This window comes from Pseudophryne corroboree (assembly GCF_028390025.1).
Source record: "Pseudophryne corroboree isolate aPseCor3 chromosome 3 unlocalized genomic scaffold, aPseCor3.hap2 SUPER_3_unloc_3, whole genome shotgun sequence".
NCBI classification, from domain to species: Eukaryota; Metazoa; Chordata; class Amphibia; order Anura; family Myobatrachidae; genus Pseudophryne; species Pseudophryne corroboree.
Genome location: NW_026967519.1, coordinates 4,053,754 through 4,125,842, shown reverse-complemented (window position 1 = coordinate 4,125,842; position 72,089 = coordinate 4,053,754). Strand labels below are relative to the sequence as shown.

Sequence of the window (72,089 nt, the reverse complement as noted above, 5' to 3'; positions counted from 1 at the left end):
CTGCTAACTGGAGGGTCGGTCACCGTGCTGTCCAAAATGGTGAAGGGTCGCCAGACTGGCGCGAATGCAGGAGCAATGGATAAGTTTGTTCGTGATCCTGGCCCGCAACAGCGAAGGGGGGAGAGCGTAAGACATGAGACATCACCCCCATCCCCTGCGTACAGTTCCGCTTCTTCTGACCCTCCGGATGCCGCGCTGCAGAGAGTACTGGATGCGGTCACCGCCAGCGAGGCGCGTCTGGCTGATAAAATCGGGCAAGTACAGTCTGATCTCTCCATTATCCATCAAGACCTTCAGAGGGTGAGAGAGAGAGTGGGGGAAGCTGAGACCCGCATATCCAATATAGAAGATTCTGTCGGCCCACTGGGTCGCCGCACTGACGCTTTGGAATCTCAGATGACAGATGTGCGCAGAAAGATGACAGACATGGAGGGACGTCTGCGGCGCAATAACGTCCGTTTTATTGGTCTGCCCGAGAAGGAAGAGGGCTCGGCTCCCGAAGAGTTTCTCGTAAAATGGCTCCGGGATGCCTTTGGTTCTGAGGAGTTTTCACCTTACTTTACTGTTGAACGGGCCCATAGAGTTCCGATGCGCCGGCTGCCTCCAGGGGCTCCACCCCGCACCTTTATTGCTAAATTCCTCCACTTCCGTGATCGGGACACAGTTCTGAGGTTGGCTCGTACCAAAGGCCCGTTAAAGTGGAATGGATCGCCTATATCTGTATTCCAGGATTTCGCGGTGGATGTGCAAAAGGATAGAGCTCAGTTCCTGCCTGTTAAGAGGAGGCTCCGTGAACTTGACCTGCCATACGCCATGCTTTTCCCGTCCAAGTTGCGAGTAGTGGCTGATGGGGAAACAACGTTTTTCACAACTCCCCGTGAGGCCATGGTGTGGCTGGACAGCCGATTCCCGGCGAGGTGTGCCCTTGCAAATCCGTGAATCTCCGGCCTAGCCCTGATGCTGACTTTCTCCTGTGTTTCCTTTTTTATTTTCCTTATCTTTTGGTATTTACTACAATTGATTAACATATGTCAGCTATTTAATGGGAAACGATAAGATGCGGGGGTGGTTGACTGCTGTTGATGTCCACTTATCTCCACTGCTCTGTTTTCAAGCCTCAAACGGGGTATATGAATACTCGCCAGCCTACTCTGATATCTATGGTATGCTTCCGAGCCTTCCTTACCTCCTGTTTTTTTTTTTTTTCGCACTCTTTTTTTATCTTTTTTTTTTATTATATTTTGTATTTCTGGGGGAGCGGGGGAGGGGGGTAATATGTTTGGTTTGCTATGCTTGGCTCTTTGATATTTGTGTAGGAATTATTTTGGCACGAATAGACCTAGGGGGTGGATCTATATGATTTTCCCCCCATTTTTTCGGGGGGTGGTGGTTGGTGGCTGGAGACTACCTCTATATTTCCCGAGGGTCATTATATTCTTGGCCCCGACTACGGTGTGTATGCACTGGTTAACGGTGCTACGAAGTTTTGCTACTTAAATTTTTTTTCTTTTAGGTAGTTGCATTTAGTTCTGGGATCCAAGTATGCTGCAGGTTCGGGGTGGTATACAGGGAGGGGGGAGGGGGAAGGTTTTGGGTTGTATTTACTGTTTGTGTGGAAAGGTATGTTGTGAATGGACATGGTATGTTGCTGTACTACTTAAACATGGGCGTCTGATGACTGAATCTGTGCACGGCGGAACGGGCTGGCCGCGGGGTGCTACATGTGTTTTACTTTTGATGCAATATGGCTGGGATTAGAGTGTTAGCGTGGAATGTGCGAGGGCTTAACGATAAAATTAAGAGGTCCCTGGTACTCCGACAGCTCAAAAACTATGCGGCTGATGTGGTCTGCCTTATGGAAACGCATTTGGTGGGGAGTAAGACTCTCTCATTGAAGAGGCCATGGGTGGGATGGGCGTACCACTCCGTGCACACTTCGGCCTCTCGTGGGGTTTCAGTCCTTATTAGGCGGACTGTCCCCTTTGTACTGGAATCCATGCAGACAGATCCATGGGGGACGTATGTGTTCTTGAAATGTAGACTATTCTATGTCCTTGTCCTCCTTATGGCTGTCTATGTGCCCCCCCCCCCCCCCCCCTACTCCCCTGAGGTTCTTAAAAAAGCTGCTGGGTTTATGGCCTCATCCCCCGGTATATCGGTTATTTGCCTTGGGGACTTCAATAATGTGCTAGAGGCGGCGATGGATAGGCTCTCTATGTCTCCGTCTGCTGCATGTCCTGGGAAGTCCGCCTTTGCAGATGTGGTGTCGGGATTGGGCCTGGTCGACCCTTGGAGATTGAGACACCCGTCTGTCTCTTAAACAATACTCCTGTTTCTCTCACTCCCATTCTTCATTCTCCAGGATCGATCTGGCCCTCCTCTCGAACGACATGATCCCCCGGGTTGGTAGTATTAGATACGAGACTAGAGGTATATCAGATCACTCCCCTTTGACCTTTACTTTAGACTTTAATTGCTCTAGGGGCCAGGCTGTATGGAAATTTAACCCATTTTGGCTTGTACACATGGGGGACGGCTCTGACCTGGTGGCCGCATGGCGGGAATTCTTTGAATTAAATAGCGCCGATACGGCTATCTCTACACTATGGGACACGTTTAAGGCCTTCCTGAGGGGGAGTTTGATTAAACGGGTATCTAGCTTGAAGTCTTTCTATAAGCGACGGGAGGCGGTGCTGGAAGCCCAGAGTGTGGCTGCAGAATTGCAATACCTACAAGATTCTTTAGACAGCTCTAGGGCGGCCTGGTTATCGGCTCAGAGGGAATGGAGGGAGTACCTAATGGAGAAGACTCAGCATAGACTCCTTTTTTCATCCCATACTTTCTACGCTACTGGTGATAGACCGGGGTCGTACCTGGCATCTTTGGCCCGGGGTGATAGACCTAATAGTGTGGTTGTTGAGATTATGAACTCTGATGGCATATCTCTGACTCAGACCCCACAAATGGCGGCTGAATTTGTATCCTATTATAGCCACCTGCATGAATCTAAATTAGAGTGCACTCAGTCACACCTAAGCGATTATTTAGACAAGGTTCGGTTCCCCACCCTGTCCAGTGAGGCTTGCGACTTGTTAGAGGCACCTATCTCATCAGATGAAATTATGGCTGCTATCAAGGCCTCCCCTAGCGGTAAAGCCTCGGGCTTGGATGGTATACCCTCTGAGATATATGGGCATCACCTGGATTTCTTTGTCCCTCGTCTACTCGAGTTGTATGCCCAGATCTTTGCGCAGGAGTCTCTCCCCCAGTCTATGGCGGAGGCAGTGATTGTAGTTATCCCTAAACCTGACAAGGATCTCAGGAGAGTTGAGTCCTATCGCCCTATATCCCTCCTACCCACTGATATAAAAATTTTGGCTAAGGTGCTGGCTGGCAGATTAAATACAGTTATTTCCCAAATTATACATCCGGATCAGACGGGATTTATGCCCAATAAATCGACATCCATTAACCTTAGACGACTGTTCACACATCTGCAAATTCCCCGTAGGGACCCCACCTCCTCTATAGTTGTTTCGTTGGATGCCGCTAAGGCTTTCGACTCTGTGGAGTGGGCCTACCTGTGGGAAGTTATGCGTAGATTCGGTATAGGCCCGAACTTCATTAAATATGTCCGACTGATGTATTCCTCCCCTTCAGCGAGAGTGGCGGTCAATGGATTCGTATCTCATTCCTTCCCCCTGTCTAGAGGTACGCGACAGGGCTGCCCATTGTCTCCTACCCTGTTTGCTATAGCCATAGAGCCCCTCGCGTGCCTCCTGAGAGCGGATACGGGGATCTCTGGCTTTAAGGTGGGTGCTCGTGAAGACAGGGTGGCCCTATACGCCGATGATGTTTTACTGTTTGTGGATCGCTATGCTGAGTCTATGCCTAGGATTTTAGAAATTATTGGTGGGTTTGGGCGAAACTCTGCGCTTTTGATCAATTGGGAGAAATCCTTTATTATCCCACTTCAGGGCGAAGTTCCTAATTCCCCGTTGGTGGCTCTCCCGTTGCGGTGGGTAGACTCCTTCAAATATCTGGGTATTTGGGTGTCTAATGATCCTCAAAAATTCCCCTCCCTAAATATTACCCCACAAATAACATATCTCCGCAGTCGGGTGAAGGCGTGGGGAAAATTATCTTTAACGGTCACGGGGAGGGTTAATATGGTAAAAATGGTCTTCCAGCCCAAACTTCTATATGTCCTACAGCACTCTCCCGTTTATATTCCGCAGAGGACCTTTCAACAAATAAATGGGCTGCTTTCCTCTCTGGTGTGGGCTAGTAAGCGGGCACGGTTGAAAATAGATACCCTGACCAGGTCACGGGAAATGGGGGGACTGGCTCTCCCCAACTTCCGTTTTTACTATTACGCGGCACAGTTGGCACATGTCTGGGAGTGGGTTACCGACCTCGATGCCCTGGCTCTGCACTCGCTGATGCTGCACCATGACTACCCAGGGGGCTCCCCATTACAGCTACTCCTTTGTGGTAGTATCAAAATGTCCACATTGCCACTTATTAAGCAATCCATCCTAATATGGAAATTGGTGCACTCTGTGATGCGGGGTCACGGTGTTGATCCGGATACCCCACTGGATAATGATTACGGGCTGCCGGAACTGTGTCATCTTCAGGTCCGAGAGGTTTGGGGTAACTGGGGAGTGCACTCTTTAGGACATTTATATAAAGATGAGACCCTTACCTCATTCCAACAACTCCAGCAGACACATAATGTCCCCTCAGGGGTTTTTTTCCGATTCCTTCAGCTGAGACATGCTCTGGCTGCCCAGTTTCCAAATGGTCCCCCAGCCCTCGTTGATTCCCCGGTCAAATTAATGATGCAGACGCTGGACTCGGGACACCTGGTTTCTAAAATATATGGTCGTATTCTCCAGATGCATCATATAGATCCCCTAGCTACTCTTCGAGATAGGTGGGAATCAGACGTGGGTACATTATCAGACGATGCTTGGAATACTGCTGTGGGAGCCCATCGGATCTCCACTTCATCTGTTAGGTACCAACAAATACAACTATACATCCTGCATAGAGTATATATGACCCCGGTAGGGGTTAGCACATATTGGGGGGTCCCATAACTCGCAATGCCCCAAATGTGGAGCCGCGGGTGCCGACTTCTGGCATCTAATTTGGGTATGCCCTGGCGTGTCTCGGTTCTGGACGGCTGTTATACGCACCATGTGTGATACGGGTGTTCCATCTTCCATATGTACGCCTGCATTGTGTACACTGTTGATTGTGGACGAGGAGGCCTTAGATCCACCCTGCAGGAGATATGTTACTAATCTTTGTGCTCTAGCTAGGGTCTGTATAGCCCGGCTGTGGCTGGCGGGCGAGGCCCCGTCAATTAAGGCTTGGATATCCCTGGTCAATGAAACTGTTGCACACGAAAAATTTGTGTTCCTGGCGAGGAAGGTGGAGAGGAAATTATTTACGATATGGGGTAGGTGGATAGACTCTAAATACTTCAAGGAGAGATAGGGTCCTGAGTTGCATCTCTCGCCTTATTTCACTCTGGGATTTTTGGGGGTGGGCACCCTCGCGGCCGGCCTTGTTGAGCTGTATTGAGATGTATTATGCTTGTTCTGCTATGGTTATGCCTATACTGGAAGGAATAAGATAGAGGTGTGCTACTCTCAGACGCTGTGACTATGTGATTGTTTGACTTACGTGACATTATTTTCGCAAAAGTTACTATGTGCCTTATTTATGTACAGCTGTTTCCATGCATTCCGTGTATGTATGTAGTTTTATGTTTGTTTTGAGTGAAGTGTTGATGTAAACTTTGAAAATTCAAATAAAAACTATTGAATTTAAAAAAAAAAGTGAGGTACTTCCGGGAGTGGGGCATAGGGTTTGTGCAGTTGTGCCCTGTTCCAGCATTAGTGCCTTCTATACCCCAAGGTGCACCAGTGTCCCCTTAAAATGCATGAGAACATTTTTTATAAGTTGATTATCAGATGACGTTTGTACATAGTTGACCGTCAATACTGTTGTCCCCTTTACATTACATCAATGTCTCCTCTTACCCAGTGATGTGAGGGGCCGGTGATTCTCCATCATCACGTCCTTGTACAGACCCCTGTGTTCCTCTATATACTCCCACTCCTGCATGGAGAACTATATGAATATAACAGAAACAGCAACTAATGATCACACCCTGTAGTCAGGCCTGCCTTTCACCCCTGAAATTAAACTAGGATTTGGCTGGAGATGATGATTCCCATTGACCCGTGCTCTGTGGAGAATAATACCGCCTGGTGATTACAGTTTACACCTATCTGGAATATTGTAAGAGAAGACTTGGGGGACATTTACTAAGCAGTGATAAGAGCAGAGAAGTGAGCCAGTGGAGAAGTGGCCCCATCAACCAATCAGCAGCTCTGTATCATTCTATAGTAGGGATTAAAACCCCATCTATTCTGAAAAGCCAGTTGTCTCATTATTATTATTATACACATAGCAGGGAGTTTCTCCCATCTGCAGTTTATTCTGACTCACTAATACCCCTTTCACATCGCACAAATAACCCGGTACCGACACGGCATATTGCCGTGTCGAACCGGGTCAGTGTGCGATGTGAAAGCACACTGGCCGATTTAGCGGGTCGCCTGACCCGGTAAATCAACACGGTAAAAAAGAAGGGTTTTACCCGGGTTGATTACCGGGTCAGGTGCGGTGTGAATGGGAGCCGTGTCGATGCGACACGGTTCCCATTCACAAGATAGGGAGAGGCGGCGCTGGAAATGAGCTCATCTCCCGACGCCGCCTCCACCCCCGCCCCTGCTGCTGCTGCGCGCTCCGTTGTTATGGCAACCGACCCGGTATATTGCCGGGTCGGAAAGCCAGCAGCGGAGTGCAAATGCCGGATCCCACCCGGTAAGTACACGTTTGTCTTACCGGGTAGGATCCGGCATTTGCAGTCTGAATGCAGCATAATTGTATCCTTTATTGTAACAAATATTCCTTTCCTCAGAGACTGATACAAATTTCCTGTTGAGTCATCAAACTCTGTTACAGAGTATCATTACGGTTCTCTGCAGTGTGTTCTCACTAGTGATGTGCACCGGACATTTTTCGGGTTTTGTGTTTTGGTTTTGGATTCGGTTCCGCGGCCGTGTTTTGGATTCGGACGCGTTTTGGCAAAACCTCCCTGAAAATTTTTTGTCGGATTCGGGTGTTTTTTTTTACAAAAACCCCTCAAAAACAGCTTAAATCAAAGAATTTGGGGGGTCATTTTGATCCCATAGTATTATTAACCTCAATAACCATAATTTCCACTCATTTTCAGTCTATTCTGAACACCTCACAATATTATTTTTAGTCCTAAAATTTGCACCGAGGTCACTGGATGACTAAGCTAAGCAACCCAAGTGGCCGACACAAACACCTGGCCCATCTAGGAGTGGCACTGCAGTGTCAGGCAGGATGGCACTTAAAAAAAATAGTCCCCAAACAGCACATGATGCAAAGAAAAAAAGAGGTGCACCAAGGTCGCTGGATGGCTAAGCTAAGCGACACAAGTGGCCGACACAAACACCTGGCCCATCTAGGAGTGGCACTGCAGTGTCAGGCAGGATGGCACTTCAAAAAAATAGTCCCCAAACAGCACATGATGCAAAGAAAAATGAAAGAAAAAAGAGGTGCAAGATGGAATTGTCCTTGGGCCCTCCCACCCCCAAACTGGCTCTACAGAGGCAACATGTCCACCTCCTCCTCATCGTCCGATTCCTCACCCCTTTCACTGTGTACATCCCCCTCCTCACAGATTATTAATTCGTCCCCACTGGAATCCACCATCTCAGGTCCCTGTGTACTTTCTGGAGGCAATTGCTGGTGAATGTCTCCACGGAGGAATTGATTAGAATTCATTTTGATGAACATCATCTTCTCCACATTTTCTGGAAGTAACCTTGTACGCCGATTGCTGACAAGGTGAGCGGCTGCACTAAACACTCTTTCGGAGTACACACTGGAGGGTGGGCAACTTAGGTAAAATAAAGCCAGTTTCTGCAAGGGCCTCCAAATTGCCTTTTTCCTGCCAGTATACGTACGGACTGTCTGACGTGCCTACTTGGATGCGGTCACTCATATAATCCTCCACCATTCTTTCAATGGTGAGAGAATCATATGCAGTGACAGTAGACGACATGTCAGTAATCGTTGGCAGGTCCTTCAGTCAGGACCAGATGTCAGCACTCACTCCAGACTGTCCTGCATCACCGCCAGCGGGTGGGCTCGGAATTCTAATCCTTTTCCTCGCTCCCACAGTTGCGGGAGAATGTGAAGGAGGAGCTGTTGATGGGTCACGTTCCGCTTGACTTGACAATTTTCTCACCAGCAGGTCTTTGAACCTCTGCAGACTTGTGTCTGCCGGAAAGAGAGATCCAACGTAGGTTTTAAATCTAGGATCGAGCACGGTGGCCAAAATGTAGTGCTCTGATTTCAACAGATTGACCACCCGTGAATCCTGGTTAAGCGAATTAAGGGCTCCATCCACAAGTCCCACATGCCTAGCGGAATCGCTCTGTTTTAGCTCCTCCTTCAATGTCTCCAGCTTCTTCTGCAAAAGCCTGATGAGGGGAATGACCTGACTCAGGCTGGCAGTGTCTGAACTGACTTCACGTGTGGCAAGTTCAAAGGGTTGCAGAACCTTGCACAATGTTGAAATCATTCTCCACTGCGCTTGAGTCAGGTGCATTCCCCCTCCTTTGCCTATATCATAGGCAGATGTATAGGCTTGAATGGCCTTTTGCTGCTCCTCCATCCTCTGAAGCATATAGAGGGTTGAATTCCACCTCGTTACCACCTCTTGCTTCAGATGATGGCAGGGCAGGTTCAGGACTGTTTGCTGGTGCTCCAGTCTTCGGCACGCGGTGGCTGAATGCCGAAAGTGGCCCGCAATTCTTCGGGCCACCGACAGCATCTCTTGCACGCCCCTGTCGTTTTTTAAATAATTCTGCATCACCAGATTCAATGTATGTGCAAAACATGGGACGTGCTGGAATTTGCCCAGATGTAATGCACGCACAATATTGCTGGCGTTGTCCGATGTCACAAATCCCCAGGAGAGTCCATTTGGGGTAAGCCATTCTACGATGATGTTCCTCAGTTTCCGTAAGAGGTTGTCAGCTGTGTGCCTCTTCTGGAAAGCGGTGATACAAAGCGTAGCCTGCCTAGGAACGAGTTGGCGTTTGCGAGATGCTGCTACTGGTGACGCCGCTGCTGTTCTTGCTGCGGGAGGCAATACATCTACCCAGTGGGCTGTCACAGTCATATAGTCCTGAGTCTGCCCTGCTCCACTTGTCCACATGTCCGTGGTTAAGTGGACATTGGGTACAACTGCAACTTTTAGGACACTGGTGACTCTTTTTCTGAGGTCTGTGTACATTTTCGGTATCGCCTGCCTAGAGAAATGGAACCTAGATAGTATTTGGTACCAGGGACACAGTACCTCAATCAAGTCTGTAGTTGCCTGTGAATTAACGGTGGATAACGGAAACACGTTTCTCACCGCCCAGGCTGCCAAGGCCTGAGTTATTCGCTTTGCAGCAGGATGACTGCTGTGATATTTCATCTTCCTCGCAAAGGACTGTTGGACAGTCAATTGCTTACTGGAAGTAGTACAAGTGGTCTTCCGACTTCCCCTCTGGCATGACGATCGACTCCCAGCAGCAACAACAGCAGCAGGAGGCGTTACACTCAAGGATGCATCGGAGGAATCCCAGGCAGGAGAGGACTCGTCAGACTTGACAGTGACATGGCCTGCAGGACTATTGGCTTTCCTGTGTAAGGAGGAAATTGACACTGAGGGTGTTGGTGGTGTGGTTTGCAGGAGCTTGGTTACAAGAGGAAGGGATTTAGTGGTCAGTGGACTGCTTCCGCTGTCATCCAAAAATTTTGAACTTGTCACTGACTTATGATGAATGCGCTGCAGGTGACGTATAAGGGAGGATGTTCCGAGGTGGTTAACGTCCTTACCCCTACTTATTACAGCTTGACAAAGGCAACACACGGCTTGACACCTGTTGTCCGCATTTGTGTTAAAATAATTCCACACCGAAGAGGTGATTTTTTTTGTAATTTGACCAGGCATGTCAATGGCCATATTCGTCCCACGGACAACAAGTGTCTCCCCGGGTGCCTGACTTAAACAAACCACCTCACCATCAGAATCCTCCTTATCAATTTCCTCCTCAGCGCCAGCAACACCCATATCCTCATCCTGGTGTACTTCAACAGTGACATCTTCAATTTGACTATCAGGAACTGGACTGCGGGTGCTCCTTCCAGCACTTGCAGGGGGCGTGCACATGGTGGAAGGCGCAACCTCTTCCCGTCCAGTGTTGGGAAGGTCAGGCATCGCACCCGACACAATTGGACTCTCCTTGGGGATTTGTGATTTAGAAGAACGCCCAGTTCTTTGCTGTGCTTTTGCCAGCTTAAGTCTTTTCATTTTTCTAGCGAGAGGATGAGTGCTTCCATCCTCATGTGAAGCTGAACCACTAGCCATGAACATAGGCCAGGGCCTCAGCCGTTCCTTGCCACTCTGTGTCGTAAATGGCATATTGGCAAGTTTACGCTTCTCTTCAGATGCTTTTAATTTTGATTTTTTTTGGGTCATTTTACTGAACTTTTGTGTTTTGGATTTTACATGCTCTCTACTATGACATTGGGCATCGGCCTTTGGCAGACGACGTTGACTGAATTTCATCGTCTCGGCCATGACTAGTGGCAGCAGCTTCAGCACGAGGTGGAAGTGGATCTTGATCTTTCCCTATTTTACCTTCCACATTTTTGTTCTCCATTTTTTAATGTGTGGAATTATATGCCAGTATCAATAGCAATGGCCTACTACTATATATACTGCGCACAACTGAAATGCACCACAGGTATGGATGGATAGTATACTTGACAACACAGAGTTAGGTACAGCAGTGGCCTACTGTACCGTACTGCTATATATTATATACTGGTGGTCAGCAAACTGTGCAAAACTGAAATGCACCACAGGTATGGATGGATAGTATACTTGACGACACAGAGGTAGGTAGAGCAGTGGCCTTCTGTACCGTACTCCTATATATTATATACTGGTGGTCAGCAAAATTATGCACTGTACTCCTACTATATACTACAATGCAGCACAGATATGGAGCATTTTTCAGGCAGAGAACGTATAATACTGGTGGTCACTGGTCAGCAAAACTCTGCACTGTACTCCTCCTATATAATACTGCTGGTCCCCAGTCCCCACAATAAAGCAGTGTGAGCACAGATATATGCAGCACACTGAGCACAGATACGGAGCGTTTTGCAGGCAGAGAACGTATAATACTGGTGGTCACTGGTCAGCAAAACTCTGCACTGTACTCCTCCTATATAATACTGCTGGTCCCCAGTCCCCACAATAAAGCAGTGTGAGCACAGATATATGCAGCACACTGAGCACAGATATGGAGCGTTTTGCAGGCAGACAACGTATAATACTGGTGGTCACTGGTCAGCAAAACTCTGCACTGTACTCCTCCTATATAATACTGCTGGTCCCCAGTCCCCACAATAAAGCAGTGTGAGCACAGATATATGCAGCACACTGAGCACAGATATGGAGCATTTTTCAGGCAGACAGTGTATACTGGTGGTCACTGGTCAGCAAAACTCTGCACTGTACTCCTCCTATAATACTGCTGGTCCCCAGAATAAAGATATTTGCACTGCAGCCCCCTGAAACAAAGTGAGAGGACGCCAGCCACGTCCTCTCACTATCATTGCCAATGCATGAGTGAAAAATGGCGGCGACGCGCGTCTCCTTATATAGAATCCGAATCACGCGAGAATCCGACAGCGGGATGATGACGTTCGGGCGCGCTCGGGTTAACCGAGCAAGGCGGGAGGATCCGAGTCTGCCTCGGACCCGTGTAAAAGGGTGAAGTTCGGGGGGGTTCGGATTCCGAGGAACCGAACCCGCTCATCACTAGTTCTCACCCCACACAGTTAACATAATAAGGAGCTTTACGCAGTGATACAATACAAAGCCGTGAGTAATGAATTAATTAAACAATATGCTGCTGCGGCATAATGCTCATATTTAGCAGGGAGTTGATAGTAAAAAACAAAATCTCCCTTCTGCAGCGTATTTTCCAAAGCCAGCTGTTTCAAGCTAGATGGCTTATCTAAAATACAGAGTATCTTCAGCATGCTCTGCAGATTATAATCACGTATAGTTTCTATAACATATGGGTGAAGCATTAACTTTGCACATGAACTTATTATCCCAAAGCTGCTGTTGGCAGCATTGTATGATATTAATGTATTTTGGTCCCTTCCTGAGCTATACATCAATATACTTTAATGAATCAAACTGCCCGTATATCTAAGGTAAAAACGGCATCTCTGTTAACAAAGTATTTTCCACATATACGTCTTACAGTACATAAATCCAGGTATCCCCGGATATCAGATTATATCACTAGTACACTTAGCATATGATTTTGCCTGATGAGACCGTGTGATCTTTTAAAAAACACAGCACCCAGAAGGTGGGTGGCGTGCTACCCTATGCGCATTTCGCATATAAGCTTTAACGAACGTAAAGCTTATATGCGAAATGCGCATAGGGTAGCACGCCACCCACCTTCTGGGTGCTGTGTTTTTTTAAAAGATCACACGGTCTCATCAGGCAAAATCATATGCTAAGTGTACTAGTGATATAATCTGATATCCGGGGATACCTGGATTTATGTACTGTAAAACGTATATGTGGAAAATACTTTGTTAACAGAGATGCCGTGTTTCCCTTAGATATACGGGCAGTTTGATTCCATTAAAGTATTTTGAAGTATATCTCAGGAAGGGACCAAAATACATTTATATCATACAATGCTGCCATCAGCAGCTTTGGGATAATAAGTTCATGTGCAAAGTTAATGCTTCAACCATATGTTATAGAAACTACACGTGATTATAATCTGCAGAGCATGCTATAGATACTCTGTATCTTATACCCCTTTTCCACTAGCTCCTTAAAACACGGGTAAATGCGCGGGGACGCGCATTTACCCGTGTTTTTCCTAGTGGAAACGGGTCCCCCGGCAAATTCCCGGATCAAGTGATCCGGGAATCCTACCCTGGTAGCTAGCCGGGTTGAACACGTGTTCAACCCGGCTAGCTGTCTAGTGTGAACGGGAGCCGTGTCGAGGTGACACGGCTCCCGTTCACAGTGCATAGGGAAGGCGGCACTGGGAGATCATGTGATCTCCCAGCGCCGCCCCTGCCGCGTCACTAGCGCGTCACCAACCCGGCAATTGCCGGGTTGGTGAGCGCTGTCTGCAGGGGGCTGGCTGCGACCCGTGCTACTCTAGTGGAAAAGGGGTATAAAATAAGCCATCTAGCTTGAAACAGCTGGCTTTGGAAAATACGCTGCAGAAGGGAGATTTTGTTTTTTACTATCAACTCCCTGCTAAATATGAGCATTATGCCGTAGCAGCATATTGTTTAATTAATTCATTACTCACGGGCTATGTATTGTATCACTGCGTAAAGCTCCTTATTATGTTAACTGTGTGGGGTGAGAACACACTGCAGAGAACCGTAATGATACTCTGTAACAGAGTTTGATGACTCAACAGGAAATTTGTATCAGTCTCTGAGGAAAGGAATATTTGTTACAATAAAGGATACAATTAGTGAGTCAGAATAAACTGCAGATGGGAGAAACTCCCTGCTATGTGTATAATAATAATAATAATAATAAATGAGACAACTGGCTTTTCAGAATAGATGGGAGTTTTAACCCATTATTAACTCCTTGCTATACATGAGTATTATATTCTAACATAAATTCTAATTGGTTTAGAATCACAACAGAGTTAATGTGTCCATCTAGGGTACACACGAGTACCAACCAAAAAGGGATTATAGGGACATTATTACAGTCCATGTGTTGTAAGGGCTCAAGTTGATTATTATATTAACGGCAGGTGGTGACAAATATATCGTGGAGAATTTTTAGTGACACCTTGCAATAGAGGCAGATTGCATAATCGGATTTTTGTATCAATATCTGTCAAGGATATAATCAGTGGTTCAGAATACACTATAGATGGGAGATCCAATACTGAGAATTTCGTGCTAGATAGTGATATTTCATATTAAATTGTCTATTAAGACTCTTATATTGGTACATACTGTATCTACTCCTACATAATTTTGAGCATCAATTTACGATAAGGATAAAATATGACTTGTACATGAACTTGAATTATAAACCTACTGACTCTAGTGAGGGAATTACGGAGTAGGGTACTACTAACATTATAACCCACACAATTAGGACTTCCGGTTCCGGCGCCCATGTGAGGAGAAGCTGATTGCTGCAGCTCTCCTGCACCCTCGGCAACCGGAGCACACAGCGCCTCCCGTCCGCTGCTTTTCTCCGCGCCTGCTGCACACTATCAGTGGGAAGGTATAGAGAGCTGGATGGAAAGATTTCTGTCCTCCCCTATGCCCCCTAAAGTCCAGAGATCGAGGTCTGAAAAACGGCCGGGAGAATCCAAGATGGCCGCCGCACCTAACACACAAACGAGCCTGCAGGCTGCTGGCAGCATCAAACAGGCTTCTGCAAAACACACTTCTCCCTCAGGTGAGCCTGACTGTACCCCTGCCTCTCCAGTGACTTATGCTGATGTAGTAAGAGCTGTTAGGGATGCCATGGAGCCTATCATGGATGCACATGCTGCTAAAATGCAGCAAGCAGTAAAAGATCTAAAATCCCAAATTAAGCAGCTATCTAAGACTGTTCTTACAAACGAACAAAGGCTGGAGGAGACTTTTCAGGAAGTTGGGGATCTTAAACACAGATATGATCAGCTCCAGAAATCTCACTTTCAACTGCTGAACAAGGTTGACGACCTTGAAAATAGTTCGAGGAGATAGAATCTTCGGGTGCTGGGGCTCCCTGAATCATTGAAAGGTCCTGATTTGACTCTGTTTTTGCAAACGTCCCTCCTTGATTTACTGAATATCCAGGATGAATGCACTGGCTTAGTTATTGAGAGAGCTCACAGACTGGGTCCCCCACGTTCTGCACCTAATAGCAGACCACGTGTGGTCATATTTAAATGTCTGAACTTTCTCCATAAGGAGGCAATATGGTCGGCATCCAGGAAGCATAGGAATTTACAATGGGAGGGAGCTCGTTTGGCCATTTTCCAGGACTACTCCGCGGAGGTTTCCCGGGCACGTCGAGAATTTACCCCCCTTTGCTCCCGTTTGGTAAAGGCGAATAAAAAATTTGCTCTGCTCTTCCCAGCAAGACTACGTCTGTTTGATGGAAATTCTTTTCGAGACTTTACAAATCATGCAGATGCAGAAGCTTATGTCTCCGAGGCCTCCCAGGCAGATGACGACTCCTCTCAGGTGGACGACACCCTGGAGCGAGATGGCTGAGTATTGCTCCTGGACTTCTCTGTTTCCGGCTATGTCCGCCAATCTAATTTAAATTAATTATTGCTGTAGAAGCCGCTGCGGGTGTTATCTCCCCCCAAAAGAGCCTTTGGTCCTATACAACGGGCCGAACCATTTTGCTATGTTTTATGTTCTAGATTTTTCTTATTCATCTGTTGTTTTTTTTCCTGGATGTGCAATCTTTCTAGAATGCCTATTTTATGCTTAGCGGAGATATTTCCCCCTTCTACTTATGTGACAGGCTGCACTTTTCTTTGTTTGTAACAAGCTCTGTGTGCTCTGATATTTTCTGGTTATTTTTCTTATGTATATTTTCATATATTATGTTGCTGAGGGTGGGTAAGGGCGCCCCTCCCCTCACTTTTTCCTCAGGTTATCAAATTCTGGCTGGCTCAGTGGCGGTCAAAGACGGCCTCTGTGCTTGCTCGAACCGGTTGTTCTCGTTTTCTGAAGTTATGATTGTCCTTAGCAGGACTTTCTTTCACAATGTTAATGTTATATTTTATGTGTTTTCTTTGTTCTTGTCCTTCTTTTCTTCTCCCCCTCCCCTTCTTCTCCTCATGTGTCCACCCTGGTATGATTGGTACTCGTTTCTCGGCGACTGTAGATATTATGGTTACTGTGCAGGTTTTCAGGTGCTCCCAGTTCATTTGATGCATGGCTAGTCTAAGGGTCGGCACGTTGAATGTGGGAGGGATCAACTCCCCAGCTAAACGCAGGAAGATTTTACTCTATCTCCGGAAGGTGGGGATGGATGTCGTTTTCATTCAGTAATCTCACCTCATGCCAAATGAGGTGGTGAAACTGAACACTATGGGTTGGTCTGTGGTAGCCTCTTCCTCCTTCTCTTCTAAGGCTAGGGGGAGTGATTATATTAGCAAGACACATGGTCCCTATCTCTGTCCAAGCGATTTTAGATGACACTCAGGGTCGGTATGTACTGGCAGAGGTCACATTGTATACATCCAGGTTCCTACTCTGTAATATCTATGCTCCCAATCAGTACTCTAAGCAATTTTACACGAACATGGTCACTAAGCTACTAAATTACTCTGAAATTCCCATAATCCTGGGTGGAGATTTTAATTTATATTCTTCTTCAACCATGGATAAATCTCCTCCCCCTCGCGTTCCCCCCTCGTTACCACGTATTGGTATCCCCTATATCTGCTCGCAGTTGTCCTTAGTAGATGTGTGGCGCGCATGCTACCCATTAGAAAGGGAATTTACATGTCTCTCAGCTGCGCACCACACGTTCTCGAGGATTGATTATCTGCTGTTATCTGACTTCCTTTTCTCAAAAGTGGCTGACTCTAAAATCGAGGATATCTGTATTTCAGACCATGCTTTATGCTGGATGAAATTGATGCTCCTTTCAGAAAAATCCCCTTTTCGCTCCTGGCACTTCCCTTCTCATTTAAGTGGCTCTCTGAAATTCCGCTCCTCATTAGATGCAGCGTGGCTGGATTATCATACGCACAATGGAGAAACTCTGAGCGATGATCCTGCTCTTTTCTGGCAGGCATCAAAATCAGTTATACGGGGACACATTATTACCTATAGCAAAAAAAGGGATTTAGATTTAAATTCACAATACTTGGAAACCCAGGCGGCCCTTACTCACTCTTTCCAGGAATTTAAATCCTCCCCCTCCCCTTCTACTAGAGAACGATACCTTACACAAAAAACACTGTTTGATACCCTCCTTTCTCAAATGGAAGCGAAATATTCATTTGCAAGGGACTGTAGCATTTACAGATATGGCAACAAGTCTGGCAAACTGTTATCACGTTTGTTAAAAGGCAGACACCCTAAAGTGGTCATTCACTCTCTGATCACCCAAGGTGGAGACAGAGTGCGGACCTCGGCCGAGATTGCTGAAGTGCTACAGTCTTTTTATACCATACTGTATTCACGTCCTCCTATTAACCAGACCCACAAGTCTAGCTTTTGGTCTTCTACTGATCTGCCTCAAATGTCAGAGTCGCACTGTACCTCTCTTCTTGCACCTATCACCACTGAAGAAGTTTCTCTAGCAATAGCTGGGCTGAAGACTGGGAAGACTCCGGGCCCTGACGGTTTCGCCAATGACTACTATAAAATTCTATCTACTAGACTGAGCGAACCTCTCTCTGTCTTATTTAGTTCTTTTATGCATGGTGCTTCCTTGCCCCAATATTTTAATTCAGCCGTCATAAAGGTTATACCGAAGCCTGGCCGGGATCCTGAGTCTCCCAGTTCTTATCGTCCGATCTCCCTTTTAAACACGGATTATAAATTATTCACTAAAATCCTCTCTAATAGACTCAAGTTCATAGTCCCTGATATAGTTCATACAGACCAGACTGGATTTATCTGGGGTCGGCAATCAGTGAGCAATATCCGAAAGGTCTTGACTGTTATGCAGGCCTTCCAGCTCTCCAAGCCCACTGACACTAATGTACTATTGTCCATTGATGCCGAAAAGGCGTTCGACCTAGTCACTTGGGACCATTTGTATGAAACGCTCCATCGCTTTGGTGCTCCTGAAGACTTTGTCTCTCTTATTTCCCGATTATATGAATCTCCCTCCACACAAGTTTTAGGGAATAATATTCTCTCTTCCCCTTTCCTTATCCAGAGTGGCACACGACAGGGCTGCCCCTTGTCACCTTTATTGTTTGCCTTAGCTTTAGAACCCTTAGCTATTTCCCTGAGAAATTCTTCCGACTTTACAGGCATAAAAATCATGGACACCACGGTAAAATTATCACTGTATGCCGACGACATGCTTCTATTTATTTCTCATCCGGATACGTCCATCCCTGCGATTGTCTCACTGATTGAACAATTTGGTTCCTTTGCGGGATACAAGATTAATATATCTAAATCCGAGCTTCTCCTCCTTTCAGGGGACTCTTCCCTCTTTCCATTACACCCGGTCCTGTCCCGATTCCCAGTGACCCGAGATAGTCTTAAATATTTAGGAGTTCAGAACCCTACTTCCCTCCCGGATCTATATGCGATTAATTTTGGGCCTATTCTGTCCAAAGTGTCTAAAATACTTACTGACTGGGCGTCTCTGCCCCTAGCTCTTATGGGTCGCGCAGAAGTTATTAAATCTGTGATATTTCCCAAGATTGCTTATTTTCTGCTTATGCTCCCTATTGCCCTCGTTGAGAAAGATGCCCTTTTCCTTAAACAATGTTTCACTAGATTTCTATGGGCCGGAAAACGACCAAGGGTCCCCTACGCTAGATTACAGCTATTACGTGAAGAGGGAGGTATGGGAATCCCGGATCCTGTTCTATTTAGTAGAGCAGCAATGTACAGGTATATCACAGACTGGCTTTGGGGCAGATCAGTATTTACGAACCTGACACTTGAACTGGCCGTATTCCATCCTTTCTCCCCTGCTGCACTCTTACACACCCCAAACTCCCGTCTCCCATCTGGGATAAAACATAATATTTTATTTTGGCATACATATCGAGCATGGCAGGCCACACACACCAAAGCACAGAGAAAACCTGACACCTCTCTTCACACTACGTTTTGGGGTAACCCAGGTTTCCTTCCTGGCCTTGATAACACACATTTTTTGAGCTGGAGAGAAAAGGGGATCGCAGCTATTAGAGACATATACGACCCAGGAGGAAACGTAGTGCTTTCTTTCTCTGATATCCAGACAAAATTTGGTATTTCCCACGAGAATTTTTTATGTACCTGCAGGCTAGACATTTTGCTCAATCCCAGTCTCATCCTATGATTTCTGAGGCTACCACAGACCCGCTGCGCACCTTAATGGTGCTCACTAAAGACTGTCCTTACCATCTCAGCTACTTCAGAAACACCTTTAGGGTCTCATATAGGGACCGGCTCTGGGACCCTGCGTTGTCCTCGTGGTCCAGAGATATCCCCAATATGGGATCGAGTGCTGAATTGCTAGATAACATTTTACCCACTTTTAGATTTTTACACTCTGCCTCTTTGCAAGAGGTACACTTGAAGACGCTCCAAAGGGCATATATAGCACCTAATCAGAGGGCACACATGGTCCCAGATGACACTGGCTGCTGCATCAAATGTACTACGCAGAGTGCCACCTTGTACCACAATATGTGGTCTTGCCGAAAAATATCTAAGTATTGGTACAAGGTGGTCGCTTATCTCAACACAGTATTTAACTTACGGTTAATAAAACGCCCGAAGGCTTGCTTGTTACTTGATTTTAGGGAGTGGTCTCTTGGGCCTGAAGATAGGGACATTGTTCCGGTACTCTCTGTTATCCTAACAATAGCCAAGAAACAAATTCTTAACAATTGGATCAAACCGTCTGCCCCTTCTTTGATGGCTGTGAAGCACATGACCCTCCGGATTATTTATTTTGAGAGGCGTGCTACTCTTCCTGATATTGAATTAGGGGTCAGGCGGTTTGCCAGGAAGTGGGAAAGGTATATTGATACTCTAGACCCGGATATTCAAACGTTCATCTATAAACTTTTTGAGACCACAACGTGGTACCTATATAGACAAATCGATAGAGCCTCTTGACAACTTAGGCCCATGTACTGTTCCTTTGAGATCTCTTGTTCTTTTCCTAGAAATGTAAATATATTAATTTTAATACCCCACGCTGTATGTTCAGTCTGATGCCATATAGGTACTGAACCTTCTCTTTGGTTAGAGTGGCTAAACATGCCTGAAATGCCTTTTCACTAGTCTTACTTAAGATGTCTTTGGACGCCACCCATTCATGAGCTGATTATACTTGTATTGTCTTCCCCATTTGTTCCCCCCTCCCCCCCCCCCCCCCCTCCTCCTGTTTGTCTTCTTTACTGACCTCTCAGGTATATTGATGTTCTGTAAATCCTCAGGTAGAACTGGGTGCTTGGCCTTAGGTATATGATGATTTCTTATGTTGAAACGCACACCGGTACAGTCTTCATCATTTCCTAGACCTCATGTAGGTTAAGATTGTTCATTCTTTGCCTCTTACCCAAGCTTACAGCTACCGACTATGTATGTATTTGTTGATTTCACTGATGTGACTTAAAAACACCTTATGTTGAAATATTGTAACTATACCGGTTTTTCTCCGGTTTTTGGTTTGTCTATATCATGAAGGTCTTCCCTGTTCTTGTCTTTCTATATAAAAAAATCTAATAAAAATTGTTGAATTTAAAAACCCACACAATTAGTCCTATGGACAAACATTGACATTAGGCATATTGATACTGCATGATTTATTAAGAATCAAATTATTCAGTACATATCAAATAAATTGAGACCAGTGTGTGTTCAATCTTTTTTATTTAATTTTTCTCACACATTCACTTTTTTTTTTTTACACACATTTTTGTCTTAGAATACTTCGCAAGCTATTAAATATTGGTATTTTATACAAATAATAATAAAGGTTATGTTTTATGGGGAGGTACACTGCACCTCGATTGAGGACTACCAGTCCAATCAGTTACAAATGAGTGCCCCATTGTGGAATACTTTTTCTTCTTTGTTTTCTATATGACTAATATATTCCAGGGAGCATCCCCAACTAACAATAAATAATATAATTATCAACAAGTTAATGGATTTTTCTATAAGAGTTATGGGAGGTAACTGATTGACATAACAGCATTACTTATGCGATCTGTGCGGATTTTTCCTTTAAAATTCATTTTATAGTATGCAAATTAAAGATGTTACTTCAGTGCTGATTGGTTGTCATGGGCAACTCATCCACTGGCTCACTTCTTCTTATCACTGCTTAGTAAATGTCCCCCTGAGAATCTAAATGCAGCATGACAGGTGTTAGTATATGGCAGAGACTGTTCAACAAACCTTCACCAGCAGGATCCCTGCTTCAGTAAGGTCTGGTATAAAGTGGGATTTAGGCCTTTACATGGGGAACATAGGAACTAGGGAAGGTGGTTTGTGTTTGCCAGAGATATTTGTTTGCACTGAGTTGTAGGTACTGACAGTAATACGATTGGAAGACACCAAATCCCATTTGCATGCCGTCAGTGGTGAATAGACAGAGCAGAGGGTGAGGTCAATAAAAAAAACAGACGGGTCCAATGAGAAAAAGCCAAGGTGGCCAAGCCTGGGGGAAATTGGAGTTTTTCCACAGAGGTGCCCTGCGGTGAGGAAGGTATTAGGTTATATGTATTGGGCGTATTAGAGGTATAAAGAAGGTCAGGGTTGGAAGGAGGCTGGTCTGGGCAGGCTTGTGTTGTGGATGCAACCATAAGAAAGGCGATGGACACAAAAGGTTGGAGGCATCGGCCTCCATGTCTACCCATACTCTCATATCAGAGTTGGGATGCAATGAGAAAACAATTATATACTTAGATGATCTCATGATCTTACGGACGGGTATCAAACAAGAATTCTGAAAAAAATAAAAAGTCACCAAGGGTGAATACGTTCTATCAAGCTTGTCTTCACATTAATAAGTCGGCCAAAAAGTTTCGGCCTGCGCTTACTTCCAGTCCTGAGTTACGGTGCCTCTATATCATTCATTTATAGAACATAGGATTACATATGGGCAATTACAGCGGTGCTGATGGTTTCAATGATTTCCTTGATATAGCGCTGTTGTATATTTTAGTTATATGTTTAACAAAATGCTTATCGCCACGGTGATGGGGTGCACCTACTGGTTGTCATTAACCGGTGATGGCCATACACAGCGCAGAGCAGGAGAAATGGCGCACATACCCATGGGACGTCGGTGTTATCCAGGGTGAGCGCATTCTTATTGTCCCTATATTCCTGACAGAAGTGTATTAAAGCGCTGAAATGTTTGAGGGGCGACTGGTGTTTTTGTAGAGATGAGCGGATTCGGTTTTACTCGGTTCTCAAAACCGAATCTTATTGGCTATCCAAAACACGTGACATCCGTGAGCCAATAAGATTCGGTTTTGAGAACCGAGTAAAACCGAGTAAAACCGAATCCGCTCATCTTGTGTCCTGTCGGCGTGCCCACGGCATACTTGCCTATCAGACCCTCTACATGAGGGAGAAAATGCTCTGTTCCTGGACTTTCCTGGTAATGTATGATTGCCATCACCTGTGGTGAGCTAGTTAATTGATAAGAAAGGTGTTTCACCACAGGTGATGGCAATCATACATTACCAGGAAAGTCCAGGAACAGAGCATAATCTCCCTCATGGAGAGGGTCAGGGAGGCAAGTATGGCCCACCGTGAGGTTCCCTCGGTTATGAGATAGATAAACAGTTGGTTCTATATGCAAGTTGGGGAAGGGACCTCTAACGTCACCAGGGGAGGAGACACGTCACCAGTGTTAGGAACCACGGCCGAACAGGGTACCCGAAAAGTACCTTCACGGGGTCGCTTCGCTCGCCACGCTTCGAAATCGGTGGCTCGCGCCGCTTCGCTCGCCAACGGGTTACTAAAGGTCATAGTTCATGGCGTGGATAGCAGAAGAACTATCCCGCTGGTCTAGCTCCTCCCCTTGGTGTCGTGGCTCCTCCCCCTGACGTCAAAGGTCCTTTAGCCCACTTGATTCTAGCATGTACCATAGATTATACCGCAATAATACATTTATAGCATCAGTCACTGTATCACTGTACCACTCTCCCCCCCCGAGGCTCCTGGGCCCGGCCTCCTCCACTCACCCGCAGGATGATACTCACCCAGCTTCCAGCCTGTGCGGACTAGACGCAGCCCTGTGCGTTCCACCCGGCTTCTTCTAATTTGTAATGTACGTTTCACCCGACTTCCGTCCTGTGCGTTCCACCCGACTTCCGTCCTGTGCGTTCCACCCTACTTCTGGCCTGTGCGTTCCACCCGGCTTCCGCGTTCAACCCGGTTCCGGCCTGTGCGTTCCTCCCGACTTTCGGCCTGTCCGCTCCACGCGGCTTCCGCGTTCCACCCGGCTTCCGGCCTGTGCGTTCCACCTGGCTTCCGGTCTGTGCGTTCCACCCGACTGCGCCGGATGTTTGGTCCCCGCGCTCATTCCCTCAGATTTCTGCTCCCGGTTGACCGCCAGGTCCTGCTCCCTATACCGCCTGCTGTGCCCTGTGTGCTCCTCCCTCCATATTTATGTACCCCTATGTTACACTATCCCGTCCCCCACTCCTGTACTTCCTGTTATCTCCTCACCCACCCCTGTGCTCCATGTCTTATCCCCTCTGCTCCCCTGTTATACTCTCCCTTGTGCTTCCTCCTTGTCCCTTCCACCCATGTGCCCCTTGTTATCCTCCCACTGTGCTCTCTACCACTTGCCCCCCCCTCAAATACTCCTGTGCCCTCACAGTTATCTTTTCCTCATGTCTATATAATACCTGCTGACCTGTGTACCCCCCCTCCCCACCCCTGTGCCCCCTGATATCCTCTTCCCATGACTCTTTAATACTTGGGGTGTAATTCAGAATTGATCGTTAGGTTGCGTTTTCGCACAGCGGGCGAACATATCTGAACTGCCTATGCACCGCAGTGCGCAGGTGCGACGGCCGGCTGCAAAGTGGATCGCCGGTCAGCGACATTTGTGCAAAGGATCCATTCGCACGGGCGTTCGCAAGGAGATTGACAGGAAGAGGGTGTTTGTGGGTGGCAACTGACCGTTTTCAGGGAGTGGCTGGAATAAGGCAGGCGTGTCGAAGCGTTTGCGTGGCGGGTTTCAGACGTCAATTCCGGTCCTGATCAGCCTGATGTGATCGCAGCGGCTGAGTAAGTCCTGCGCTGCGCAGAGACTGCACAAGATCTGTTTGTACCGCTCTGCTGCACATGCGTTCACACACTTGCAAAGCGAAAATACACTCCCCATGGGCGGCGACTATCTGATCGCAGGATAGCAAAAATACCCTCTTGGTCCATTGTGCCCACTGTAATCCTCTTCCCGTATAATGACTGCTCTGTACTCTCCCCTCCCATCCCTGTGCCCCCTGTTCTCTTCCCTTGTCCGTACCCCTCTGCTCCCCTGTGTACTCTCCCCTCTCACCCCTTTGCTCCTATTATCCTCTCCACTCCCATCCATGTGGCCACTGCTATCTTCTAATCATGTCTCTACAACAGTTGCTTCCCTTTGTTACTCTACGCTCCTACTGCCATCTCTCCAGTCATTCTTTCCTTCTCTCTATAATGATTGCTCCTCTGTGTACTTTCCCTCCCCTGTGCCCCTGTTTTCCCCTCCCCATCTCTCTATAATGCCTCCACCCCTGTGTACTCCCTCTTCCCGTCCCTGTGCCACCTATTATGCTCTTTATATCTTTTGATATCTCTCTCAATACACAGTACTGAAGAAGTCTTCTGGTGACCATCTGCCACCCTTCAGCTGTGCCTCCATCCTGGTGCCTCCACCTCACTCACTGATACATGAAAAACACAATGGCCAGAAGATCCTGGAACTCACCAACAAGATCATTCAGCTGCTGACGGAAGAGGTGACTGCTGTGAATGGGACATTATACAGTAACACCTGGGGATGTGACTGGAGAGGTGACTGCTGGGAATGGGACACTATACAGTAACACCAGGGGATGTGACTGGAGAGGTGACTGCTGGGAATGGGGCATTATACAGTAACACCTGGGGATGTGACTGGAGAGGTGACTGCTGGGAATGGGACACTATACAGTAACACCAGGGGATGTGACTGGAGAGGTGACTGCTGGGAATGGGACATTATGTAACACCAGGGGATGTGTCTGGGTGATGACTGGAGAGGTGACTGCTGGGAATGGGGCATTATACAGTGACACCAGGGGATGAGTCTGGGTGATGACTGGAGAGGTGACTGCTGGGAATGGGACATTATACAGTAACACCAGGGAATGTGTCTGGGTGATGACTGGAGAGGTGACTGCTGGGAATGGGGCATTATACAGTGACACCAGGGGATGTGTCTGGGTGATGACTGGAGGGGTGACTGCTGGGAATGGGACATTATACAGTAACACCAGGGGATGTGTCTGGGTGATGACTGGAGAGGTGACTGCTGGGAATGGGACATTATACAGTAACACCGGGGGATGTGTCTCGGTGATGACTGGAGAGGTGACTGCTGGGAATGGGACATTATACAGTAACACCGGGGGATGTGTCTGGGTGATGACTGGAGAGGTGACTGCTGGGAATGGGACATTATACAGTAACACCGGAGGATGTGTCTGGGTGATGACTGGAGAGGTGACTGCTGGGAATGGGGCATTATACAGTAACACCGGGGGATGTGTCTGGGTGATGTCTGGAGAGGTGACTGCTGGGAATGGGACATTATACAGTAACACCAGGGGATGTGTCTGGGTGATGACTGGAGAGGTGACTGCTGGGAATGGGACATTATACAGTAACACCAGGGGATGTGTCTGGGTGATGACTGGAGAGGTGACTGCTGGGAATGGGACATTATACAGTAACACCAGGGGATGTGTCTGGGTGATGACTGGAGAGGTGACTGCTGGGAATGGGACATTATAAGGTAACACCGGGGGATGTGTCTGGGTGATGACTGGAGAGGTGACTGCTGGGAATGGGACATTATACAGTGACACCGGGGGATGTGTCTGGGTGATGACTGGAGAGGTGACTGCTGGGAATGGGGCATTATACAGTAACACCGGGGGATGTGTCTGGGTGATGACTGGAGAGGTGACTGCTGGGAATGGGACATTATACAGTAACACCGGAGGATGTGTCTGGGTGATGACTGGAGAGATGACTGCTGGGAATGGGGCATTATACAGTAACACCGGGGGATGTGTCTGGGTGATGACTGGAGAGGTGACTGCTGGGAATGGGACATTATACAGTAACACCGGAGGATGTGTCTGGGTGATGACTGGAGAGGTGACTGCTGGGAATGGGGCATTATACAGTAATACCGGGGGATGTGTCTGGGTGATGACTGGAGAGGTGACTGCTGGGAATGGGACATTATACAGTAACACCAGGGGATGTGTCTGGGTGATGATTGGAGAGGTGACTGCTGGGTGATGACTGGAGAGGTGACTGCTGGGAATGGGACATTATACAGTAACACCAGGGGATGTGTCTGGGTGATGACTGGAGAGGTGACTGCTGGGAATGGGACATTATACAGTAACACCAGGGGATGTGTCTGGGTGATGACCGGAGAGGTGACTGCTGGGAATGGGACATTATACAGTAACACCAGGGGATGTGTCTGGGTGATGACCGGAGAGGTGACTGCTGGGAATGGAGCATTATACAGTAACACCAGGGGATGTGTCTGGATGATGACCGGAGAGGTGACTGAGTAACACCAGGGGATGTGTCTGGGTGATGACTGGAGAGGTGACTGCTGGGAATGGGACATTATACAGTAACACCAGGGGATGTGTCTGGGTGATGACTGGAGAGGTGACTGCTGGGAATGGGGCATTATACAGTAACACCAGGGGACGTGTCTGGGTGATGACTGGAAAGGTGACTGCTGGGAATGGGACATTATACAGTAACACCGGAGGATGTGTCTGGGTGATGACTGGAGAGGTGACTGCTGGGAATGGGGCATTATACAGTAATACCGGGGGATGTGTCTGGGTGATGACTGGAGAGGTGACTGCTGGGAATGGGACATTATACAGTAACACCAGGGGATGTGTCTCGGTGATGATTGGAGAGGTGACTGCTGGGTGATGACTGGAGAGGTGACTGCTGGGAATGGGACATTATACAGTAACACCAGGGGATGTGTCTGGGTGATGACTGGAGAGGTGACTGCTGGGAATGGGACATTATACAGTAACACCAGGGGATGTGTCTGGGTGATGACCGGAGAGGTGACTGCTGGGAATGGGACATTATACAGTAACACCAGGGGATGTGTCTGGGTGATGACCGGAGAGGTGACTGCTGGGAATGGGGCATTATACAGTAACACCAGGGGACGTGTCTGGGTGATGACTGGAGAGGTGACTGCTGGGAATGGGACATTATACAGTAACACCGGGGGTTGTGTCTGGGTGATGATTGGAGAGGTGACTGCTGGGAATGGGACATTATACAGTAACACCAGGGGACGTGTCTGGGTGATGACTGGAGAGGTGACTGCTGGGAATGGGACATTATACAGTAACACCGGGGATGTGACTGGGTGATGACTTGAGAGGTGACTGCTGGGAATGGGGCATTATACAGTAACACCAGGGGATGTGTCTGGGTGATGACTGGAGAGGTGACTGCTGGGAATGGGACATTATACAGTAACACCAGGGGACGTGTCTGGGTGATGACTGGAGAGGTGACTGCTGGGAATGGGGCATTATACAGTGACACCAGGGGACGTGTCTGGGTGATGACTGGAGAGGTGACTGCTGGGAATGAGACATTATACAGTGACACCAGGGGACGTGTCTGGGTGATGACTGGAGAGGTGACTGCTGGGAATGGGACATTATACAGTGACACCAGGGGACGTGTCTGGGTGATGACTGGAGAGGTAACTGCTGGGAATGAGACAGAATACAGTGACACCAGGGGACGTGTCTGGGTGATGACTGGAGAGGTGACTGCTGGGAATGGTACATTATACAGTAACACCAGGGGACGTGTCTGGGTGATGACCGGAGAGGTGACTGCTGGGAATGGGACATTATACAGTAACACCAGGGGACGTGTCTGGGTGATGACCGGAGAGGTGACTGCTGGGAATGGGGCATTATACAGTAACACCAGGGCATGTGTCTGGGTGATGACTGTGTCATTGTGTGCGTCAGGTTCCTATAAGGTGTGAGGATGTCACTATCTATGTCTCCATGGAGGAGTGGAAGTATATAGAGGAACACAGGGGTCTGTACAAGGACGTGATGATGGAGAGTCCCCGGCCCCTCACATCACTGGGTAAGAGGAGCTTTTCATTTTTTTTGTACAGGGGGCCACCTACGAGGTGTAACTATTAAATAACAGTATAATAAATCATACTGCGTGAGATAAAAGGGAGTGGGTAAACATTGACCTTGGACTATCCCAAAATGGTTTTGCAAGTTTCACCCCTCCACAGATAGTTTGCAGTCACAGAGTTTGAAGAAGTGGTGTTTTTCCTGTGCGTTATGAAAATGCTTCGTTCAAAAGTAGAGCAACATGCTTACTTAAGATTTTAATTGAACAGAACGCCCACAAATCTTTCCATATGCTAACCGAGGATTACGTGGCTGAGTGTTGTCATGGCCCACAAAAGATTTAGTGACCCACAAGGATGTCAAAGATGATAAACATCCCATAACTACTTGCACATAAAAACAAAGAAATATGTGGAAAAAAAAATTCAAAAAATGTTCGAATTGACTGTCAACTCAGCATCCAAATGATAGCGGAAATGGTCAACATCGACAAAGGAGAGTTTTGCATCAAGAAAGTTTCTGCTAAGATGGTTCCAAGGCTTATCATTGCAAAGCAGAAAGAAAATCAAAACCAAATTTGTACAGACATTTTTAAATTCAGGCGGATTCACATTTTTTTTTTTTTTATTACATCAATAGTTTTTATTTGAAAAAATAAGGAAATACGTTCATCAGAAGGGTACAGAAAAAAAGAAGGGAAAAGAAGCAGGGAAGAAAAGAAGGGAGAGGGGGGTACAAGCATAAAATACAAGTATACAATATTCCATTAGTGCGTATATAATTATCATACATTCACAATGAGCTGTACAAACAAGGATATAAGAATGCATACAACAAATACAGACAAATGAAGAGTACAAACAATTTAGGAAGAGTTAGATGTACTCTCGTTAAGGCTAAATGGCATAGGATCAAAATGGGAAGCCTTGGGGAAGTACTGAGAACCATCTCCTTCCATAACAAAATCGTGCCAAGGTGACCAAAGCACCAGTGGAGATGAGGCCTAGTGCGAATAGGGTAGGTATACTTAGTGTTCATTCTAGCACCCTGCACCTTTCAAAACATGTGCAGTTCCTCTTTCCTGCCTGGGGTGTCGCTCTCTCCTCTGGTGCTTCTCAGCACACACTAGTCTGTATTTCAGTGCTGAGATACAGACCAGAGTGTTCTGAGAAGCACCAGAGCAGAGAGCGACACCTCAGGCAGGAAAGGAGAACTGCATGGATTTTGAAAGGTGCAGGGTGCTAGAATGAACACTAATACTGTCTCCATAGTGAAATGGAACTGGACTCTGTGTATGACCTTTAGCAAAGAAGGAGGAGTTGGTTGCTTCCATAATTGCGCTAATGCGGCTTTTGCTGCTATAAGAATATGTCATAGCGTTTATGCGGTAAAATTTTGTCAGGAAATACATTTAATAATGCTATGGAGGAGGAGGGTGAGAGCATTAAATGCAACAAATTATGAATTAATTTAAAGACATCTGAATTGACCAAAATACATGAAAAATGTGGCCTATCTCACCGCATTGGCGCCAGCAGTATTTAGAACAAGAGGGTAAAATAGTATGTAGCCTATCTGGCGTTAGATACAACCTATGAAGCAGTTTTACGTGCATCTCAGTGTGGTTCAAACATCTTGAGATTGTGAAGGAAGAGGCAAAGATTGTGCTCCATTGACAATACTATTCCAATATAACCTGTTTTGAACTTTATATTCAGGGATAGGAGCTAAGTCTATAAGAATCTTATACTAAAAAGAGATGTCACCTTTGGATTTGGTTTGATGGAGACGTGCTAAAATTTAAGGTGTCAGAGAATTAGTAGAACTAAGTGGCTTAGGTAGGTTTTTCCACCAATGGTGAATTTGGAAATAACATAGCAAGTCTGCGTCAGGGATTCGAAATTTATGTTGTAATGTGGAAAACGGTAACAATAATAAACCGTTTAACAAGTTGCCAAACATTTTCACACCACAGGAGACCCACTTCATGAGGCTCAAGTTGGTTCTAAGTTTATATAGCAACCTCAAAGTAATGTGTGAAAGAGCGAGCAATGAAATTTTTCAGCTAATTTATCCCAGATTTTTAACGATGATTGCGTGGAAGGTAGTAAGAAAGAGGAGGACGGCCTTAAAGATCTAGGTATGTACACATCTACTAGCGGAAAACTTATACATGCTGCTTTTTCTAAAGTGATCCAACCTACATCTGTATCTGTAGCGCAATACAATTTAAGTTGAGCCAAAATGCAGGCTTCATGATACAAGGTCAGATCTGGGAGATTGAGACCCCCCTTCAGCCTTGGGTAGAATAATTTTAGATTTTGCGAGTTTGTGGGGCCCAGTCGGCCAAATGTATTTAGTTAAGAGACAGTTACACTCAGTTAAGTATTTAGTGGGGACAGAGTAAGGAATAGGTACATTAACTTTGGTAATAGGAACATCTTGAATGCCGCCATGCGGCCTAACCAGGAGGTCTCATAATTAACTCAGGGAAGAAAGGGTCATGATAAGAGGTGGGAAATCCGCCTTAAAAGATTTGGAGGTAACTGCTGGAATATTAATGCCAAGATATTTTATTGATTCAGACTGCCAATTATATGGATAGCGGGCCTGTATGGAGGGTGAAACATTATAGATTTATAGGGAGGGCGTCCGTTTTTGTTGTATTCAATTTATAGAAAGAGGTTTTACTGTAGTCATCCAAGATTAAATGAAGATGCGGGAGGGTAGAAGAAGGGTTCGAGACAAATAAAAGAACGTCATCCGCAAATAAACAGTTTATGACGGGAATCACCCACCACTACACCCGGGAAATTAGCGTCATTGCGGATCCTAATTGCTAGGGGTTCAATAGCCAGAACAAAACTTAGGGGGGATAAGGGGCAGCCCTGCCTAGTACCATTAGATATTGGAAAGACATCGGATAGAAAGCCATTGCTGAACACACGGGCCGAATATAATGAAAAAATAGATGCTAAAATTTGACCTCGAAATCCAAACTTAAGAAGGACTTCTCTCATATACGACCAGCTTAGACGGTCAAACACTTTTTCTGCGTCGAGAGACAACAGAAGGAGGCCTTGTTCTTGGGCTAAGGAATCTTAAATTGAACACTCCACGAGGGTGATCGGATGTCTGCCTGCCAGGAACAAACCCAGCTTGGTCTATGTGAATCAGCAAGGGCAAAATCGCATAAAGGTTAATATAGCCATTCAATAAAGCTATGGGCTGGTAGTTTTGTCAGTAGGCGGGGTACTTGCCTGGTTTGGGAAGAGTTACTATTTGTGACTCCAGCATTTGTGGGGGAAGAGCACCTGTCGTGGAGATCGTATTAAAAAGTTCAGTCAACAGAGGAGTCAAAGTTTCACGAAATGAGGTGTAGAAATCATTGATGAAGCCATCAGGGCCTGGGGCTTTACCTTTGGGCAGGGATTTTATAGTGTCATTGACTTCTAAACTAGTCCAGGGAGCATTTAATGCGGCCAATTGATCATCAGTAAGAGATGGTAAATGTAACTTATCTAGAAAGGAAGATATAGAGGCAGAAGACGGTTGAAAGATGGAAGTGTCTTGAGAGAGATTATAAAGCTGGGAATAATACTTAGCGAATTGATTTGATATGTCTTTAGGGTTCAAATTCTTAGCATTAGTAGGGGAGAAAATATGTCTGATTCTGTTCCTTGCTTCCTGCATTCTCAGTTTTCGGGCTAGCATCTTACCTGACCTGTTACCAAATAAATAACATTTCTGACGTAGTCTATTTAAAGCTGATTGGGTTTGAGCCATGAACAGCTTCTGTAACTGGCTACGAATGTTAGAAAGTTCCTTGCGTAAGAATTTACTAGGCGAAGCTTTATTCCTATCTACTAGATCTTTCAACTGAATTTCTAGGTCACATTGGCGTTGAATATTCTGCTTCTTAAGGGTAACGCCTCGAACAACAGCCTTAAACGCGCACCAATAGTTTAGTGTAGGTGTGTCTTGAGGAACATTTCTGGCCATATAAGACTCTATACTGTCTGAAATAATTTTTTTCATCATGACGTCAGATAAAAGATGGGAGGATAGACGCCAAGATCTTGGTGGGAAGCGATGTGGAGTAAGTTCCCAGCACCACAGTAATGGGGCATGATCAGACCATGTGATAGGAAGGATGTCAAGGGATTCAGGGGGTCATTCCGAGTTGATCGCTCGCTGCGGATTTTCGCAGCGCAGCGATCAGGTGAAAAAACGGCATTTCTGCGCATGCGTATGACCCGCAATGCACATGCGCGACGTACGGGTACAAAGCTCTTGTGGTTGTGCTCAGGTTCTAGCGAAGTTTTCCCTTGCTCTGGCGGCCGCAAGAAGAATGACAGGAAGGGGGCGTTTCTGGGTTTCAACTGACCGTTTTCAGGGAGTGTTTGCAAAAATGCAGGCGTTTCTGAAAAACGCAGGCGTGGCTGGGCGTTCACTGGGCGGGTGTATGACGTCAAATCAGGACACAAATAGGCTGAAGTGATCGCAAGCGCTGAGTAGGTTCAGAGCTACTCTGAAACTGCACAAACTGGTTTTGCAGAGCTCGGCTGCACATGCGTTCGCACTTCTGCTAAGCTAAAATACACTCCCCAGTGGCTGCTAAAACTAGCTAGTGAGCGATCAACTCGGAATGACCCCCTCAGAGTGTTGCAAAGTCCATTTATCACCTAGAATGAGGTCGATCCTGGAATATGTATTATGTACAGGGGAATAAAATGTATAGTCCCGTCCGGTTGGGTTTTGTGTTCTCCATAAATCGTAAAGATCAAATTCAGCTAGTAAATTTTGAAACGCGACAGAAGGACCTGAGTTAAATGAGGTGGCGGGCGACTTTACAGAAGTTACTTTGAGGGATCTGTCCAATTTAGGGCCCTTAAAAGACTCGTGAATCAATAAAAAAAGTTTACGAAGGAAGGGGACTTGATTAGAATTCAGAGCGTATATGGATACTAAAGTGACTAATTTGTCGTTAAGAAGACCAGTCAGGATTAAGTAGCGGCCATTTCTGTCAGAAATCTGGTAATGAAGTACAAAGGACGAGTCATTACTAAATAAGATAGATACTCCGTTTCGCTTAAAGGGGCCGTAGCATAGTACCCAAGAGGATATCTGCGGTCTTTAAACAAGGGGGGACGTAAGGAAGAGAGGTGGGTCTCCTGTAATGCTACAACTGCGGATTTTTGTTTAGCAAAAAAAGAAAGAGCCAATCTACGCTTGTTGGGAGAATTCAAGCCTTTGACATTAAATGATAAGACTCTGGTCATGGCTTTCAAAAAAAAAAAAACAGGTGATCTACAACTATAGTAATACATTCTGGAAAAAGGGTTACAGGCAATGAGTCACAGTAAAAAAAACACGGTGTGGAATATGAGAATAAAAGAAGGGAGAAGACAGGATCAAAGAGGAAAGTCAGAAAAATAAAGGGAAAAGAAGAAAGGAAACAACCAAAACAGCCCAGTATATTGGACCTGCATAACTGCTGCAGAAACGTAACAACCGTACAGTAGTATCGAAGGAAGAAAGGGGGATTTTATGTGGCTTGGTGCCACCACCCATATAACGGTAATAATAAACTTGAACAGCTGAACATAGAAAAAACAAACAATCAAAAACCTACATACCTGTGTAACTGTCACAAATAGAACACGGAGAAAAGCAATTCAAACATTGTACAAAAGTGATAAGAGCACCAAAGAATTATAAAGACGCATAAGCTGCACCATATCAATACGCCCTAATGAGAAGACATAAAACATTAAGGGGTCTATTTACTAAGCCTTGGATGGAGATAAAGTTGCTGGAGATAAAGTACCAGCCAATTAGCTCCTAACTGTCATTTTTTAAACACTGCCTGTGACATGACAGTTAGAGCTGATTGGCTGGTACTTTATCTCCAGCGAATTTATCTCCATCCAGGGCTTAGTAAATAGACCCCTAAGTGAGGTTTAGAGGGAAACTTGGCAGTCAATACTTATCAGCTCGTCCAGTACACGGAAACTGGAAGAAGGTGCTTCATAAAAGTCCAACTCATAGCTGGGTAGAAAGATATGACAAAGAGGGTCACAAGGTCTCAGGTAGCAGACCATTCAGCAGACGGAGCGGGACTGCGCTTGGTGCCTGCTGGCGGTTTGACCGAGATATCCCAATCCATTAACAACTTAATCCCGGCATCCAGTGAGGAGATGGTATAAGAAGAGTCTTCATACGAGACGATGAGCTTCATTGGAAAACACCGATAGGTGATGTCATGGGCACGAAGAGCTGTCGTGATTGGGGCAAATGATCTCCGTTTGGCAATTGTAAGGGCGGAGAAGTCTGGAAAAATCTAAGCCTCCCAATACATCAGAGTCCCCAGCTGATCGTGCAGCCCGAAGGATGCGCTCTTTGATCCTAAAGAAATGCACTCGAAGCAGCGTGTCTCTCGGTAGCAAGGACGAGACCGTTCTAGGTCTGGGGAGACGGTGGATGCGGTCAATCAGTAAGTCTCTCTCTTCTGCTAGCAAAAGGTATTGAAACCTAAAGAAGAAATCCTTGATCCAGATTTAGCTGTCAGCTGATTCCACGTAATCAGAAAGACACTTACATCCAAGTTCTAACACGCTTTCACGTAAGAGGTATCTTGGAGTAGTGGAAACAGCTGTCCGCCCATCAGTAATCAAAGACTATTGGAATGGCACTTACATTTCATTTCTCTCTCGCGTGCACATAGAGGTATCTTTGTGTCCAGGTGTACTGGATACCGGTCAGGCAGATCAGGCAGTACGATGTTTTCCACAATAAAAGGTTTATTCATCCAATAAAACAGAGCAAGAATAAAAGTTCAATAAAAAGACAAAGCACAGCACCCGCTCCGTAATGAAGCAGGATGGTGGCGTGGTTTTGTGATGGAGTCCCTTTTCCAAAGAGTGACAGCATGGAACCAAAGTGACAAAGGGGAGAGCAATCCCCGAAACTCGTTGAAGCGGACCATCCTGACCTACGAGGACTTTGGTTCCACGTTTTGGTTGACATTTCTAAATTTGGAATTCCCTAGGGTGGATTCCGTACGTTTTAAACTGGCTGCTAAATCATAAGCGCAGGTTGATAAAGCTACCTTTCTTCTTCCCTCTCTTCTGCGTTAGGCAAAAGCTTACGGAAAAGGGTTAGCACATAAACCTCCAGTTCGGAGTTGGAAACGGAATCCGGTATACCTCTGATTTTTTATATTATTTCTTCTGGATCTGTCCTCAAGATCTGCTGTTTTATTCTTGAGTCCGTCCAATTCGTTCTGCAGTTGGTCGTGAGAAGAGATTAAATCATTGTGTGATGACACCAAATCCTCCATTTTTCGTTCTAGATGGTCTGTGCCATCACCTATGGCCACCAACTCCGTTTTGACTTCTCGGATTGCAGATGTTAAGTCTTTAGTTAAATCAGCTTTGAATGCCGAGAGGATTTGGCATATTGATTTGACCGTGAGTGGGGCCTCCGATTCGCAATCTACTCCCTTGGCAGAGAATGGACTCGCAGTGTCAGGCAAGTGAGAGGCTGATGCACCAGATAAAGGAGAGGCTGCAGGAGGTTTCTTCTGCGCAGGGAAGGACACACGAGGGGGGAAGAACCCCTTTAGATTTTTTAGGAGGCATACTAGCAATGAACTCTGTCCAGAGAACAAGTGTTAAACAATTAACGGACTTCAACGCCCTAGAGCCGATACAAATTAACTGAAACTTGATCAATAAGGCATATGTGGGTATGCGTTACATGGGTGGTAGATGTACAGACATAGCGTTACATTGTTATAGTGGCTGAGAGCAGCACTATGACTAAGGGACAGAACCAAGCCTTAATACGGAGTATTAAATGCTATATAATCCACTTCTACTGTAATGGCTCTCACTGTAAGATCTGGATTGATTCTGTTCTGGCTAGGTGGAGTGTAAATAGTATCAGGTATAATGGCCGTTGCTGCAGTGATGTGATTAACCAGCCTCAGGCGATTGAAACAAACAGGTTTCCTGCTTTTTTAGTAAAGCACAGTCACTATGAGACAGTAGTGATTTAGGTGTAGCAGGAGACAGCAAATGAGGTGCACAGGAACTTCTAAAATGGTGACCGCCTTCCTGGGCCAGATTACAGTAGCCTAGAGGCTCCACAGGGTTGAGGGAATGTGTGACTGTCCACCCAGCGTCTCCCTATCTCCTTTCATTAGAGAGCCTATTAACAGCAGCTGAGCCTTGCAAGCTCGGACCCGCTATGAGCTTCTTGGCTTTAATAGCTGTTGCCGCCGCTGCCTGTTAGTGAGAGGGAGGAGTGAAGATGGCCGCCGGGTCTTCCGCAGTTCCGTCAGTGCACCCGACCAAATCTCCCCAGCGTGCGCTTCCGGCTCCCGGCAGAAGAAGCAGAGCAAGGGTGCTAGCAGAAGCTCCCGCACCGCAGCAGCTAGGTCACCGCCAGATGGAGGATCAGTCAGGAAGCAGCGGCCGCGGCTCCGGCGGACCAAGCTGGAAATTGAGGTCCCGGCCTGGGAGTCTCAGGTAGGCCACAATCCGCGGGAGCTCCGGGACGTGCTCTCCGATTCCGTGGCGTGTACCAGATCTCACCAGGGGGCTCAGGCAAGTCAGAGAGGGCCAGGGGGAGAGAAGGGACGATCAGGGCAGGACATATGGTGATTTATAATCAGGGAGAGCCGGAGCTCAACTCAAACGGGGCTGCTCACTCCAACAGCCAAGCCACACCCCCGGATTCACATTTTTTAAATAAAGTTATTACCTGTAATGAAGCCTGGCTCTTCCGGTGCGATCCTGGGAAAAAAACGCCAGTCCATGCACTGGAAACCACCATCATCGCCAAGAATGAAGAAGGCACGTCAAAGCAAATCCATGTTGTTTTCTTTGATATCAATGATGTTATTTTGGCGGAATGGGTACCAAAAGGCGCAGCAGTGAATCATCATTACTACAGATGTTCTAGAAACTTAGCGGGAAAGAATCAGAAGACAGAGGCCGGAGTTGTGGAGAAATGGTTTCATCCTCCATCAGGACAACGCACCAGCCAACACAGCTCTCCCTGTGATCCAGTTTTTGGCCAAGAAACAGATTGCAGTGCTAGAACACCCTGCACCGGTTTTGCATCAGTTAGTTAGGGGTAGATGTATCAAGTCTGGAGAAGTGATAAAGCGGTGATAAGTGCAAGATGATAACGCACCAGCCAATCGGCTCCAATATGTACATTGACAGTTAGGAGCTGATTGGCTGGTGCGTTGTCACCTTGCACTTATCACTGGTTTATCACTTCTTCAGGCTTAATACATCTGCCCCTAGAGAGATAATGAGCTACAGGGTGGCTTTGACCAATGGAAAATAAAAATACAGTGGTGTTTTGGTGCAGAATTGGAGTACATGAAAGGGGAACAGATTTAAAATGTGCTTAATATAATTAAACTTAAAAAAAATTGCATCAGTCTCGTTATTTCATAGCAAAGCCTTGTATATTCACATCACCTATAGAATCACATATATACAATGTACTCAGTCACTGTGTGTCTCCTACAGATGGACCCAGTAACAGGAATACCCCAGAGAGATGTCCCCGTCCTCTTTATTCCCAGGATTGTACAGAGGAGAGTCAGAGTGTCCTACAGGAGGGTCAGGTAGGTGGGATTTAGGGTGCCTACATACCAAAGTAATTTCACTCTATCAGTTCTCAACCTGATGTATTGGTGCCTCCAGGGGTAACTTGTTGAAATGTTCAGGGGTACGATCTTTCTCTACCTGCGGTACTAGTGCCCCCAGGGGTATTCACTTTGGTTTCAGGGGTATATGAAAAATGTTCTGTAATGACGAGGCTGGTGAAAGATATCTCAGTGATAATGAGACACACAGGGAAAGCAGTGTCCTAGGCGTATCTAGCCCCAAGCATCACAGTAGGACCCTGATAACAACATAACATCTATCCCTGTATAATAAAGCATAAGGGGGATTACAGTTTTATTGTACATTTCTCTAACGTCCTAGTGGATGCTGGGGACTCCGTAAGGACCATGGGGAATAGCGGGCTCCGCAGGAGACTGGGCACTCTAAAGAAAGATTTAGTACTATCTGGTGTGCACTGGCTCCTCCCTCTATGCCCCTCCTCCAGACCTCAGTTAGAATCTGTGCCCGGCCGAGCTGGGTGCTCCTAGTGGGCTCTCCTGAGCTTGCTAGAAAAGAAAGTATTTTGTTAGGTTTTTTGTTTTCAGAGAGCTTCTGCTGGCAACAGACTCTCTGCTACGAGGGACTGAGGGGAGAGAAGCAAACCTACTCACGGCAGATAGGTAGCGCTTCTTAGGCTACTGGACACCATTAGCTCCAGAGGGATCGAACACAGGTACCTAACCTTGATCGTCCGTTCCCGGAGCCGCGCCACCGTCCCTCTCTCGCAGAGCCAGAAGAACAGAAGCATGAAGACATCGAAATCGGCGGCTGAAGACTCCTGTCTTCACTTAAGGTAGCGCACAGCACTGCAGCTGTGCGCCATTGCTCCCACAGCACACCGCACACTCCGGTCACTGTAGGGTGCAGGGCGCAGGGGGGTGGGTGGGGGGGGGGGGCGCCCTGGGCAGCAATTAAGTACCTTTTTTGGCACAAAGAGACATATATACAGTCTGGGACTGTATATATGCCAGAGCCCCCACCATTTTTTACACATTAAAGCGAGACAGAAGCCCGCCGCTGAGGGGGCGGGGCCTTCTTCCTCAGCACACCAGCGCCATTTTCTCTTCACAGCTCTGCTGGAAGGACGATCCCCAGGCTCTCCCCTGCAGTATACAGGTGCAATAGAGGGTAAAAAAGAGAGGGGGGGCACATAAATTTAGGCACAGTATATATACATATATTAACAGCAGCTACAGGGTAAACACTAAGGTACAGTGTAATCCCTGGGTTATATAGCACTGGGATGTGTGCTGGCATACTCTCTCTCTGTCTCCCCAAAAGCCTTTGTGGGGTCCTGTCCTCAGTCAGAGCATTCCCTGTGTGTGTGCTGTGTGTCGGTACGCCTGTGTCGACATGTTTGATGAGGAAGGATACGTGGAGGCAGAACAAGTGCAGCTGAGTGTGGTGTCGCCGCCGACGGTGCCGACACCTGATTGGATGGATATGTGGAAGGTGTTAAATGATAATGTAAACTCCTTGCATAACAGATTGGATAAGACTATAACCGGGGGACGGGCAGGGTCTCAACCCATGCCTGATCCTACAGCGCAGAGGCCGTCAGGGTCCCAAAAGCGCACACTATCCCAGATAGTTGACACAGATGTCGACAAGGAATCTGACTCCAGTGTCGATGACGATGAGGCAAAGTTGCAGCCTAAAATGACTAAAGCCATCCGCTACATGATTGTAGCTATGAAGGATGTATTACACATTTCTGAGGAAAATCCTGTCCCTGACAAGAGGATTTATATGTATGGGGAGAAAAAGCATGAAGTGACTTTTCCCCCTTCACATGAATTAAATGAATTATGTGAAAAAGCGTGGGATTCCCCTGACAGGAAGGTGATAGTTTCCAAGAGATTACTTATGGCGTATCCTTTCCCGCCAACGGACAGGTTACGCTGGGAATCCTCCCCTAGGGTAGACAAGGCGTTGACACGCTTGTCTAAGAAGGTGGCCCTGCCGTCTCCGGATACGGCCGCCCTAAAGGATCCTGCGGATAGAAAGCAGGAAGCTATCCTGAAGTCAGTTTATACACATTCTGGCACACTGCTGAGACCAGCAATTGCTTCGGCCTGGATGTGTAGTGCGGTAGCTGCATGGACGGATTCTCTGTCTGAGGAGTTAGATACCCTGGACAGGGACACTGTTCTACAGACCCTGGCACATATCAAGGACGCGGTCCTATATATGCGGGATGCCCAGAGGGACATTTGCCTGCTGGGCTCTAGAGTTAACGCTATGTCCATTTCTGCCAGAAGGGTCTTATGGACTCGGCAATGGACAGGGGATACCGACTCTAAAAAACACATGGAGGTTTTATCTTATAAGGGTGAGGAATTGTTTGGGGACGGTCTCTCGGACCTAGTTTCCACAGCTACGGCTGGGAAGTCAAATTTCTTGCCTTATGTCCCTCCACAACCTAAGACAGCACCGTAATACCAAATGCAGTCCTTTCGTTCTCAGATGAGCAAGAAGGTCAGAGGTGCGTCCTTTCTTGCCAGAGGCAGGGGTAGAGGAAAAAAGCTGCACCACGCAGCTAGTTCCCAGGAACAAAAGTCTTCCCCGGCTTCCACTAAATCCACCGCATGACGCTGGGGCTCCACAGGCGGAGCCAGGAGCTGTGGGGGCGCGTCTCCGACATTTCAGCCACCAGTGGGTTCGCTCACAGGTGGATCCTTGGGCTATACAAATTGTGTCTCAGGGATACAAGCTGGAATTCGAGGTGATGCCCCCTCACCGTTACCTAAAATCGGCCTTACCAGCTTCCCCCATGGAAAGGGAGATAGTGGTGGAGGCAATTCACAAACTTTTTCTCCAGAAAGTGGTGGTAGAGGTCCCCCCCCTTCAACGGGGAAGGGGCTACTATTCCACTATGTTTGTGGTACCGAAACCGGACGGTTCGGTCAGACCCATTTTAAATGTAAAATCCCTGAACTTTTATCTGAAGAAATTCAAGTTCAAAATGGAATCGCTCAGAGCGGTCATTGCAAGCCTGGAGAAAGGGGCTTTTATGGTGTCTCTGGACATCAAGGATGCTTACTTGCATGTCCCCATTTATCCGCCTCATCAGGAGTACCTCAGGTTTGTGGTACGGGACTGTCATTACCAATTCCAGACGTTGCCGTTTGGCCTGTCCACGGCACCGAGAGTTTTTACCAAAGTGATGGCGGAGATGATGGTGCTCCTTCGGAAGCAAGGGGTTACAATTATCCCATACTTGGACGATCTCCTCATAAAGGCGAGGTCCAGGGAGCAGTTGCTGATCAGTGTAGCACACTCTCAGGAAGTGTTGCGTCAGCACGGCTGGATTCTGAACATTCCAAAGTCGCAGCTGATTCCTGCGACGCGTCTGCCCTTCCTGGGCATGATTCTGGACACAGTCCAGAAGAATAAAACTTGGTATAGTTTGCTGCGCTGTGAATGAAAAAAATGCTGCTCAGGTTGTTTGTTGGTGCTTTCTGGATTTTTGGTTAAACCGAGCGCTTGTGTGTATTGCTACCTGGTGTTGTGTGAAAAATACTTAAATAAATGTAGATAAAGAAATATAAAAAGGAAATAAGAATAAAAATAAAATAAAAAATAAAAATAATAATAAAAATTAAAATAAAAAACGATTGGGAAGGGGGAGGGAGGAGGGGTAAAGTGCAATGTTTACAGCTCCTTTCATAGGAGCTGTAAACATTGCACTTTACCCCTCCTCCCTCCCCCTTCCCAATCGTTTTTAATTTTTATTATTATTTTTATTTTTTATTTTATTTTTATTTTTATTTCCTTTTTATATTTCGAACAGACCAGAAGAAGGTGTTTCTCCCAGAGGAGAAGGCTCAGGAGCTCGTGACTCTGGTCAGAGACCTCCTAAAGCCAAAACTGGTGTCGGTGCATCACTGCACACGAGTCCTGGGAAAGATGGTGGCGTCATACGAAGCCATTCCCTTCGGCAGGTTCCATGCGAGGATCTTTCAGTGGGATCTGCTGGACAAGTGGTCCGGATCGCATCTTCAGATGTATCGGATGATCACCCTGTCCCCCAGGGCCAGGGTGTCTCTTCTGTGGTGGCTACAAGGTGCTCACCTCCTCGAGGGCCGCAGATTCGGCATACAGGACTGGGTCCTGGTGACCACGGATGCAAGCCTCCGAGGGTGGGGGGCAGTCACTCAAGGAAGAAATTTCCAAGGGTTGAGGTCAAGTCAGGAGACTTGTCTGCACATCAATATCCTGGAACTAAGGGCCATATACAACGCCCTGAGTCAAGCGGAGCCTCTGCTTCGAAACCAACCAGTGCTGATTCAGTCAGACAACATCACAGCAGTGGCTCATGTAAACCGCCAGGGCGGCACAAGAAGCAGGGTGGCAATGGCAGAAGCCACCAGGATTCTTCGGTGGGCGGAGAATCACGTACTAGCACTGTCAGCAGTGTTCATTCCGGGAGTGGACAACTGGGAAGCAGACTTCCTCAGCAGACACGACCTCCATCCAGGAGAGTGGGGACTTCATCAAGAAGTCTTCACGCAGATTGCAAATCGATGGGAACTGCCACAGGTGGACATGATGGCGTCCCGTCTCAACAAAAAGCTAAAAAGATATTGCGCCAGGTCCAGGGACCCTCAGGCGATAGCTGTGGACGCACTGGTAACACTGTGGGTATTCCAGTCGGTCTATGTGTTTCCTCCTCTTCCTCTCATACCAAAGGTGCTGAGAATTGTAAGAAAAAGAGGAGTGAGAACAATACTCATTGTTCCGGATTGACCAAGAAGGACTTGGTACCCGGAATTGCAAGAAATGCTCACAGAGGACCCATGGCCTCTGCCTCTCAGGCAGGACCTGTTACAACAGGGGCCCTGTCTGTTCCAAGACTTACCACGGCTGCGTTTGACGGCATGGCGGTTGAACACCGGATCCTAGCAGAAAAGGGCATTCCGGAAGCAGTTATTCCTACGCTGATAAAGGCTAGGAAGGACGTGACAGCGAAACATTATCACTGTATATGGCGAAAATATGTTGCTTGGTTTGAGGCCAGGAAGGCCCCTACAGAGGAATTCCAACTGGGTCGATTCCTGCACTTCCTACAGTCGGGTGTGACTATGGGCTTGAAATTAGGGTCCATAAAGGTCCAGATTTCGGCCCTATCCATTTTCTTTCAAAAAGAACTGGCTTCACTGCCTGAGGTTCAGACGTTTGTTAAGGGAGTGCTGCATATTCAGCCTCCTTTTGTGCCACCAGTGGTACCTTGGGATCTTAACGTGGTTTTGGCTTTCCTGAAATCCCATTGGTTTAAGCCACTTAAGACGGTGGAGCTAAAATATCTCACGTGGAAAGTGGTCATGCTGTTGGCCCTAGCCTCAGCTAGGCGTGTGTCAGAATTGGCGGCTTTGTCATGTAAAAGCCCCTATCTGGTTTTCCATATGGACAGGGCAGAATTGCGAACTCGTCCGCAGTTTCTGCCAAAGGTGGTGTCATCTTTTCATCTGAACCAACCCATTGTGGTGCCTGCGGCTACTCGTGACTTGGAGGATTCCAAGTTGCTTGATGTAGTCAGGGCTTTGAAGATCTATGTTGCCAGGACGGCTGGAGTCAGGAAGACTGACTCGCTGTTTATCCTGTATGCATCCAACAAGCTGGGTGCTCCTGCTTCAAAGCAAACCATTGCTCGCTGGATCTGTAACACGATTCAGCAGGCTCATTCTGCGGCTGGATTGCCGCATCCAAAATCAGTAAAAGCCCATTCCACAAGGAAGGTGGGCTCTTCTTGGGCGGCTGCCCGAGGGGTCTCTGCATTACAGCTTTGCCGAGCTGCTACTTGGTCGGGTTCAAACACATTTGCAAAGTTGTACAAGTTTGATACCCTGGCTGAGGAGGACCTGGTGTTTGCCCATTCGGTGCTGCAGAGTCATCCGCACTCTCCCGCCCATTTGGGAACTTTGGTATAATCCCCATGGTCCTTACGGAGTCCCCAGCATCCACTAGGACGTTAGAGAAAATAAGAATTTACTCACCGGTAATTCTATTTCTCGTAGTCCGTAGTGGATGCTGGGCGCCCGTCCCTAGTGCGGACTTTCTGCAATACGTGTATATAGTTATTGCTTAATAAAGGGTTATGTTATGTTGGCATCCATTGGTTGATGCTCTGTTGTTTGTTCATACTGTTAACTGGGTATGTTTATCACAAGTTGTACGGTGTGATTGGTGTGGCTGGTATGAGTCTTACCCGGGATTCCAAAATCCTTTCCTTGTACTGTCAGCTCTTCCGGGCACAGTTTCCTTAACTGAGGTCTGGAGGAGGGGCATAGAGGGAGGAGCCAGTGCACACCAGATAGTACTAAATCTTTCTTTAGAGTGCCCAGTCTCCTGCGGAGCCCGCTATTCCCCATGGTCCTTACGGAGTCCCCAGCATCCACTACGGACTACGAGAAATAGAATTACCGGTGAGTAAATTCTTATTTTTTCATATATTTTGTTTAATCTTGTTTATTGTACATGTATTGCTTTGATATATACATATACATGTTTTATCTAATAGCAATTTTAGCATTACGGATGAATTGCTTTAAAATATTGGGGGTACAAATAATGCACATGGACTGCAAGGGGTTATCCTGGTAGGAAATTATTGGGGGTGTGGTATTGAAAGTCGACAGTAACTAGGTCGACAATGTCTAGGTCGACCAATATTGGTCGACAGTAACTAGGTCGACAGGGTCAAAAGGTCGACAGGGTCAAAGGTCGACATGTTCTAGGTCGACAGGTCAAAAGGTCGACATGAGTTTTTAATGTTATTTTGGTGTCATTTTCTTCGTAGAGTGACCGGGAACCCCAATTAGTGCACCGCGTCCCCTCGCATGGCTCGCTTCGCTCGCCATGCTTCGGGCATGGTGCCTTCGCTCCGCTACCGCTTCGCTCGGCACAGATTACCGTTCCAATCGTAGTCCACGTGGATCATTAAGTATGAAAAGGTTCAAAAAAAGAAAAAAATTGTAAAAAACTCATGTCGACCTTTTGACATGTCGACCTAGAACATGTCGACCTTTTGACCCTGTCGACCTTTTGACCCTGTCGACCTAGTTACTGTCGACCAATAGTGGTCGACCTAGACATTGTCGACCTAGTTACTGTCGACTTTCAATCCGGATCCCATTATTGGGAACCATTGCACTATATGATCTGTATCCAAGCTGTGTGTGTCTGATTCTCTGACAGTCTACTGATTACTCTGATTTTATGATGTTCAGCATCAATAAAGTGTTTATTTTTATATGGGTTATTTAGGGTGAAGATCTGACTAATATTAAGGCAGAATGTACAGAGGTAGAAGACGAGATGTGTGAGACTGATCTAAAGGCCATAAATATAAAAGAAGAAAAAGAAGAGATGTATGTTACTGATATGAAGGCAGAAGATGTAGAGGGAGAAGAAGAGACGTATGTGACTGATATAAAGGCCATAAATGTAAAAGAAAAAGAGATGTATGAGACTAATATAAAGGCAGTCAATATAAAAGAGGAGGAAGAAGAGACGTATGTGACTGATATAAAGGCCATAAATATAAAAGAAGAAGAAGAGATGTATGAGACTGGTATAAAGGCAGTAGATATAAAAGAGGAGGAAGAAGAGACGAATGTGATGGGTGATCAGCAGTGTAAGGAGGAGGAGATCCCTACAGATATCAGCACAGGTGAGTAATAATCACCAAGTACAGAGACATATATTCTCCTTGTTCTGTCACTACAGCAATCTCTTATCCTACACCCTCCTCTGTCACTACAGACTAATGAGGGAAATATATCTGCCCAGTAGGAGAGTCAGGAGTCATCAGCCCCTATTATACTCCTGCTCTCCCCCCTCACACCATGTCACTGTGTGTTACCAGCCCAGAGATCTGACCAGTCTCCTTCCCACACTCTCTGGTGTATCTCATACATCAGCAGCCATCATCTCCTATTATACTCCTGCTCTCCCCCTCACATCATGTCACTGTGTGTTACCAGCCCAGAGATCTGACCAGTCTACTTCCCACACTCTCTGGTGTATCTCATACATCAGGAACCATCAGCCCCTATTATACTCCTGCTCTCCCCCTCACATCATGTCACTGTGTGTTACCAGCCCAAAGATCTGACCAGTGTCTTCCCCACACTCTCTGGTATATCTCATACATCAGGAGTCATCAGCCCCTATTATACTCCTGGTCTCCTCCTCAAATCATGTCACTGTGTGTTACCAGCCCAGAGATCTGACCAGTCTCCTTCCCACACTCTCTGGTGTATCATATACATCAGGAGCCATCAGTCCCTATTATACTCCTGCTCTCCCCCTCACATCATGTCACTGTGTGTTACCAGCCCAGAGGTCTGACCAGTCTCCTCCCCACACTCTCTGGTGTATCTCATACATCAGGAGCCATCAGTCCCTATTATACTCCTGCTCTCCTCCTCACATCATGTCACTGTATGTTACCAGCCCAGAGATCTGACCAGTCTCCTCCCACACTCTGCGGTGTATCTCATACATCAGCAGCCATCAGCCCCTATTATACTCCTGGTCTCCTCCTCACATCATGTCACTGTATGTTACTAGCCCAGAGATCTGGCCAGACTCCTCCCACACTCTGTGGTGTATCTCATACATCAGCAGCCATCAGCCGCTATTATACTCCTGCTCTCCCCCTCACATCATGTCACTGTGTGTTACCAGCCCAAAGATCTGACCAGTGTCCTCCCCACACTCTCTGGTGTATCTCATACATCAGGAGCCATCAGCCCCTATTATACTCCTGCGCTCCTCCTCACATCATGTCACTGTGTGTTACCAGCCCAAAGATCTGACCAGTCTCCTCCCCACACTCTCTGGTGTATCTCATACATCAGGAGCCATCAGTCCCTATTATACTCCAGCTCTCCCCCTCACATCATGTCACTGTGTGTTACCAGCCCAAAGATCTGACCAGTCTCCTCCCCACACTCTCTGGTGTATCTCATACATCAGGAGCCATCAGTCCCTATTATACTCCAGCTCTCCCCCTCACATCATGTCACTGTGTGTTACATACCATGACCATCACCTAAAACTGGAAATTGGAGTAACTTTCCAGCAATAAGGCTAAAATGGATGTGGCTATTTTATCCTTATTATCTACACTATATGGACAACAGTATTTGCCCACACCTGTTAATGATTGAATTCAGGTGTTTCAATCAGACCAGTTGCCACAGGTGTATGAAATCAAGCACCTAGCCATGCGGTCTCCATTTGCAAACATTAGTGATACAAAATGGGTCGTTCTGAAGAGCTCAGTGACTTCCAGCGTGGTATCGTGATAGGACGCCACCTTTACAATAAGATGGTGTGTGAAATTTAATGCCTGCTGGATATTCCACGGTCAGCTCTAACAGATATTATTAGAAAGTGGAAGTGTTTAGGAACAACAGCAACGTAGCCACGAAGCGGAGGACCACATACGATCACAGAGCGGGGTCAATGACTGCAAAGGTGCATGGTGCGTAAAAGTCGCCAACGCTCTGCTGATTCCTTAGCTGAAGAGTTCCGAACTTCCACTGGCACAAAAACTGTGTGGCGGGAGCTTAATGAAATGGGTTTCCATGGCCGAGCAGCTAGGTTATTATTATTATTACGTTTTTTTATTAAGGCGCCACAAGTGTTTTGCAGCGCTGTACAAAGGACAGTACAGGGAGACAAAACTTATCATTAGAGTAAATAAATAATAGAGTACAGGTAACAAAGAGCACCACAATTCTCAAGACATAATACAGCTAAGGTGTAAGTAGTGAGGGAGTGGTCATCGTACTACTAGGAGCTGGTGGCCATTGATGGAGATGAGCCTTTACCAGCAGGAGAAAAAGCAGATATAGATGGTCGCTGAGTAGGGGAGAGGTTTGGGCTAGGCCCCTTATCTCCAATGAAGGACAATCTTAATGCTTCAGCATACCAAGACAAAATGTCTTGCTTCAGGACAGTACAATGCTATGCTTCCAACTTTGTGGCAACAGTTTGGGGAAGGTCCTTTCTATTCCAACATACCCCAGTGCAGAAAGAAAGGACTATAAAGACATGGGGGGTCATTCCGACCTGATCACACGCTAGCTATTTTATGCAGCGCTGCGATCAGGTGAAAACTCGGCAAAACTGTGCATGCGTATGCACCGCAGTGCGCAGGCGCATAGTACGGGTACAAAGACGATTTGTGCTGGGCGATGGATTTAACAAAGAATCCATTTGCACAGCCGATCGCAAGAAGATTGACAGGAAGATGGCGTTTATTGGGTGTCAACTGACCGTTTTCTGGGAGTGGTTGGAAAAACGCAGGCGTGTCCAAGCATTTGCAGGGCGGGTGTCTGATGTCAATTCCGGGACCGGACAGGCTGAAGTGATCGCATCGGCTGACTAAGTTCAGATCTACTCAGAAACTGCACAAAACTTTTTTGTACCGCTCGGCTGCACAGGCGTTTGCACACTTGCAAAGCGAAAATACACTCCCCTGTAGGCGGCGACTATCTGATCGCAGCGCTGCAAAAAGTAGCTAGCGAGCGAACAACTCGGAATAACCCCCATGGTTTGATGAGTTCTTTGTGGAAAAATTTAACTGGCCCACACAGAGCCCTGACCTCAACCCCATCGAGCACCTTTAGTATGATCTGGAACGGAGACTGTGAGCCAGGCCTTCTCATCTAACATCAACGCCTGACCTCATAAATGCTCTACAGACTGAATGGGCACAAATTCCCACAGAAACACTCCAAGATCTTGTGGAAAGCCTTCCAAGAAGAGTGGGAGCTGTTATAGGTGCAAAAGGGGGACCAGCTCCATATTACAGTATATGTATGTGACTACAATGTCATTACAGTCCCTGTTGGTGTAATGGTCAGGCGTCCGAGTACTTTTGTCCAGTGTAGTATTTACACTGGTTTCTAATTTTAGATAATGGTCACGGTATATAAGTAGGTAAGATTGTAACATAGTTTCTAAGGTTGTCCATCGAGTTCAACCTGTTAGTGATCGCCTACACTGTCTTTAAGATTAATTTAACTGGGGTAAATGTTTAGCCTTTATGTCGATTCCTTTTTTTTCTATTTATTCTTATTTTCTTTTAATACTTTATTGCATGATTTACCCACCATAACCCTGTATATCCTTATCCATTAAGAATTTATCTAGGCCATTCTTAAAAGCAACGATCGAGTCCACCATTGCTACTCTCTCCAGCAGGCAATTCCAAATACTTATTGTCCTTACTGTGAAGAAACCTTTCCATCTCTGTGTGCAAAATCTCTTCTCCTCTAACCTAAGCGGGTGTCCACGTGTCCTTTGTGATGATCTTACCATAAACAATTCCCCCGCTAGCTCTGTGTAATGACCCCTTATATATTTGTAAATGTTAATCATGTCCCCTCTTAATCTTCTTTTCTCCAGTGTAAACGTGCCAAGCCTAGCAAGCCTTTCCTCGTATTCCAGCGTCTCCATGCCCTTGATTAGTTTGGTCGGCCGTCTCTGAACCTTTTCTAGTTCCAGGATATCCTTTTTGTAGTATGGTGCCCGTAATTGTGCACAGTATTCAAGATGTGGCTTCACTAGGGCTTTATATAGTGGGAGTATAACACTCTCATCCCTTGCATCAATTCCCCGCTTTATGCATGCTAGTACCTTGTTTGCCTTTTTGCTGCAATCCTACTTTGGGTATTGCTGCTTAGTTTGCTATCTATGTAAACACCTAAGTCTTTTTCCAGTACAGAATCCCCTAGTTTTTCCTCATTTAGTATGCACTGTAGGTAGTATTTTTGTTCTTGCTACCAAAGTGCATTACTTTACACTTGTCTATATTGAACCTCATTCTCCATTTTGCTGCCCATGTTTCCTTATTCTAAATAAGTCGTTCTGTAAAGACTCAGCATCCTCCTCCGAATTTATAACCTTACATAGTTTGGTATCGTCTGCAAAAATTGACACCATACTCTCTAGACCTACTGTTAGGTCATTAATGAAAATGTTGAACAATAGTGGTCCAAGTACAGACCCTTGTGGCACACCACTTAGTACTTTAGTCCAATTTCCATTTACCACCACTCGCTGCTTCCTATTATCCAACCAATTTCTGTGATGCTGGTATATAACCCTAAGGAAATCATACAGACCACATTGGCGATCAGGACGAAACGTTTTGTGCCGACTGATCGTGGCTTGTGTCGGCATCCATTATCCTTTGTATAATATTTTTCAGATAAACTATTTATTGCTTTTAATCATAGTATGTCTTGTAATGTTGAATGTTATATTGGGTGCACGGTGTCGGCTATTGTTGCCATTTTTTGAGCTAATAAATAAAACATTTGGAGAAGTCTGTGAGGGATTAGAGTCCTCGGAAGATTCTGTTTCACATAAGCTTGGCTTGATTTCATTTTTGGAACGGGATCCCGTGGTTATGGTACATTTCCCCCTGCACGTATTGGTGGTTTTTATCTGGAAACCATTGTACAAGGAGACGCCAGTTATCGTTGGGGGTATATATTTGTGAGTACCAGGCTGTGTCCTATTGGCATCCAGACGATAGATAGACAGTGTCTAGGTCAACAGTCAGTGGGTGGACACCATATGGTCAACATACATTGAATCAAAAGGTCAACAAGACAAAAGGTCCACACACAAATTGTTGATGCATGTTTTGTGTGGTTTTCGCATGTTTTCCCAACTTTTGCTTAAAACGTGCGAAAACCACAATTGGAAATAGCAAACTGTGGCGACAATTGGAAATAGCAAACTGTGGCGAGCAGAACGAGACACTTTGCACGAAGCGTGGCGAGCGTAGTAATCCAGTGAGGGTACACGTTTGTACTGCTGGTGGTCACATATGATGAAATATAAAAAAAATATTTTTGTTGACCTATTGACTATCTGCATAGACACCGTAAATCTTCTATAACGCCCCCGTGTCTAATTAAAGTATTGTTTGATTTGCTCTCCAATGCTCTGATGTGAGCATACTAATTTGAAATTCACTGCGAACCGCCGGCACTGCGGCTTCCTGGTATGCCGGACGGTGACTGTCTGGCTCGGCTGGTCTGTGGTGCACACGGGCTACGCCGGCATTTAGTACCAGCAGTCAAGGTGCCTGGTTGTATAGCAGTGCTGGTCTGTACCGCACACTACAGCCATGGTGGCTTGCGGTCCCTGGCGGGCAGGAGCTCGTCCACTGCTTCCGCGGTCATCACATGGGGGGCCAACTTAGATGTGATGAGAGATTGGAAATGTATTTGTTTGGCAGTGTCCAGAACCTTCTGATAACAGTGGTAGATAGTCGTAGTCTTATATGTGAGGAAGCCAATTGGAGTAGGAGATTTACACCACTGACGTTCTACTCTATGTGAGACTTTTTGTAGATGTGTCTTGTCACTTTAGAATGCCATGGTTGACCTCTATGAGGAGTGTGATGGGTAGCTGCAGCCACTTCATCGACTGCTATTTCTAGAGTTTGGTTAAGGTGTGGTACAGCAGTCTCAGGAGAAGGAAATGTTGAAATCGGTGTGAGCATTAGTTGGACAGAGATGGATAGTTGTTGAAAATTAAGAATTAATATCTCTGGAGAAGGGGTCCAGGCTAGGGCAAACCACATAATATATTTTAATACACCTGGCACCTAGAACCAGGAAACATGGCACCTGGCCTCGGTAACATTTGAAATTGACGCCTAGCACCATGGGGCTCAATTAAAATTGGCGCCGCACCATTGGGGTTAACCCTTAAGTATCGTGGCTGCTATTAGCCATGTGTGTCGGGGGTCACCGGCCACATATACTCTGTTAAAACTATTTCTTTTGTAATAACCCTTTATATAGTATATACATTTATAGTAATGGTATGCATAATGGTAATGAAGTGTACTTATGTTGGAAATTTTAATTAATTACAGACCATCGTGAACTCACTCGTAATATAAACCAGTTTGGGGGCGTTAAAATCTGTTGACCAGTGTAAAATAAGTTATTTATTTGCATTTGTTTATTTCCTGCAGATAGACGCAGCAGGAATACCTTGGAGGGATCTCTCATTTTGTCTCCAGATTGTGACATTAAAGATAGCATCATCACAGAAGGTTCTTCAGGAGAAAATGTTCTTCCCCAAACTTTGCATCCAGAACTTCACCATTCAAATATATCATCTGATGCCTCTAATAATAATGACATTTTTCCTGATACTTCAGATATTGCTACACATAGTACAGCTCATACGGGTGATACATTAAATCTATGCTCTGAGTGTGGGAAATGTTTTACATGGAAATCAGAACTTGTTACACATGAGAAACGTTACACAGCCGAGAGGCCATTTCCATGTTCTGAGTGTGGGACATGTTTTATACAGAAATCAAGTCTTGGTAGACATCAGAAAAGTCTCACAGTTGTAAAACCATTTCCATGCTCTGACTGTGGGAAATGTTTTACACGGGAACAACACCTTATTCGCCATCAGAAAAGTCACACAGGTGAGAATCCATTTCCATGTTCTGAGTGTGGGAAACGTTTTGCATGTAAATCAGATATTGTTATACATCAGAGAACTCACACAGGTGAGAAACCATTTCCATGCTCTGAGTGTGGGAAATGTTTTACATGTAAATCAGATCTTGATAGACATCAGAAAATTCACACAGGTGTGAAACCATTTCCATGCTCAGAATGTGGGAAAAGGTTTTCACGGGAACAGCACCTTATTCGCCATTGGAGAACTCACACAGGTGAGAAACCATTTCCATGTTCTGAGTGTGGGAAAAGGTTTTCACGGGCACAACACCTCATTTGCCACCAGAGAAGTCACACAGGTGAAAAACCATTTCCATGCTCTGAGTGTGGGAAAAGGTTTTCACAGGAAGGAAACCTTATTCACCATCACAAAAGTCACACAGGTGAGAAACCATTTCTGTGTTCTGAATGTGGGAAATGTTTCACACGGGAACCATATCTTGTTAGACATCATAGAAGTCATACAGGTGAGAGGCCATTTCCATGCTCTGAGTGTGGGAAATGTTTTACACATAAATCAGATCTTGTTAAACATCAGATAAATCACACAGGTCAAAAACCATTTCTATGCTCTGACTGTGGGAAATGTTTTACACATAAATCAGACCTTGTTAAACATCAGAGAACTCACACAGGTGAGAAGCCATTTCCATGTTCTGAGTGTGGAAAAAAGTTTTCACGGAAACAACACCTTATTCGCCATCAGAGAAGTCACACAGGTGAGAAACCATTTCCATGCTATGAGTGTGGAAAAAGGTTTTCACGGGAACAACACCTTATTCGTCATCAGAGAAGTCACACAAGTGAAAAACTATTTCCTTGTTTTGAGTGTGGGAAATGTTTTATACAGAAATCAGATCTTCTTGACCATAAGAGAAGTCACACAGGAGATAACCAATTTCCCTGAGCCTTGATATAGCAATATTTTATGGAAGGCTAGTCAAATATTCAATCATACAGTGTATTTAAGTTATAATTTAATTATACAATAGATGAAGTGTATGTAACATAAACGTAACAAAGTTAGAACATGCTTGACTCAACAATAATAAGACTATTGTTAAATAGCATTCTAATAAATAATACTGACAATGGGCTTCGGATATAATGGGAAACTGGGACATTATTATGTTATTTGTTCATACTTTCTAACCAATCCCTTCAGTGCTAAGGAAGAGCGGGACTTGTCCTCAACATACACTGTACATCAAAAGTGCTGATGGTGGCTGAAGGAGGAGGCAGGACATGATTACATCATTACTGCATTACCTAATGACATCATCAAGCTTCACTTTTTAAGACACTGGATGGCTTGAGGGCATTAAAAGTGCATTATCTCCCTTATCTTGGCACCTAATATTTTGAGGCATCCTCATTGGAAAGAAGGGAGTCCCCATTTTTCAAATGATTTGTTCTGTATAGAAGTCTGGTGAACACTGATCACCAGACAATAATGCTTTTGTACTGTAGGAATTATTGTGAGTTCCAGGGATGGGGCCCTCATTTCATGTAAGGGTGTCTACTTTTCAAAATGGAGTGTCTTGTTATATCTGGATGTATTCTTGTTCTTACAAATGTTATGCATATTATTTAATCTAATACAATTTACACTTGAACATAATGCATTTTTTATTATGGAATCCTAGATTTCTGTTTTTATTGTTCTGGAAAAGTGGATTAACCCCTAGCCTGGCACAGCCACAAGATATGTAACCACCTGTAGTCAGGCTTTCAGTGATCCGGTCACATCTTGTGACCTTAGAGGAACACCAACCTGTGGCTAGTTATCAGGGAGAGTCTGGGGAGCTGAAAAATGGATTAGAGTCTGGTAAGCAGAGAAGGTGAAGGGTGAGGGGCTGGTCAGCAGAGAGAATACTTGAAGGTATGAATGGTGGAAGGGTAAGGGTTTGGTGAGCAGACAGAAAGGGTGAGGGTCTGGTCAGCAGAGAAGAACCTTGAGGGTTTGATTGGTGCAGGTTGAAGAATGAGGATCTGGTGAACAGAGAAGAGGATGGGTTTAGGTCTGATTAGTGGATAGAAGTAAGGGTTTTGTGAGAAGACAGGAGGAAGGGTGAGGGTCTGGACAGCAGAGAAGAACCTTGGGGGTATGATGGTGTTCAGTAGGTGGAAGAATGAGGATCTGGTGAGCAGAGAAGAGAATGGGTGGAGGTTTGATTAGTGGCTAGAAGGAAGGGTTTTGTGAACAGACAGGAGAAAGGGTGGTGGTTGGGAGAGCAGACTTGAAGAGTGGGGGTCTAGTGAGTAGAGAGTAGAAAGACTGATTAATGGGGAAGAGGAGTTAAGGGAAGGAGTAAAGGGTTAGGTTCTTGCAAGTGGTGGCAATATGGTGAATGGAATAAGTTTTAAATAGATTGTCTTTACTCCATTGAATTATGTGCCTGATTTTATTCTGTTTGCCAATCTGTGTGTAGTTACATTAATAAAAAAATTTTTACTTTTTTTTTGTTTAAATAATTTCTGAGTCTCCTATTTGGCCTGCAGTGCCATGTTTTCCTCATGTTCCCTATGTGGGATTTCTATATATAGCAGTCAATATTAAATTTTCAGTACAGCCTGCTGAGGGGAGAGTGGGGTGAGAGAATACTATACTGCCGCAGCATTCCCAGAATCCTCAGCACCCAGATGTGTGTGTGATGACATCACTGTCACCAGGACCTGCACAATAACATTATACACTGCTCAAAAAAATAAAGGGAACACTTAAACAATACATCATAGATCTGAATGAATTAAATATTCTTATTAAATACTTTGTTCTTTACATAGTTGAATGTGCTGACAACAAAATCACACAAAAATTATCAATGGAAATCAAATTTATTAACCCATGGAGGTCTGAATTTGGAGTCACACTCAAAATTAAAGTGGAAAAACACACTACAGGCTGATCCAACTTTGATGTAATGTCCGTAAAACAAGTCAAAATGAGGCTCAGTAGTGTGTGTGGCCTCCACGTGCCTGTATGACCTCCCTACAATGCCTGGGCATGCTCCTGCTGAGGTGGCGGATGGTCTCCTGAGGGATCTCCTCCCAGACCTGGACTAAAGCATCCGCCAACTCCTGGACAGTCTGTGGTGCAACGTGGTGTTGGTGGATGGAGCGAGACATGATGTCCCAGATGTGCTCAATTGGATTCAGGTCTGGGGAATGGGCGGTCCAGTCCATAGCATCAATGCCTCCATCTTGCAGGAACTGCTGACACACTCCAGCCACATGAGGTCTAGCATTGTCTTGCATTAGGAGGAACCCAGGGCCAACCGCACCAGCATATGGTCTCACAAGGGGTCTGAGGATTTCATCTCGGTACCTAATGGCAGTCAGGCTACCTCTGGCGAGCACATGGAGGGCTGTGCGGCCCCCAAAGAAATGCCACCCCACACCATTACTGACCCACTGCCAAACCGGCAATGCTAGAGGATGTTGCAGGCAGCAGAACGTTCTCCTTTGCGTCTCCAGACTCTGTCATGCCTGTCACATGTGCTCAGTGAGAACCTGCTTTCATCTGTGAAGAGCACAGGGCGCCAGTGGCGAATTTGCCAATCTTGGTGTTCTTGGTGTTCTCTGGCAAATGCCAAACGTCCTGCACGGTGTTGGGCTGTAAGCACAACCCCCACCTGTGGACGTCGGGCCCTCATACCACCCTCATGGAGTCTGTTTCTGATCGTTTGAGTAGACACATGCACATTTGTGGCTTGCTGGAGGTCATTTTGCAGGGCTCTGGCAGTGCTCCTCCTGTTCCTCCTTGCACAAAGGTGGAGGTAGCGGTCCTGCTGCTGGGTTGTTGCCCTCCTACGGCCTCCTCCACATCTCCGGATGTACTGGCCTGTCTCCTGGTAGCGCCTCCCTGCTCTGGACACTACGCTGACAGACACAGGAAACCTTCTTGCCACAGCTCCCATTGATGTGCCATCCTGGATGAGCTGCACTACCTGAGCCACTTGTGTGGGTTGTAGACTCCGTCTCATGCTACCAATAGAGTGAAAGCACCGCCAGCTTTTAAAAGTGACCAAAACATCAGCCAGAAAGCATAGGAGCTGAGAAGTGGTCTGTGGTCACCACCTGCAGAACACCTCCTTTATTGGGGGTGTCTTGCTAATTGCCTATTATTTCCACCTGTTGTCTATTCCATTTGCACAACAGCATGTGAAATTGATTGTCAATCAGTGTTGCTTCCTAAGTGGACAGTTTGATTTCACAGAAGTGTGATTGACTTGGAGTTACATTGTGTTGTTTAAGTGTTCCCTTTATTTTTTTGAGCAGTGTATATAGAGCTGCGCCAACAACGCACTGGCCAGAGACTGGCAGCACAGGTAATCCAGATGCTTCCGAGGCGTATTGAGAATATACAGCGCCTCATTTATTTTAATATATTGGTGGAGCATTTTCCCATTTATTGAAATAGGCCCATTCATTCCAATGAGCTTTCTACATGTAGCGTACCTGAACATTGAAATACATGGGAAACGCTCAGACATCTCGGATGAGCTGGACCAGCCTGGGGCTCTTTGCACTAAACATGAACTGGTGCCTACCTTGTTATGTACCACTATATACATCATACTGAGCCCTTCTTTTATCCTCTGCTTAGGACGTTCTCTACCACTGACTGCATCATGGAAACATTTGTAGCCAAACAATAACTAGGTCCTAGTGGGGAGCCATTCAACTAAAGCACAAGATGGACCTGTACCTGCTCCTGGCCCCATCAAGCACCCAGGTAGGTGGTGTGGCAGCACATCATCTGCACTGACAATGCTCATGGACTCCTTCCAATGGCTGGATCTCTGGAGGTACCAACACCCCACATTCCAAGATTTTGTCTTTTATTCCCACCACATGTCCACCAGGTTAGATTTGTGGCCTGTGAGTTCAGCCCGGGCTGCTTCCAAACCCATGTTATGAGGCCATATTCTTATATGTCTCACAAATAAAACTTTTACACCAATGCTTCCAGGCTCTAAGCAGAAATCTCTACAGTGGCGTACTCTACCCTATTATATATCACATTGCTTCCTCCCATCCAGCCTACACAGAAGCGCAGCTGCTGTATGACATCTTGTACACCAATGCTTCCATGTTCTAAGCAGAAACATCTCAGCGGCATTGGCCCTTGGTTGTTCTTGCCAGATCATTTATATATAGATGTACTCAGAAGATTGGTGGTATAGCACAATAGAGACCCAATTTCCTAGGTAGAGATCTGAGAAACATCCTGAGGTCATGCAGGAAACTCACTTCTCCCCCGGTCTCTGCATCTTGTGCTGAGATGTATTATAAACTTTTACATCACTTTTATTTAACTTCTGTTGCAGGTCTTATTGGAGGCCCATCAGTCTCTAACATCATTATATGCACATAACCTGAGGAGTTGGGTTTGGGTGACCGGCAGTTGGAATACCGCCGGTCACTATACCAAAGCCGGGTTCCCGGGGGTTTAGATTGCTGGCGGGGGGAGGGGAGCGCAACGAAGCCCCTTGCAAGTGGCAATAGTCCCTGTTAGTCGGCATGCCGAATGTCGGGCTTTCCACTGTTCAGCATCCCAGCGTCGGTATAGTGACCGGTGGACTCCTGACCTCCGGTCACATAACTAAATCCCAACCCGAGGCCAATATTTTACATGGTATGTGGTCATGTAACAAAGTACAAAGATTTTGGTTGGCCATTCAGGATACTATAACGCATGACCTCAGGACTGGTTTTGACATAACTGGTGAATGTCTGCTGTGGAACTTGTGTACCTTCAGCCAGTCTTATAGGCTGTCATGTTGGGATAAACTACCACTATCCAGAGTGGTGGCTGCCACAAAGAAAACTATTCTCTCCCATTGGGTCTCCAACGACATTCCTGGTATGTCACTAGTGTGGCATAGATTGTCTCAACTCTTCTATATGGACTGGATGGAACTGTCCATGTGTGACGGTAAAGCGGACAATGTTTTCTCAATTTGGCTCCCCTTTGTTTTCACCTTAGCTCTCCAGATCAGGCTAACACTTTAAATTCCATGCACTTGACCTCTTGGTACAATGTAACATAGTAACTAAGGTTGAAAAAAGATAATTGTCCATCGAGTTCAACCTGTTTGTGGTCTCCTCTGCAGTTTTATTTTAGGACTAGTTATTTTTATGTTAGGACTAGTTATATTAACTATAATGCTTGACTACGCACCATAACCCTGAATATCTTTATCCAATAGGAATTTAACCCATTCTTAAAGGTGTTGACTGGGGCCCTCATTCCAAGTTGATCGCTTGCTAGCTACATTTAGCAGCCGTGCAAACGCATAGTCGCCACCCACTTGGGAGTGTATTTTAGCATAGCAAGAGTGCGAACGCCTGTGCAGCCGCGCGGCAGCAAATACATTTTGTGCAGAACAAGACCAGCCCTGTAGTTACTTATTCTGTGCGATGTTTGCTGTGACGAAGGTCCCGGAATTGACGTCAGATACCCGCCCTGCAAACGCCCGGCCACGCCTGCGTTTTTCCAAACACTCCCAGAAAACAGTCAGTTGCCACCCAGAAACTCCCACTTCCTGTCAATCTCCTTGTGTCTGCCAGTGCGAATGGATGCGTCGCTAGAACCTGTGCAAAATCACAATGCTCTTTGTATTCGTACGACGCGCCTGCGCATTGCGGTGCATATGCATGCGCAGATTAACCCCATTTTGCCATGATTGCTGTGCTGCGAAAATCTGTAGCGAGCGATCAACTCGGAATGACCCCCAATATGATGGTGATAACAACCAGAGCTCCATGGTGTTGAATGTCCAGGGTTTATTGATGTTCTTTCTGGATTTCATAATCTCTCTTATGCTTAAAACTACTGGTGATGGGATAATTGTATTGCTTATTATGGATGGCGTATTTCTGTAGAACTCCTTCATATTGTAGGACACATGGACATTTTAGAATGTGATTAATGTCCAATGTCTGGGTTTTGGATCCAGTGACTAGGTTTGTTTTTCTATGATTGAACATGTCAGGAAACTATTATAAAAAAAAAAAAGACGAAAAAAAAATCCTTCCAATAAGGAGCAGCCATTGAACATAAAGCAAGGTTAGCAGTGACATCACATTGGGGATATTACAAGACACAGTAGAATTAAAGCTCAATGTTTGAGCTGTATGATTGGTAGCCTGTTACATAAGGAAATGGTGGGATGGGTTTCACAAAGTGTCTTGCACGGTAGATGGAGGAAAGTTGGGTGGCTCCTATGTGGAAATGGTGTAGCAGGTGGCTATGCACTTTGCTGCTATGTTATCAAACAGGAGGTTGGTGTGGTTCCCAGGTGGGTTAGATTGTGGCTGGTAGGTGGTCACAGTGCTGCGAGTATGGCGGTATGGGGTGGTATGGTGTGCCGGTAATAAAATCCCAGCCGGTACCGCCGGGCCACCACCTTGCAGTCACCGGGTGTTGGAGAGAGGAAAGCGCAGCATGGGCCTCCTCTCCTGTCTGCCCGAGTCCCCTGAGTTCGGCTGGCAGCGGTGGCGTGCGCAGAGCCGGTTTGTGAGCCAATCAGAGCTCGTGGACTGGCAGCCAATCAGGAGCCGCCACTGCTGGGCCACAAGCCCTGATTGGCTCACGGACTGGCGACAGTTCTGAGTCTTGCAGCCTGGTGGCAGCAGCAGCCAAAGCTCTCCAAGTTCCCTGCACAAGTGCTCCAGCCCCAGTGAAGCTCTACACCTCACACCGGGTGCGGACATCTGCCCTTTTACAGCCTGATTGTTTGTATTCATCCATCCTTGGATTACACTCTGGTGCCAGCAGCAGCCACTGACCTATGAAGTGCAGGACTGGTGCCTAGCTCGTACCCAGGAGCCTTAGCGCAATAATCACTCTGCCACTGCTGACATCACCCATTTGCTAAGACAACAAAGAAGTCCCGCACCAGCTTAATTGGATATTAAATAATATCTGTAGGAATATGGTCTCTCTATAAGTGTATATAATACAGATATGAAATTGTAGATTGGTGCACTAGAGCCCTGACGGAGCTCTAATACAGAGTGAAATGCGCATAGGGGAATAGCCGTGCGCCGCTAGGGAAAATGAAATACTATTAGTCAGAAAATGTATTCCAATGTGTTACCTGTTAGATAGAACGCATGTCAGCATTATACCTATGTACATCCAACTGTTGGTTAGTGCAGTGCGGTGCTGAGATAAACGGCAGCCCGCAACACAAACGGCACTAGTCTCTCTATACACATTTGTGGCGTCTAGCAATAGAGATTAGGAACATGTCAGTCGTGCACTAAATTTGTGGCACCTGACAGCTGAGACTAGAATCATATTCACTGTGTGTTAAATTATATGTATCTGGATAATAGCTGCTATTGGCATGAGCCTTTTACACACATGAATTGACATAAGCTATATACGAATGCATTACCTCTTTCAGAGGGACATATAACAATAAACACTTAATAAATAGAATAAGGGAATTTAATCCCTCTTTGAATGGTTTATGCATGATTAATGTGTAATCGTATTATCAGCCTGGAAGGCGATATGGTATAATTAATAACGTTACATACGTATATGTGTATATAATAAGGACGCCATATAAGAAACACTTTTATTGTTCCTTCTTGCCTATGATAAGGATGAAAAATCCGTTACCAGTGTATCTAACCTGGAATGAGGTACTGCAGACCTCTATTTGATATGGTGGTAAATTCTAACACAGAAAGACATCCTGTTCAATAAAGCAACAATTGTATCGGTTATAACATCCTGCTGTGCACTAAAGTTGTTACATGTATCACCTAGAAGCAACTATTACTTTTGGCAGGATAGAAACATAGAAGTAATGCCCAAATTGGAAACTTTTCCCTTACCAAATAATTAGACTAACTGTGGCAGATTTATTAATATTATTATTGGCCAGGGGCTGTTATACACAATATACACGTATATACTCCAATTATATTCGTTTGAGGAAAACAGTAGTGGAATACAATCTGTATAATAAATATAAATTAATAAGTAGCGGCACACGGCTCAGTTTTTAATTTTCTTTATTATTTGGCACTAGATCAAAACAAATTCTTTCTCTTGTTTTGTCCTTTTTTTCTGATTCACGTCTATACTATCTTTTATCAATTTTATATTTCACTGTTTATGGCCCAATTCAAGGGTCTTAAAACTTCATATGGGATACTAATAAAGTTGATACATTCCATATGGGTATTGGGAAGTACTAAGAATTAAGTGTTAATACATATATATATAAAAAGTGTATAAGGACACAGATCCAATATCAAGAATTCTTGTTATTTTTGTTGGTGGGAGTTAGTGCACCCAAAGAAACGGATCCCTTTTTCTTCACCCTTTCATCACCCATTTGCTGTCAGTTTTAGTGGGTTGTATAGGCAGGGCAGAGCAGCATAGTTACAGTACAGTGTGTTGTGCTAGAGGAGAGAATGGCCGGGCTCAACTCCCTGGAAGCAGTGAAGAGGAAGATCCACTCTCTCCAGCAGCAGGCCGACGATGTGGAGGACAGAGCACAGGGATTGCAGAGGGAGCTGGACACGGAGCTGGAGATGTATGAGAAAGTGAGGCTCAGCTGCTCCAGACTATACAACCTCTGCTTCCTGTCTCCTCTTCCTCTCAGTGGAGACCAGACTGAGGGCAGGAGCGGGGCATGAGGAGCGCATGCTGTGCTGTGCTCTCCTCTCCCCAGCAGCAGGCCAGCAGCAGAAGACAGTGCCAGCCCCAGGCAGCAGCAACAACTTGCTTGGGCATATCTGGCACTGTGGGGGCATGTGTATCTGGCACTGGGGGCATATCTGGCACTGTGGGGGCATATGTGTACCTGGCACTGTGGGGGCATATGTGTACCTGGCACTGGGGGCATATCTGGCACTGTGGGGGTATATGTGTATCTGGCACTGTGGGGGCATATGTGTATCTGGCACTGTGGGGGCATATGTGTACCTGGCACTGTGGGGGCATATGTGTATCTGGCACTGTAGGGGCATATGTGTACCTGGCACTGTGGGGGCATGTGTGGCACTGTGGGGGTATATGTGTATCTGGCACTGTGGGGGCATATGTGTATCTGACAGTGTGGGGGCATGTGTATCTGGCACTGGGGGCATATGTGTATCTGACACTCTGGGGCACTGTAGGGGCATATATGGCACTACTGGGGGCATTTGTGCATCTGGCACCGTGGGGCATTTGTGTATCAGGTACTGTAGGAGCATATCTGGCACGGTGGGGGTGTATCTGGCACTGTAGGAGCATATCTGGCACGGTGGGGGTGTATCTGGCACTGTGGGGGCATATGTGTATCTGGCACTATTGGTGTCATAAGTGTATCTGGTCCGCCCCATATGTGTATCATGCCCCCATTTTCATTGGCCATGCCCCATGTGGCATTTGGCCACTTTTTTTAATTTGTCATTAATGTCGGGATTTTGACCGTCGGGATTTTGATTGTAGGTATTTCATACTAAACCCTGCAAAAGTATGCAGCGAAATATACTCCGTAATATAATACATTTATTGGATACAAATTGGGTCCATCTAATTTTATTCATGGACAAAAGGCATTTTTAAGCACTTTTCCTATTCTTTCTACAGCACGTCATATGCTATTTTATATTATAACTATGGAATTTATTAATAAAAGCTACCGTATATACTCGAGTATAAGCCGACTTTTTCAGCACTTTTTGTTTGTGCTGAAAAAGCCACCTCGGCTTATATTCGAGTCAGCGTTAGGAGGGACACAGAGAGCACAGTGCGCGTCTCTCCTGTGTCCCTCCTGCATCTACGGCGGCAGCGGCGTGTGTGTGTTAAAGGAAGTGCACGAACGGGCACTTCCTTTAACACACGCTGGAGACGCAGGAGGGACACAGGAGAGCCGCGTGCTGCGCTCTCCGTGTCCCTCCTTCAGAAGACAGCGTGGGAGCGACGGAGGGTAAGTATCTAGCACTGTGGGGCATATCTGGCACTGTGGGGCATATCTGGCACTGTGGCGCATATCTGGCACTGTGGGGTATATCTGGCACTGTGGCGCATATCTGGCACTGTGGGGCATATCTGGCACTGTGGGGTATATCTGGCACTGTGGCGCATATCTGGCACTGTGGGGTATATCTGGCACTGTGGCGCATATCTGGCACTGTGGCGCATATCTGGCACTGAGGGCTGTGTACGGCTAGAGCTGCATTTCCCACCCTAGGCTTATACTCGAGTCAATAAGTTTTCCCAGGTTTTTGTGGTAAAATTAGGTGCCTCGGCTTATATTCGGGTCGACTTATACTCGAGTATATACGGTAATCAGAATAAAGTATTTCCTTAGAACATATATTATCTCATATTTAGACTGTGCGCATTATTATATGATCCTATTTCCTAGATTTTCTTAGGTATTTAGGGGGACATTTACTAAGCAGTGATAAGAACGGAGAAGTGAGCCAATGGAGAAATTTCCCCATCAACCATTCAGCAGCTCTGTATCATTTTATAGTATGCAAATATTAGATGTCACTTCAGTGCTGATTGGTTGCCATGGGCAACTTCTCCACTGGCTCACTTCTCTGCTCTTATCACTGCTTAGTAAATGTTCCCCTTAATGAGGCAATACTGGGAAAAGGAAATTCTAACTGAATGTGAATAAAATGTCATTGGTTAATAGTGGGTATGGATGGGTAACATTCTAAACTGAAAGTAAAAAAAAAAAAAAAAAACACTTTAGAGGTGAGGTAATAAATATATTTGAGGTCCACACAAGTTTATCTGGTGGACCAAATGATAGGCAAGTAAAAATTATATGTAATCAATTAAGTAGAAATACAATAATGAAGGGAGTTATGAAAATGGATTGAAATCTAAAAAAATAAACATTAAATTTTTGGGGGATTGAGTTGGTGAATTGATAAAGTAATGTTAAGCGACTAATGTAAATACTGGAAATTAAATGGAAATGTTATAAGCTTATTGAATCCAACATGATGTGGGGGCTGCCATGCAGATTACTTGTCACATGTAGATGTTGATGATAAAATCCCACTTTACACATTTTATTTGGACACAATGGCATCTGTTGCAGGGTGGATGAGAAATGACTCTTGGGAAAGTCTGGCTCTGCGATCATTGCTCATCAGTATTCCAGCTATTATGATGTCACTGGTTTCCGACCAAGGAAGCCAAACATTAGTTAAGCATATTCTATGTCCAAATGATGAAGAATGCACCAATCCATATCAGTGGAGCATTAGCAAACAGCCAATCACAAGCTCTGGTACACAAAGACAAAGGAGTGACAGATGTTAAAGAGACCTTTCACAGTAAGATACTTATTCACATTTTACAATTGGTGTTAGTACCCAGTAGGTTACCCCCCAACACACACAGTATTGTCTGATAGAGCTTGTTCATATCTTGTGCAATGAGCAGGTACTCCCATCAGCTGCTTCATACATAAACCATCTGCTCTAATAATTTTTTAACAGCCAATGACAAGTGGTTTTCCCCAAGGCCAAATAATACGGCTTTCCCAGGGAAGATAGGCGTCTTTTCCTTGTCTGCTTTATTTTGCAGTTGGTGGTGGGTATCAGATGGAAGAATAAGGAAAAGAACAGTCACCAACCCAATCACTGAGTATCTTATCCATGGATCATTTTATTATTTTATTTCAATTATCCCATTAATGATTGCATTTTTTTCATTATTCATTAAAATGCATAGTTTTAATGGAGACTTTTTAAATGTAATTTGAAAAATATATTTAGCACAGACACTACAGGTCATTAACAATGCCTCACAACACTGAGGTCCTGAGTTCGAGTCACAAGGCGCTATTGGTGTGGAGTTTACATCTCCCCCTCCTATGTTTGCGTGGGTTTACTCTTGGTACTCCAATTTCCTCCCACAATTCAAAAACATACTGGCAGGTTAATTGGCTTCTGCCAAATTATTAACCGTAGTGTATATGGGTGTACATGTGCTAGGGAATATAGATTGTAAATTCCAATAGGACAGTGAATAATGGAAATTTCTGCAGCGGGGTACACTAGTATTCCACGGGGAATAACATTGGGGTGTAGAGTTGGATCTTGATCCGAGGCACCAACAGGCTAAAGCTTTGACTGTTCCCAGGATGCCTTGCACCGCCCCCTCTATAACCCCGCCTCTGTGCACAGGAACTCAGTTTGTAAGTTGGTGCTCTGCAGTGCAGGCAGCTAACAGGGAGGGCTGCGTTAGGCAGCCCTGAAAAGAGCTTTTCTGAAGAAAAGAAGACTTCAAGGGCTGCAGCACAGACACTTAATAGTTCTATATTTCAGTCTGACATATCGTGCTGCGGCTCCCCCACTCCCCCAGCGCCACTGTATACTCCCGCGCACTGGTTGCCGGGTACTTACAGCTGAGGGCTCTGGCTTCATCAAGGCACACACCCGCCGCTGCTCTCCAGGATCGCGTGGCCGCAAGCTCAGGGAGGAGGTAAGAGGGTCCCCCAGGCGGGACCTGCCAAAATCGCGATCCGGCGCTGTCTCCTTAGATGGACCACACCACTGGCGTGAAATCCATTTGGTATGGGCCCCACAGTACCCGGTGGTGAAGTCCAGCAGAGGGGATAAAGTTCTGACCTGTAACCCCTCCCACCAGCCCTGGAGCTGCATCTCTCTCTCCCTCACTCCCTGTCAGCGTTTGGACGCCATTACACAGAGCTGCGCTGATCTGGGACTGCTGGGCTCGTCTTCTCTGTAAAGCCGCCTGCACCATCAGCGCTGTGCATTTACAGGACACTTAAGTATTCTACATGTCGTTTAGACAGCGTTAGTTAAAAACAAGTGCACTACTACAGGGATATTTAGTTCAAGCATTCTGTGATATACATCCAGTATTTACTGCGCATTGTTTTATCTGTATACATACACAGCTTTCAGTAGTATTGCTAGTCCATACCTCCCAACTGTCCAGATTTTCGCGGGACAGTCCCGTTTTTTGGGGACCGTCCCACCCGCGGGCTACAGTGTCCCGCAGTGGGGGGGGGGGGCAGTTGGGAGACAGGAGGAGAGGGGGCATGCCAGCGGCTCATAGAGCGCTGGGCATGCCCCTTCAGTGATGAAATTGGGGGCGTGACTTGCGACTGTGCCCCAAAGCCACGCCCCTTTGTGCAGGCCACACCCCTTTTTCAGGAGGGTGTGTCCCTCCTTGGGCCAGGACAAAGTTGGGAGGTATGCTAGTCCAGTGCAGTTTTATTGTTGTTTGTGATAATCTCTGCATTGTACATGTGACTGTGTGTGCCAATAGCTGCTGTGTGGTTCCTATTCCGTGTATCTCACACATATAGCTATCCCTATATTCTGTCTGTACCCTGGGGGGGCTAGGTGCACCAGGGCCCATATATATATATATATATATATATATATATATATATATATATATATAGTGTTTCACAAGATATGCTACATTGGTATTTCTCTCTGTGTATTTCAGTCACCATATACCACTTAAATCTTCTGTTTGTGTGCTGTATCTGTGGTCACACTACACAGGGGGTTTCTGTCAGGTACTGTGTCTGGCTATATTGTACTGTTACACCCTAGGGCTACGTTTCTATATAATGTCTGCTACACAGAGCAGGAAATCCATGGCGGAGACTGCGTCTTGCAGTGCTGACTCCGAAGATTTATCTGTGGACAATTCTCCAGCTGAGGGTCCAAGTACCAGGGGTCATATACCCCTTAGTCAGCTTGTTGCACCGGTGGCACACCAAGACCCACCTTGGTCTGCTTTTTCTAATCTGACTACACTAGAAATGAGACTTACGCCCCCTGTGGGACCTCCTGTGCCATTACAGCCACATATTGTCCCTGCAGTTAATCCGCCATGGGCCAGTTACAGCAACTAAATCGGTCTTTGGTTAAACAAAAACCTAACCCTCGCCCCCCTAAGACCAAACAGTCATCTAAGCGGACTATTACCTCCTCACAATCCACGCATGTTACGGACACGTCCTCAGATGAAGATGGTGTATACACTGACCCCACAGATACTGATGCAGATGATTCTGATGGGGAATCTGTTTTGCAGGTGGGTGTTCCTGACCATTTGGAGGCTATCCGGCTGATCCTTCAGATTTTGGATGAATCCGTACCTCCAGATACATTTAAGAAACCTGAGAAATTCAAACGTCAGAAGGTCACTAAATTGGTTTTACCACATTCTGAACTCTTAGTTGACATACGTCAGGAATCCTGGGAGTCTCCAGGAAAGAAATTCGCCCTTTCTAAGAAGATGCTAGCTCGTTATCCCCTTGCTGCAGAGATAAGTAAGAATTGGGAGACACCGCCACCGGTGGACTCACAGGTCGCGCGTCTGGTGGTGTCGTCTGCTCTGCCTGTCACTACCGTCACCTCTCTGAAGAAACCGACGGATAAGCGTGTGGAGGGTTGCTTGAAGTCTATTTACACTCTCGCAGGTGCTGTGCATAGACCAACTATAGCGGCTTCTTGGGCCGGAAAGGCTACTGAAGCCTGGGTTCAAGAAGTCGAAGCGGAGACAGTGTCTCTCCTATATTATCACAGCCTCTCATTATATTAAGGAGGTGGCCTTTAATGCCGGTGTCCTGGTGGCCAAAGCGTCTACTACATCCATTCTGGCTCGCCGGATTCTGTGGTTGCGGTCCTGATCTGTGGATCTGGACTCTAAAAATACCTTGGAGGTCATCCCTTTTAAGGGAGACATCCTTTTTGGGGAAGATTTTAACAAGATTGTCGCTGACTTAGCGTCTGCTAAAACTGCATGTCTGCCAAGTACTACTCCTTCTGCTCCGAAGGCTAAAGTACCACTTTTCGTTCATTTAGACCTCCAGGTAAAGCCAAAGGTCAGGCGTACCCAAAACAGGCTCGCACTTCCAAAACCTCTAAGCCCAAACCTAAACGTTCTTGGACAGCTCGTCAGCCTGCTTCCAAATCTGAAAAGCCTGTGCATGACGGGGCGGGCCTCCACTTGGGGGATCCCAGGGTGGGAGGCCGACATCTACAGTACGCTCAGGTATGGTTAAAGACCAAAGCTACACAAGATCTGCTATAAGTGCCTAATTAAATAGTTTTTAAAACAACATCATGAGTGCTGCCAAAAAAGCACTGTGTATATGCTTTAAAAATTGCCAAGAACGAAGAAAAAAGAGTGGCTGCGCTTATAATGTAGTTAAAACAACCTTGTTATTGGAGAGCTGACAAACACAATAATAATGAATAAAAATTGTTTATTAAAATATTAATATACCAATGGAATTTTAAACACAATATTTTAAAAGATTATACATATGTGTATATTCTAAGCTGACCCTATATATCAAGCAGCAAATAACAATGTTCACACGATAAATTGGTGGTTGGTAATGATGTTAAAGAAATATAATATACATGTAACATTCATATGGCTACTCACTGAAGTTATATCATTCACAAGAATCGTGAAACTGCACACTATCTAAAAGTACAAAGGCAGCATGTACTTTAAGATTCATAAAAGTCCCGGCAACAGGTGATTTAATTGAGGAAGATTATATAATTACCTCTCCTGGGCTGTTAATTGCCGGGCGTCCCCGGTATAATCCACTATAGCCCTTTCTGTGAGTTAATAAGGGGAATGATTTGAGCAAATTGCTCTAATGAGGGCTGTTCCCATATAGTGAGAGATATCTCTGTATTAAAGGCTTTTTCCTGAGATCTCCCGGGGGCTGGTAAAAATCCTTTATTATGCCCACTCAAATGCGGAGAGGAATATGCCGTCCGGTGCCGTCAATAGTGCTGCTGGCAGAATAGCTGTACGCGCCGTGCATCGGCGTTAGCCAGGACTTCCAGATGTGATGAGACAAGTCCTCTCGCTGAGGCTGGAGTGTCCGTAAGCGGTAACCGCCGCTGGCAGCAGAATGGAGGCGCTCAGTGAGAAGCGCTGGCCAGAGCAGTCCGTAATGGATAGGTGCAGTGCCAATATGAACAGGTCAGCAGTCAGAGAAATAATGGGAGGAGCCTAACGCGTTTCGTCACGTCACGTGACTTTCTCAAAGGAATATCCCCTCCTTAGCATTTCTCTACCTTTATAGTAGTCATGCAATTAGAACCAGGTGTAGTTCATATACAATAAACAGGTGATTAATTAAGAAACAGAAATCAGCTCTCCATAACATGAACCATACAGCTATTCCTAAATACAGACCAAGAGTGATCTTTTGGATCCATAAAAAAGAAAAAATAATAAATAAATAGATGGACTAGAAAATAATGAAAAATAAATAAATAAAAACAGGACAAAATAGATAATAAAATTAACAACAAATAAATGTGCAGACTGAAATCGGCTGCGGAATCTAAGTGACAGATAAACACATCACAGTAATTAATTACTGATGTTGCATAATATAAGATCTATGATGTATATGACACGAGACTACAATGGGACCAAATAAATTTAAATTAATATCCTGAAATTCCTAGTATTTGCTTTTTTCATTATTAACTTATTTTTATATCCCTACCTGATGGATTACATGGAAGAAAAAATAATAATGTACCCATAAGGAGATAAAGGAATAGAGCCATCGGGACAGAGAACAAAGATCCCCCCAGCCAATTGTGCATCTGCCCTAACATTAAGGATCAAACTCTATGGTTTCATTAAGACCATTAGGGACAAGGGTCCTCAATTTGTGGATCCAGAAGTTTTCACGTTGGCAAAGTTTCCTATACCTATCACCCCCTCTTGGAGTGGATGAAATCGCTTCAATCCCTATAAGATGGATAACTTGTGGGTTTTTATGATGAAATTCGGCAAAGTGTCTGGAGACACTATGAAAAAGATGCCCCTTAAGTATATTACGCCTGTGCTCCAGAAATCTAAATTTTAATTTGCGAGTTGTACGCCCCACATACATAAGTTGACAGCTACAAATTAGTATATATATAACAAAAATACTATTACAGTTGATGTAAGAGTTAATATTAAAAGATATATTATCTGTTGAGGAATTTTTTTTTGTTTTGTTCTGTATAAAATCACAGGTTATGCAATGGTTGGAACCACATTTGAAACACCCTTTTGCTTTGATTAGCCACTGTGATGAATTAAGGGAGATATTTGATTGTCCCGCAGTACTTTTGTCCACAAAAAAGCTCGGGGCAAGTTGTTGTTGCAAACTGGTGGATTGTTTGAAAATAATTGATGGTTTATCACCGATTTCTGTCTTTAGGATTGGATCAGTTAACACAGGGGTGTCAAACTCAAATTCATCGGGGGCCGCATCAGCAGTTTGGTCCCCATCAAAGGGCCGGTTGTATCTGTAGGTCTATGTGTCCACTCTTTATTATCATAAATTAATGTCACTGCATTCAATTATTACTGTTTTTTGTAATATGTGCCCAGCCATCTGCCCCCTTTTAAAGTGCCCAGCCATGTGCCCCCTTTTATAGTGCCCAGCCATGTGCCACCTTTTAAAGTGCCCAGCCATTTGCCCCCTTTTATAGTGCCCAGCCATGTGCCCCCTTTTATAGTGCCCAGCCATGTGCCCCCTTTTATAGTGCCCAGCCATCTGCCCCCTTTTATAGTGCCCAGCCATCTGCCCCCTTTTATAGTGCCCAGCCATGTGCCCCCTTTTATAGTGCCCAGCCATCTGCCCCCTTTTATAGTGCCCAGCCATCTGCCCCCTTTTATAGTGCCCAGCCATCTGCCCCCTTTTATAGTGCCCAGCCATCTGCCCCCTTTTATAGTGCCCAGCTATGTGCCCCCTTTTATAGTGCCCAGCCATCTGCCCCCTTTTATAGTGCCCAGCCATCTGCCCCCTTTTATAGTGCCCAGCCATCTGCCCCCTCCATTTACTTTACTTACCTTTTACTTCTTTCTTTCTTTTACTTCTTTCTTCTTGCTCCTCTCCGCGGCGTCCGCGCGCTCCTCTGATCCCTGGAGATGTCGGGCGGACGTCACGTGATGACGTCACGTCCGACACCCAGTGAGCAGTGCGGGGCAGGAAGAAGTCGGGCCAGGTCCCGGAAGGTAAGTAAATTTTTTTTTTTTTTTTTTTAACTTGAGCCATTTTTAAAATGAATTTACTCCGTGCAGGCACGGAGTAAATTCATTGAAAAAAAAAAAAGGGGAGGCTGCAAGGCTGGCGGCGGCACCGCGGGCCATCAGACGAGGTCTGGCGGGCCGGATTTGGCCCGCGGGCCTTGTGTTTGACACCCCTGAGTTAACAGAATCAGAAAATTGCTAGAAATAATATTCCTAATTTTTAAAGAAGAATTATTATATTGTGAAAAAAAATGCGGTTGATCCTGTTTAAATTTAGAGTCATCCTGTTTATAATGTAATAGATCTTCCCTATCAATCTGTATCACACGTGTACGAGCTTCTTGAATCAGCTCTAAAGGGTAACCTTTTTCACACAGTGATTGGGATAACTCATCAGCCTGAACCGTATAATTATGATACTCACTACAATTACGCCTAATGCGTCGTAGCTGGCCATATGGAATATTCTTAATCCAAGGTTTATGGTGTGAGCTATCGTAAGGTAAAAAATTATACTTAT

The 72,089-nt window shown here is 45.8% G+C and overlaps 1 protein-coding gene across 3 annotated transcripts; it reads left to right on the top strand.

Annotated features, from left to right (window-relative positions):
* Nucleotides 1-23,409: 23,409 nt before the first annotated feature.
* On the top strand, nt 23,410-54,981 carry LOC134983955 (gastrula zinc finger protein XlCGF57.1-like). 3 transcript variants are annotated; one of them, XM_063949586.1, is made up of 6 exons: nt 23,410-23,491; nt 24,736-24,884; nt 28,182-28,305; nt 37,856-37,953; nt 45,263-45,668; nt 52,014-54,981. In XM_063949586.1, exons 3-6 carry the CDS (start codon nt 28,221-28,223, stop codon nt 53,426-53,428), a joined length of 2,004 nt encoding a protein of 667 aa, XP_063805656.1. In that variant the 5' UTR covers nt 23,410-23,491; nt 24,736-24,884; nt 28,182-28,220; the 3' UTR covers nt 53,429-54,981. The 3 variants fall into 3 exon arrangements, with proteins under 3 accessions (XP_063805656.1, XP_063805657.1, XP_063805658.1); XM_063949587.1 differs by lacking the exon at nt 23,410-23,491 and adding an exon at nt 23,503-24,171; XM_063949588.1 differs by lacking the exons at nt 23,410-23,491; nt 24,736-24,884; nt 28,182-28,305 and adding an exon at nt 30,307-30,444.
* Nucleotides 54,982-72,089: the final 17,108 nt, after the last annotated feature.

Excerpts from the sequence above, each read along its gene's own strand:
- LOC134983955 (XM_063949586.1), top strand. The coding sequence starts at position 28,221 with ATGGAGGAGTGGAAGTATATAGAGGAACACAGGGGTCTGTACAAGGAC. Across the intron at positions 28,306-37,855 it reads CCGGCCCCTCACATCACTGG|ATGGACCCAGTAACAGGAAT; the intron begins GTAAGAGGAGCT and ends TGTCTCCTACAG. Across the intron at positions 45,669-52,013 it reads CCCTACAGATATCAGCACAG|ATAGACGCAGCAGGAATACC; the intron begins GTGAGTAATAAT and ends TATTTCCTGCAG.